This window comes from Patiria miniata, unplaced genomic scaffold, assembly GCF_015706575.1.
Source record: "Patiria miniata isolate m_02_andy unplaced genomic scaffold, ASM1570657v1 HiC_scaffold_3, whole genome shotgun sequence".
NCBI lineage: Eukaryota > Metazoa > Echinodermata > Asteroidea > Valvatida > Asterinidae > Patiria > Patiria miniata.
In genome coordinates this window covers 3,188,436-3,252,822 of record NW_024037069.1, presented here as the reverse complement: position 1 = coordinate 3,252,822, position 64,387 = coordinate 3,188,436, and the positions used below count along the sequence as shown (strand labels likewise).

Genomic DNA, 64,387 nt, shown 5'->3' with positions numbered 1-64,387 from the left:
TTGCGCTGAAATTCAACGCAGACCACGTTAATAATGATCTATGTGTCATACATAATAATGCTTTGTTTACATTACATTAATTTATATAACATTTGTTTAATGTCATTAGTTTAGATGGATATGAAGGCTTTAATGGGCTCTGCACACTATGGCGTGTCAAACGTTGCAATTTTCAATATTTTGCAATATATATGTTGGATATTCAATATATGTTATCTTTTACATTTATGTGCGATGTTCAATATAAGTGTGCGATGTTTTTCATTATTTGCGTGATGTTTAATATATTTGTGCGATGTTTTACAATATATGTGCGATGTTCAATATATGTGTGCGATGTTTTACATTTATATGCGATTTTCAATTTATATGTGCCATGTTTTTGACGATATATATGTGCGATGTTTTCAATATTATGTTCGATTTTTTGCATTAAATGTGCGATGTTTTTCGATACAATTGTGTGTGTCGTTTTACAATATATTTGCGATATTCTCAAATATGTGAGCAATGTTTCACACATATGTTTGACATTTCGAGCTATTTGTATTCGATGTTTAATCGGTATGTTTGCATTCGATCTTTTGCAATATGCATTTGATATTTCCTAAAGTCTGGTTACTAGACCGCGAAAGTCTGACTATTTTGCCTAAAGTCAGTGTATGAGACGTCAGGGGATCGCGTAAAGTGATTAGAGCCAGACCTAAACGGTAAAAACCGGAATTGTGGGTAATTCTTTAAGCATACGCAATGCGTTCATCATTGTTTGGGCAGTACCCCCAGCTGTGCCTGTACTACCCATAGTGTTATGTGCATCATCTATGCATTGAGGAGTGCATGACACATGGTCTGAGCTCCAGGGCCGATGTGCACCTGTCCCGTTTAATGATCCAGTTACCTGATAATTTGTTAGTATAAGCTGATGTAAAATTGGGCAAACTTAGATGTTTATGAAAAAAAATCAAATTGTAATGCATTTTTAAAGCAAATTCGGGAAAAATCAGATGTTTCTGGAAAATTGCAGATTGTATGGGGTTAGATGCTTATGAAACATTTCAAATTGTGAGGAGTGAACATTGCATATTTTAGCGAAATTGGGCAAAATCAGATGTTTCCGAAAAATTTCAGATGTAAGGGATTAAGTCAAAAAAAAAGTCTCCGGTTTCTGGTATGTGCGCGCGTCGCCGTAGCCATTTTTCAATGAACGATGATGTCTCAAAACCGCCAAACTCACTGGTTTGACTGGAATCCTGCTGCTGCAAAATTTTAACGTGTTTTTAGATGGGGTTATGATCGAGAATAAGCTTTATGTGGCCCCTCTGGTCCCCCATAATATTTGCACTAAGTTTAGTCGGGAACCATTTGCAGTCATCAGCCGACATTTGAAGCAAAAATAAACAGGTAAAAAAAAAAAAAAGCCGCGTCGCCGCACCCCTTTTTGGGCAAGCTCCATACCAGAAACCGGAAACTTTTTTTTTTGGCCTAACCTTGCTTTTTTAGTGAAATTTTGCAAGTTAGATGTTTATGAAACATTTCAAATTGTAAGGGGTGAACATTGCATATTTTAGCGAAATTGGGCACAATCAGATGATTCTGGAAAATTGCAGATTGTTAGGGCTTAACCTTGTATTTCTAGCAAAATTGGGCAAAAAGAAATGTTTATGAAAAATTTTAAATTGTAAGAGGTGTACCTTGTATATTTAGTAAAATTTGGCAAAATCAGATTTGTATGAAAAATCTTAAATGGTAAGGGGTTAACCTTGTTTTTTTTTAGCAAAATTAGGAGCATATTTTACTAAAATTGGGCAAAATCAGATGCTTCTAAAAAATCCAGATGTAAAGTTTCCACAAACACAGCTGTTGAAAAAGAGCCCAATGTTGAACTTTACTGAGTCTTAGGTCTATCGAGGGGACGATCCTTATTTCAACCCCCGGAGATTCGCTGACAGTCTCTATTTTTCTTTTTAAGAAAGTCGAAATAGCTGAAGAGGGAGGTGAGAATCTATATGTGCCCAGATACAAAGAGTAAAAATCTACGGATCTGCCTTTTGAAAATATACAATTGCGGTGTTCATTGTTGCGTAATGATCCGCCTAGCACGCGACTGTTTTGCACATTAGGCTGTGTTATGCAGCTTCCTAACAAACCAAACACACTGGGCTCATTATATCGGCTTGTTTTTACCCATTAAGGTAAAGCAAATGGACCCAGTAATCTTCCTGGCACGTTTGCTCACTTATAAAGACAGCTTTTCTCAGTTTAAGGAAAATTCTAAGGTAACGAAATGGCCGAGTGGTTAGACTCGTCGTCCACGGTTAGCGGGGTCCCGGGTTCGAATCCCGCTGGTGTCTTTTTGGTTTTTAACGAATGAGTTCAATTATTCACTATAAGAGATTTAATTTCCCGTCGTAAAGTACCAACAGTACCTTAGCTTAATCGGTAAGCACTGCTGCTGGTACTGTCCGCGAATTCCAGGTTGGCGCCTTCGTACAGGTTCAGGGCATGTGGTCCACTCGGAGGATCAGGGCTTAGGGGCCGCCCTGTTCCTCCCTTAGCTCTTGCTTTTACATGGTGCCTGGCCCTCCGGGGTTATATGGATGGATAGGGAAGGAAGTGTGTATTGGTCGGGGACGCCGAGACCCCGGAAGAGAACTAAGGGATCGGCTGGGGCATTGTTATGGCTCAGACCGATCCCTGAAAGCTTGACTAGCACATAACTTTTTGATTTTTTTTTACCCTCTATCTTTTATACTATGGTTTAGTTTGATATCTACAGCTGCTCGGCAGGTCTACGGGTAGTATCAAAATTGAAACAGAGGTGTATGTCATAAATCAATGAATATTTCATAATTGACTATAATCAAAACGGAGTTTCGTTTGATCAATTTGACTATCATTATATAATTACGCGATTGCCAATTGACGTAAGAAACGCCATAAATTATACCGGGAAAGAATAAAGATGTACATCGTAATATAAATATTATTTATACATCTTTCAAATAACGTGTCTTTAATTGAGAGCATTCCAAACAATACAGTAATTCGCAATAGTAATAGAATGGTATATGATAGCACGATCAATGCGTCTCTATTAAATTAAAAAAAATATAATTTAGGCCCCTATGTGTGAAATATTCTTTGATTGACTATGAGCATTCCATACGAAAGAGTTAATTCGCAAAATATAGCAACAACAAAAGAGAAAGGAAAAAGAGAAAATTCCTTTACCCTAAAAACTGGAAAAATAATTTGTTTTAAAAATGTCAAATGGGACACTTCATTGATTTAACAGTTTGCAAGGAGTTAGCCTTACATTTTAGCAAAATTGGGAAAAATCAGATGTTTCTGGAAAATTGCAGCTTGTAAGGGGTTAACCTTGCATTTTTAGTAAAATTTAGATGTTTATGAAACATTTCAAATAGTAGGGGGTGAACCTTGCATTTTTTTTTAGCGAAATTGGGCAAAATAAAATCTTTCTGGAAAATTTCAGATTGTAAGGGGTTAACCTTCTTTTTTTTTTTTAGCAAAATAGGGCAAAATCAGGTGTTTATGGAAAATGTCAGATTGTAAGGGGTTAACTTTGCATTTTTAGCATAATTGGGCAAAGATTTGTATGAAAAATCTAAAATTGTAAGATGTTAACCTTGCCAAATTAGGGCAAAATCAGATGATTCTGGAAAATTGCAGATTGAAAGGGGTTAACCTTGCTTTTTTAAGCGAAATTGGGAAAAATCAGATGTTTCTTGAAAATTGAATATTGTAAGGGGTTAACTTGGCATTTTTAGCATAACTGGGCAATATCAGATTTATATGACAAATCTCAAATTGTAAGGGGTGAACCTTGTATTTTTAGCGAAATTGGGCAAAATTAAATCTCTCTGGAATATTTCAGATTGTTAGGGGTTAACCTTGCTTTTTTAGTGATATTTGGCAAAATAAGATGTGAATGAAAAAATTCAAATTGTAAGGGGTTAACCTCGCTTTTTGTAGTAAAATTGGGCAAATTTAAATGTTTATGAAAAATCTCAAATTGTAAGGGGTGAACCTTGCATTTTTAGCAAAATAGGGCAAAATCAGGTGTTTATGAAAAATGTCAGATTGTAAGGGGTTAACCTTGCATTTTTAGCAAAATTGGGAAAAATCAGATTTGTATGAAAAATCAAAAATTGTAAGAGGTTAACCTTTGCCCAATTAGGGCAAAATCAGATGCTTCTGGAAAATTGCAGATTGAAAGGGGTTAACCTTGCATTTTTAGCAAAACTGGGCAATATCAGATTTTTATGAAAAATCTCAAATTGTAAGGGGTGAACCTTGCATTTTTAGCAAAATTGGGTAAAATCAGATGTTTCTGAAAAATTTCAGATGTAAGGGGGGTTAACCTTGCTTTTTTAGTAAAATTGGGCAAATTTTAATGTGCATGAAAAATTTCAAATTGTTAGGGGTTACCCTTGCATTTTTTAGCAAAATACGGCAAAACCAGGTGTTCATGAAAAATTTCAGATCGTAAAGGGTTCACCTTGCATTTTTAGCAAAATTGGGCAAAATCAGATGTTTCTGGAAAATTGCAGATTGAAAGGGGTTAACCTTGCATTTTAAGCAAAATGCTGCAAAATGCTGCAAAATGAGATTTTCATAAAAAATCTCAAATTGTAAGGGGTGAACCTTGCTTATATTAGCAAAATTGGGCAAAATCAGATGTTTTTGAAAAAAAAAAATCCGATGGAAGGAATTAACCTTACTTTTTTCTTTAGTGAAATTTGGTTAAAATTAGTTTTTTTTATGAAAAATTTCAAATTGTAAGGGGTTAAGATTGCATTTTTTTTCAGCAAAATACGGCAAAATCAGATGTTTATGAAAAATTTCAAATTGTTAGGGGTGAACCTTGCATTTTAGCAAAATTGGGCAAAATCAGATGTTTCTGGAAAATTTCAGATGTAAGGGATTATCCTTGCTTTTTTTAGTGAAATTTGGCAAAGTTAGATGTTTATGAAAAATCTCAAATTGTAAGGGGGGAACCTTGTATTTTTAGCGAAATTGGGCAAAATCAGATCTTGCTGGAAAATTTCAGATTGAAAGGGGTTAACCTTGCTTTTTTAGTAATATTGGGCAAATTTAAATGTTAATGAAAAATCTCAAATTGTAAGGGGTGAACCTTGCATTTTTTAGCAAAATAGGGCAAAATCAAGTGTTTATGAAAAATCTCAAATTTTAAGGGGTGAACCTTGCATTTTTAGCAAAATTGGGTAAAATCAGATGTTTCTGAAAAATTTCAGATGTAAGGGGGGTTAACCTTGCTTTTTTAGTAAAATTGGGCAAATTTTAATGTGCATGAAAAATTTCAAATTGTTAGGGGTTACCCTTGCATTTTTTAGCAAAATACGGCAAAACCAGGTGTTCATGAAAAATTTCAGATCGTAAAGGGTTCACCTTGCATTTTTAGCAAAATTGGGCAAAATCAGATGTTTCTGGAAAATTGCAGATTGAAAGGGGTTAACCTTGCATTTTAAGCAAAATGCTGCAAAATGAGATTTTCATAAAAAATCTCAAATTGTAAGGGGTGAACCTTGCTTATATTAGCAAAATTGGGCAAAATCAGATGTTTTTGAAAAAAAAAAATCCGATGGAAGGAATTAACCTTACTTTTTTCTTTAGTGAAATTTGGTTAAAATTAGTTTTTTTTATGAAAAATTTCAAATTGTAAGGGGTTAAGATTGCATTTTTTTTCAGCAAAATACGGCAAAATCAGATGTTTATGAAAAATTTCAAATTGTTAGGGGTGAACCTTGCATTTTAGCAAAATTGGGCAAAATCAGATGTTTCTGGAAAATTTCAGATGTAAGGGATTATCCTTGCTTTTTTTAGTGAAATTTGGCAAAGTTAGATGTTTATGAAAAATCTCAAATTGTAAGGGGGGAACCTTGTATTTTTAGCGAAATTGGGCAAAATCAGATCTTGCTGGAAAATTTCAGATTGAAAGGGGTTAACCTTGCTTTTTTAGTAATATTGGGCAAATTTAAATGTTAATGAAAAATCTCAAATTGTAAGGGGTGAACCTTGCATTTTTTAGCAAAATAGGGCAAAATCAAGTGTTTATGAAAAATCTCAAATTTTAAGGGGTGAACCTTGCATTTTTAGCAAAATTGGGTAAAATCAGATGTTTCTGAAAAATTTCAGATGTAAGGGGGGTTAACCTTGCTTTTTTAGTAAAATTGGGCAAATTTTAATGTGCATGAAAAATTTCAAATTGTTAGGGGTTACCCTTGCATTTTTTAGCAAAATACGGCAAAACCAGGTGTTCATGAAAAATTTCAGATCGTAAAGGGTTCACCTTGCATTTTTAGCAAAATTGGGCAAAATCAGATGTTTCTGGAAAATTGCAGATTGAAAGGGGTTAACCTTGCATTTTAAGCAAAATGCTGCAAAATGAGATTTTCATAAAAAATCTCAAATTGTAAGGGGTGAACCTTGCTTATATTAGCAAAATTGGGCAAAATCAGATGTTTTTGAAAAAAAAAAATCCGATGGAAGGAATTAACCTTACTTTTTTCTTTAGTGAAATTTGGTTAAAATTAGTTTTTTTTATGAAAAATTTCAAATTGTAAGGGGTTAAGATTGCATTTTTTTTCAGCAAAATACGGCAAAATCAGATGTTTATGAAAAATTTCAAATTGTTAGGGGTGAACCTTGCATTTTAGCAAAATTGGGCAAAATCAGATGTTTCTGGAAAATTTCAGATGTAAGGGATTATCCTTGCTTTTGTTAGTGAAATTTGGCAAAGTTAGATGTTTATGAAAAATCTCAAATTGTAAGGGGGGAACCTTGTATTTTTAGCGAAATTGGGCAAAATCAGATCTTTCTGGAAAATTTCAGATTGTAAGGGGTTAACCTTGCTTTTTTAGTGATATTTGGCAAAATAAGATGTGAATGAAAAATTTCAAATTGTAAAGGGTTCACCCTGCATTTTTAGCAAAATTGGGAATAATCAGATGTTTTTGAAAAAAAATCAGATGTAAGGAATTAACCTTACTTTTTTCTTTAGTGAAATTTGGTAAAAATTAGGTTTTTTTATAAAATATTTCAAATCCTAAGGGGTTAAGAATGCATTTTTTTGCAAAACAGGGCAAAATCAGATGTTTATGGAAAATTTCAAATTGTAAGGGGTTAACCTTGCATCTTAGCAAAATTGGGCAAAATCAGATGTTTCTGGAAATTTTCTGATGTAAGGGGTTATCCTTGTTTTTTTAGTGAAATTTGGCAAAGTTAGATGTTTATGAAAAATCTCAAATTTTAAGGGGTTCACCTTGTATTTTTAGCGAAATTGGGCAAAATCAGAACTTTCTGGAAAATTTCAGATTGAAAGGGGTTAACCTTGCTTTTTTAGTAATATTGGGCAAATTTAAATGTTAATGAAAAATCTCAAATTGTAAGGGGTGAACCTTGCATTTTTTAGCAAAATAGGGCAAAATCAAGTGTTTATGAAAAATGTCAGATGTAATTCATTTTATCACTGAAAGATAAAATACATTATTCTCCACGAACACACGGCTGGCTGAGTTTCAAACTCTCTGTTAATCAGCGGATGGTTGCTATGGTATGGAATTAGTAAACATTTTGATTGCCCAAATTGCAGCTGGCCATCCATTGCTGGCATCAAGCCAAAAGTGCTGTTCATAGGCAGAAGTTGATGTAACTTCCAAGGGAGATATAAATATTGATACAAATGTGATAAGTCCACGCGCGCGCACAGACGCACTACGTGCACGCCGTGGATGAAAGGCCAGTTCGGCGTAGCTTTTTGAGACCGCAACAACAAAAATAAATTTCTCCTGGAATAAGCGTTTGTTTGCTTACATTCCATGGATTTTCGTTCACATTTGAACTTCGGTTAGTGAACTTATGATTTGCAAATGTTATGCAGCTGACTTCAGTGATCTTTGGGGGTTTTGGAGACGGCATTTACGTATATCCTACGAGTACGACCATACAGCTTTTACAAGATGCCTCGTCAGAACGTCAGCCCAAGCGATCCGCTCGCTTGTCGACATTTCATGCGATTTGTCACAGCCGTCCAAGGTTTCCAGAACATGAATTCTCAGCGTTATAGGCCTACTCGTACTTTTTGGAATGCTGAATCACCACTGGATTATGTCAGCCGTCCATGATTGAAGCTTGTGTAGTCCTATTTGAATCATGGCCCTTCATAAGTTTACGGACACCGAAGTCCAGGTGCTAAATCAACGGTCATGACGGTGCGTTCCAGCCGAGTCCGGGCGGTGCATCCCCGCCCAGCTTTCAATCCGCCCCGGTGCTGGTGGCTGGTGTTCTCGGCATGCTTGACCGCGGCAACGTGTCGGCCTGCAGTACAGTGTGAACGCTGGATCTTTGTTCGTCACGACCCTCTCTCGAGATTTCCCGCTTCGTGCAATGGCTTGGACATCATGCTCAAACATGCCAGGCATGATGGAATTCAAGGTGAGAATTTTCCAATCACACAGCATTTGTTTTGGGCCCGTTTGTTTGTTGTACTGTGCAATATCGTGTGAAGTTTTTGTTCACCGTTTCTATGATTTTAGTTTTAACGCTAGGCCTCAATTATACGCAGCCAGCGGTAGGGCCCTATTGAAAGTGCGGAGATCGATCGACATTTGATTGAATCCTACAATTTACTTTCATACCTTCATGGTTTGACCTAATTTGGATAGTTGAATTAATGATTTTGATATTTAAACTGAAAAAATTGTCCAATATGTCTGATGAGTTTTACGGCACATTGAATGTAATATCACCATGATCACTCAGACGGGGCATCGGTGTTGACGTCGGCATAGGCCTAGGCCGATTTGATACAAATTCGATTATTCGGGGACCGTTAAGCGCGATAATAAAATGCCTATCCACTGCAAGCTGAAGGCGAATCATGGCGATTAGGCATCACTTGATCACCGAGGCCTTAACTTTGGTAGCCTACTGAGTCAACTTTATACCTGGGTAGCTTAATTGTTTGCCATAATTAATAAGCCTAGGCCTACATCCTGGTTTCCTTAAAGCTATGACTATGAGCGTGAGCTATTCTAAGTGTGCAGTTGACTTGTTCATTCACTTTTGCAATTACTTCCCTCAACGGAGATACCTGGTCCCTACTTCATTTTCTTAAAAAAAAAAAAAAATATTTATTGAATTTTATCAATAGTTTTGTTTTTGCAGCCAGCCATTTATGTTTAATAATATAATTAATAGGCCTTTGTTGGCCCTATATTACGACATGTTGAGGCATGCATTGGGGGCTTGTTTTGTTTTCCTAACATATAGGACTAAAACTCATGAAAGAATTAGCAGGGGCTAGGCTCTTGCGCCTATTCAGTTATTTCATTTGTTTAATTTGTATTTGTCTCAAATCGTGGCCAGAGTGCAAATGTAACCGTAAAACATAATAAGAAGTAAATGAATAGCCTAATATAGTAATAAATAAATAAACTAACAAACACACAAATATATAAAAAAAAAAAAAAAAATCCAATAAGATACTAGAGCTAAAACAGCCCTGGGCAATTAATTAATTTTTCAGACCATTTCTAGTCTGACAAATGTTATTGTTCTGCAGCTAATTTGAGCCGATCTGTCGGCATTGGTTCCTAATACAATAAATAGGGGCCCGGGGCCTATAATAACACCGCGGTGCAACCTGAGCAGTTTTTAGCCAGTGCATGTAATGCAAATTACATAGTTATAAACATAATCATGATGATATTAATTGTAGGGCCTACACAATTAAATGTAAAGAAAGCACTTTAATGCAAATTTAAAAAAAAAAAACAAGAAGAAGAAGAGGAGTGACAGTGTCCCCACTGGCATGATTAATCTTGACAGTTCCTAAGATAAGATAGTACTTCCACATAAATTTGCGATTTTGGCCAAACATGACATGATCGCTGTTTGTCAGAGCAGCTGCTTTCGGAGCAGGTTGGCAGATCTGAGATCACTGGATGGGCACTTTCTTAACCTATTTTGAAAAGGCATGTTAATTGTTAACCCAAGGAACCTGGCCAAAGAGTCCAAAAACGCAGTAGGCTCCGCTTGACAATGTGTAATTAACCCAACCTTGTATGATTGCAGCAAAATGCTAGATTCTTTTTCACACAATTAAGGGGGACCTATTCATTCGAGGTATAGTTTCTCTCCTGTTTAGCTTGACATCCTTTTCTGTCACCTGGGCCAACTTGTGAAGCCATAGGAATTTATACTGACATTCAAAATTATAATGAAATACTATACTACAAACTTTAATAATTAAATAGTAAAAATTTCTACTAATGCTATAACAGCGAGACTTTACCATAGACTTGTGCACAAACCTAAACTATCACCTAATCCAAGTTTACCTTTTATCTTTTCTTCACGAAATTTGGTGATTTTCTCGAGCTAGATAATTTGCAACACAAACATTCCTTGTCCTAAGGGTCGTTCTAACAATAGGGTGACTCCAATTTGTCACCCCCACATGGCATGTTGCCAAAATCCAGATGTGACTTGCCAAATAAATAAAAAAAAAAAAAAAAAAGAACCTGTCGCCCATTTGTGGGATGCTGTAGATTATATAATAATAATGATAATAATGATAACTAACACCCTGACAAAACAAATAAACACCCCAACAAACAAACAACCTAACGAACACATAAACAAAAAATAAATGAATACATTTAAAAGATAGATATGTTTGCAAAGGATAGCTGCTGCTTTGAGTATTTTCTGTTGCAGGATGCCAGGGGATAGCACACGCTACAAATTGGTTTGGGACCGGGACTCAAACCATCGAATGCTCTTCAGATTTGCAACATTGAGGTCTTCCAAGGTTGGACATCTTGTCAAGTTCGGTTGGTACTGATCGTCCAGCAATTTGGCCAGTTTGGCGTCCAGATTATAAACTGTTGCCTAAAGGCGAATATCAGGAAAATAACTGTCAACAGGAAAAAGCTGTCAACAGAAAAAGCGGCACATTTTTTTTTTTACCATGACCTATTACATTCTATGGACATCCATTTCAATTAAGTTGACGCGATTTAAAAGCATGATGGCATTGAGGAGGATAATACAACATAAAGGGTACGCTAAGTTATATGATCCGTAGACACATACATTTAACCACACGTTGCGCGTTTACGTGCTTGACGCAGATCTTTAGCAGCCCAATTGTACTATTCATATGTAGGCCTACCTGTAAGTGTAATAATATTTCCCATTGTCATGTTAACGTTGATGCACCGTACTTAAGCCTCCTGCTGGTTATGATTTTTCAAAAAAAAGAAAATTGGGCTTCAAAAACAAGAAACAGATAAAGCTGGTTAGAAACATTTCTTGACATGAAATGAATATTGCTAAGTAAATTACAACTTGGAATTTTCTAAATTGCATTCATGCTTTTGATGTCATTGTATTGGGTTGTAGGTTGTACATAGTCCTGGCTATTTTGTACTGTATTTTATATTGAACATGGAATACTTATCTTCAGGTAACAGTTTGAATGACTAGCTATAGCTATACATTGACTGTTTACATTTAATAACGGCTACTTCAACAAGTTCATTGTTTTAAGGGGATTTAAGTAATAATTGTACTTTTGGAAGTTAACATAAACAATTAAAAAGTAAAAAAAAAAAAAAAAATCTTTATGCCTCCAGATAATTTTGCTCCAAAAACTACAAAGAAAACTTGGTCGCCTATTTGGGGGCCGGAAGGGAATTTTTTCGATCTTTTCCACCAGGATGGGTTTCGTACTGGCTTTTTCACCTTTTTCAGGAGCAATAATAGCTAATTTGTTTAGTTCACGTTAGTGATACTCACAATAGGAGGTTGATATGTTGGGGATATTTCCCCTTACTGATTTATATTAGATCTACCCACGGGAGAATAGTACATTTCGTCCTCTTTTTGTCCACGAATGGTTTTGCCACTTTGTAGGCCAGCTTAGAAGGTAGCCACTAACATTTCCCCCTTTGTATCAATTGAATCTATATCGATCAGGATTGGTTTGAGAAATATATAAAAGCATTTAATCAACATTTGTAATTAGTTTTACCTCTTTTGACAACGTTATCCAATGATCAAGTTGTGGCGTATGATTATAATACCTGACTTTGTAATGTGTATTATTATAATGCATGTTTAATTTTCAAAAATTTCAAAGAGGCAGCTTGTGTGGTTTAGGAAGAGTGCCTAAGATTTGTGGCAAGCATGCCGATGAGGTTACAGCATTAAGGATGTTTGCAACATTAACTCTTTAAAAAAAAAAAGAAAAGAAATGGTAGCAGTTCGCACTCTATCCTCAGTTGGTAATAGTTATACACAACTCCAGTAGGGCCCTGGCGCTAGTATTTGTTTCGTTCAGTCTTTCTCTTTTGGGGTTCTACTCTTCGGGGTAAGGGTGTGAGGGTACTGCCTGTCGTCCCATGGGGCGCGCGTCGCGCGTTTGGCGAAGTTGGCTGGGAGCGACGGGCAGTGCCTCAATTCAAACTAAATAAACAAGTTGGGTGAATAGTTCTTAAGTAAAACCTTTGAATTTGGACGTTAAACATTTAACAAGTTGTGTTTAATCTTTGTAAAAAAGTACGCCAAGCACCCATTTGTACTGATGGGGCATGCCAACCGTATCTACGAGCGGTGGACCAAATCGGTGTGCTTTAACTACAAATAACTTCTTGAGTAATATAGGCATATAAATACTAAAGTCACGTGACAAATACTTAAGTCATGTGACAAAACACTTTGGCTAGCATCCACTTGTTCTGGTGGGGCTAGTGAATGGTTGGCAAGCGTGCCAAGTTTTCGGGCCCAGTGATGCCAAGCATGGCAAGTATTTGGGGCAAGCGTGCCCCGTTTTTAGCTTGTTTAAAATGTTTCTAAGGCAAATATCTTTTAGCAAATAGGTAATTATTGGTATGTTATAGCTTGTTAACGTATTTACGGACATTTAATACAGTTAAACATTGACCGAGGAGAAATAAATTAGCGGCTCAAAAAATCTATGCCAGAAAAGTCAAATCAACTCTCACTGTGTGGTTTTGTGTGTTGTCTGAGAATAAGGGGGGTTAACCTTGCTTTTTTAGTAAAATTGGGCAAATTTTAATGTGCATGAAAAATTTCAAATTGTTAGCAAAATTGGGAAAAATCAGATTTGTATGAAAAATCAAAAATTGTAATAGGTTTACCTATGCCCAATTAGGGCAAAATCAGATGTTTCTGGAAAATTGCAGATTAAAAGGGGTTAACCTTGCATTTTTATCAAAACTGGGCAAAATCAGATGTTTCTGGAAAATTGCAGATTGAAAGGGGTTAACCTTGCATTTTTAGCAAAACTGGGCAATATCAGATTTTTATGAAGCATCTCAAATTGTAAGGGGTTAACCTTGCATTTTTTTTTAGCAAAATAGGACACAATCAGATGATTCTGGAAAATTGCAGATTGTTAGGGCTTAACCTTGTATTTCCAGCAAAATTGGGCAAAAAGAAATGTTTATGAAAAATTTTGAATGGTCAGAGGTGTACATTGTATATTTATTAAATTTGGCAAAATTAGATTTGTATGAAAAATCTAAAATGGTAAGGGGTAAACCTTGTTTTTTTAGCAAAATTTGGAGCATATTTTACTAAAATTGGGCAGAATCAGATGCTTCTATGAATCCAGATTTTTCCGCTAAAAATACAAGGTTCACCCCTTACAATTTGAGATTTGTCATATAAATCTGATATTGCCCAGTTATGCTAAAAATGCCAAGTAAACCCCTTACAATCTTCAATTTTTAAGAAACATTTGATTTTTCCCAATTTCGCTTAAAAAAGCAAGGTTAACCCCTTTCAATCGGCAATTTTTCAGAAACATCTGATTTTGTCCTAATTTGGCAAGGTTAACTTCTTACAATTTATTGATTTTTCATACAAATCTGATTTTGCCCAATTTTGCTAAAACTGCAAAGTTAACCCCTTACAATCTGAAATTTTCCATTAACACCTGATTTTGCCCTATTTTGCTAAAAATGCAAGGTTAACCACTGGCAATTTGAAATTTTTCATTAACATTTAAATGTTCCCAATTTTACTAAAAAAGCAAGGTTAACACCCTACAATTTGAAATTTTCCATAAACATCTGATTTTGCCCTATTTTGCTAAAAAAATACAATTTGAACCCCTTACAATATGAAATGTTCCATAAACATCAAATTTTTACCAAATTTCACTAAAAAAAAAAGTAAGGTTAATTCCTTACATCGGAATATTTTTCAGAAACATCTGATTTTGCCCAATTTTGCTTAAAATGCAAGGTTAACCCCTTTCAATCTGCAATTTTCTAGAAACATCTGATTTTGCCCTAATTTGGCAAAGGTTAACCCCTTACAATTTTTGATTTTTCATACAAATCTGATTTTTCCACATTTTGCTAAAAATTCAAGATGAACCCTTTACAATCTGAAATTTTTCATGAACACCTGGTTTTGCCGTATTTTGCTAAAAAATGCAATGTTAACCCCTAACGATTTGAAATTTTCAGATGTAACGGGGGTTTACCTTGCTTTTTAGTGCCCTAATTTGGCAAAGGTTAACCCCTTACAATTTGAAATTTTTCATACAAATCTGATTTTTCCCAATTTCGCTAAAAAAGCAAGGTTAACCCCCTTACATCTGAAAATTTTCAGAAACATCTGATTTTGCCAAATTTTGCTAAAATGCAAGGTTCACCCCTTACAATTTGAGATTTTTCATAAACATTTAAATTTGCCCAATTTTACTAAAAAAGCAAGGTTAACCCCTTACAATTTGAAATTTTTCATTCACATCTCATTTTGCCAAATATCACTGAAAAAAGCAAGGTTAACCCCTTACACTCTGAAATTGTCCAGAAAGATCCGAGTCTGCCCAATTTCGCTAAAAATACAAGGTTCACCCCTTACAATTTGAGATTTTCATATAAATCTGATATTGCCCAGTTATGTTAAAAATGCGAAGTTAACCCCTTACAATCTTCAATTATCAAGAAACATCTGATTTTTCCCAATTTCGCTTAAAAAAGCTAGTCAAACCCCTTTCAATCTGCAATTTTCCAGAAACATCTGATTTTGCCCTAATTTGGCAAGTTTAACCCCTTACAATTTTTGATTTTTCATACGAATCTGATTTTGCCCAATTTGCTAAAACTGCAAAGATAACCCCTTAAAATCTGAAATTTTCCATAAACACCTGATTTTGCCCAATTTTGCTTAAAATGCAAGGTTAACCCCTTTCAATCTGCAATTTTCTAGAAACATCTGATTTTGCCCTAATTTGGCAAAGGTTAACCCCTTACAATTTTTGATTTTTCATACAAATCTGATTTTTCCACATTTTGCTAAAAATTCAAGATGAACCCTTTACAATCTGAAATTTTTCATGAACACCTGGTTTTGCCGTATTTTGCTAAAAAATGCAATGTTAACCCCTAACAATTTGAAATTTTCAGATGTAACGGGGGTTTACCTTGCTTTTTAGTGCCCTAATTTGGCAAAGGTTAACCCCTTACAATTTGAAATTTTTCATACAAATCTGATTTTTCCCAATTTCGCTAAAAAAGCAAGGTTAACCCCCTTACATCTGAAAATTTTCAGAAACATCTGATTTTGCCAAATTTTGCTAAAATGCAAGGTTCACCCCTTACAATTTGAGATTTTTCATAAACATTTAAATTTGCCCAATTTTACTAAAAAAGCAAGGTTAACCCCTTACAATTTGAAATTTTTCATTCACATCTCATTTTGCCAAATATCACTGAAAAAAGCAAGGTTAACCCCTTACAATCTGAAATTGTCCAGAAAGATCTGAGTCTGCCCAATTTCGCTAAAAATACAAGGTTCACCCCTTACAATTTGAGATTTTCATATAAATCTGATATTGCCCAGTTATGTTAAAAATGCGAAGTTAACCCCTTACAATCTTCAATTATCAAGAAACATCTGATTTTTCCCAATTTCGCTTAAAAAAGCTAGTCAAACCCCTTTCAATCTGCAATTTTCCAGAAACATCTGATTTTGCCCTAATTTGGCAAGTTTAACCCCTTACAATTTTTGATTTTTCATACGAATCTGATTTTGCCCAATTTGCTAAAACTGCAAAGATAACCCCTTAAAATCTGAAATTTTCCATAAACACCTGATTTTGCCCAATTTTGCAAAAAAATGCAAGGTTAACCACTAACAATTTAAAATTTTTCATAAGCATTTAAATTTTCCCAATTTTACTAAAAAAGCAAGGTTTACCCCTTACGGTCTGAAATTTTCAAAACAGATCTGATTTTGCCCAATTTCGCTAAAAAATGCAAGGTTCACCCCGTACAATTTGAAATGTTTCGTAAACATCTATATTTTACTAAAAATGCAAGGCTAACGCCATACAAGCTCCAATTTTCCAGAAACATCTGAGTTTTCCCAATTTTGCTTAAATATAAGGTTAACTCCTTGCAAACTGTTAAATCAATGAAGTGTCCCATTTGACATTTTTAAAACAAATTATTTTTCCAGTTTTTAGGGTAAAGGAATTTTCTCTTTTTCCTTTCTCTTTTGTTGTTGCTATATTTTGCGAATTAACTCTTTCGTATGGAATGCTCATAGTCAATCAAAGAATATTTCACACATAGGGGCCTAAATTATATTTTTTTTAAATTTAATGGAGACGCATTGATCGTGCTATCATATACCATTCTATTACTATTGCGAATTACTGTATTGTTTGGAATGCTCACAATTAAAGACACGTTATTTGAAAGATGTATAAATAATATTTATATTACGATGTACATCTTTATTCTTTCCTCGTATAATTTATGGCGTTTCTTACGTCAATTGGCAATCGCGTTATTATATAATGATAGTCAAATTGATCAAACGAAACACCGTTTTGATCATAGTCAATTATGAAATATTCATTGATTTATGACATACACCTTTGTTTCAATTTTGATACTACCCGTAGTCCTGCCGAGCAGCTGTAGATATCAAACTAAACCAAAGTATAAAAGATAGAGGGTAAAAAAAATCAAAAAGTTATGTGCTAGTCAAGCTTTCAGGGATCGGTCTGAGCCATAACAATGCCCCAGCCGATCCCTTAGTTCTCTTCCGGGGTCTCGGCGTCCCCGACCAATACACACTTCCTTCCCTATCCATCCATATAACCCCGGAGGGCCAGGCACCATGTAAAAGCAAGAGCTAAGGGAGGAACAGGGCGGCCCCTAAGCCCTGATCCTCCGAGTGGACCACATGCCCTGAACCTGTACGAAGGCGCCAACCTGGAACTCGCGGACAGTACCAGCAGCAGTGCTTACCGATTAAGCTAAGGTACTGTTGGTACTTTACGACGGGAAATTAAATCTCTTATAGTGAATAATTGAACTCATACGTTAAAAACCAAAAAAAAGACACCAGCGGGATTCGAACCCGGGACCCCGCTAAACGTGGACGACGAATCGTAACCACTCGGCCATTTCGTTACCTTAGAATTTTCCTTAAACTGAGAAAAGTTGTCTTTATAGGTGAGCAAACGCGCCAGGAAGATTACTGGGTCCATTTGCTTTACCTTAATGGGTAAAAACAAGTCGATTTAATGAGCCCAGTGTGTTTGGTTTGTTAGGAAGCTGCATAACACAGCCTAATGTGCAAAACAGTCGTGTGCTAGGCGGATCATTACGCAACAATGAACACCGCAATTGTATATTTTCAAAAGGCAGATCCGTGGATTTCTACTCTTTGTATCTGGGCACATATAGATTCTCACCTCCCTCTTCAGCTATTTCGACTTTCTTAAAAAGAAAAATAGAGACTGTCAGCGAATCTCCAGGAGTTGAAATAAGGATCGTCCCCTCGATAGACCTCAGACTCAGTAAAGTTCAACATTGGGCTCTTTTTCAACAGCTGTTTTTGTGGAAACTTTACATCTGGATTTTTTAGAAGCATCTGATTTTTCCCCAAAAATATGCTCCAAATTTTGCCAAAAAAAAGGTTAACCCCTTACCATTTTAGATTTTTCATACAAATCTGATTTTGCCAAATTTTACTTAATATACAAGGTACACCTCTTACAATTTAAAATTTTTCAACATTTCTTTTTGCCCAAATTTGCTAGAAATACAGGGTTAAGCCCTAACAATCTGCAATTTTCCAGAATCATCTGATTGTGCCCAATTTCGCTAAAATATGCAATGTTCACCCCTTACAATTTGAAATGTTTCATAAACATCTAACCCATACAATCTGCATTTTTCCAGAAACATCTGATTTTCCCGATTTTGCTAAAAAAAATGCAAGGTTAACCCCTTACAATTTGATTTTTTTCAAAAACATCTAATTTGCCAAATTTTACATCTTGAATTTTTCAAACAAATTATCAGGTAACTGGATCATAAAACGGGAGAGGTGCACATCGGCCTTAGAGCTCAGACCATGTGTCATGCACTCCTCAATGCATAGATGATGCACATAACACTATAGTACAGGCACAGCTGGGGGTGCTGCCCAAACAATGATGAACGCATTGCGTATGCTTAAAGAATTACCCACAAGTCCGGTTTTTACCGTTTAGGTCTGGCTCTAATCACTTTACGCGATCCCCCTGACGTCTCATACACTGACTTTAGGCAAAATAGTCAGACTTTCGCGGTCTTGTAACCAGACTTTGACTCGTTAACGAAATATCGAATGAAAAGGGAAACATGAAGCATATTGCAAAAGATCGAATGCAAACATACCGTACCGATGAAACATCGAATACAAATAGCTCGAAATGTCAAACATATATGTGAAACATTGCTCACATATTTGAGAATATCGCAAATATATTGTAAAACAACACACACAATTGTATTGAAAAACATCGCACATTTAATGCAAAAAATCGAACATAATATTGAAAACATCGCAGATATATATCGTTGAAAACATGGCACACATATATTGAACATCGCACATATATTGTAAAACATCGCACAAATATATTAAACATCGCGCAAATAATGAAAAACATCGCACACTTATATTGAACATCGCACATAAATGTAAAAGATAACAAACACATATTGAACATCTAACATATATATTGCAAAATATTGAATATTGCAACGTTTGACACGCCATAGCACATGACATGTGATCCTCATCAGACCGGGGGAATATGAATCCTCAAGAAACTGCTTGTAATTGCTCCGGATATATTATACGCGGAATGCTTCTGCCAATGCAATCGGCATAACATTTTGAGACTTTCCTTAAAACAAGTTTTATCGAGTGAGGGCCACGGTGTACCGGCAGAGCAAATTCAGTGGGACTTCGTATTTTGCTATTTTTTAACAAATTTTTTTTTAAAAGATACAAATATTCATTTTGTGGGTCAAAACAATTTGTGGGTCAGATCAAAAATCATTGTCAGCCTGGTGATCAACTGCATTACCTGTTTGGAATACACTGAGGCCGCCATTTGTGTTTAAAGCCGCTTAAAAGTGAAACCCTTTTCCAAGAGTATACTATACTCCGGGGACCTAAAAGTGGGGGAGGGGCCATGCCCTCTCCCCTCAGTGGAAAAAGTGAGGGGGGCAATGGCCACCTGGCCCCCCCCCCTCTGCCACCGCCAGTGATTTTTCACACCAATGGGAGACTTTTTCAGACGCTTGGTGGCAGCAAACACACCGGTCCTTTTCATGTTCAAGCTAATGCGCGCATGCTCACAATGACGCAAACTATCGAAAAAGACCCGTGTGTTTGCTGCCACCAAGCGTCTCAAAAGCCTGAGACGTCCCATTACGCTTGCATCAAATTGGAGACCATGAAATAATATGGTCATTCCTGTGGCCATCGAATCGCAACTAACATAACACCATTGTTAAAATTACCGTCCAATCAACAATCTTGCATATTTTTCGGAGGAAATCTATGACCGGCCGAAGCATGGTTAGATTGGTATGTACCATTGACCCCCGGTCCCGAAAAGACTACTGCAACAATTAATATGACGTTGGGGGCTATACACAATTCGTGTTTAGGACGGCTTAGGCAATCCACCGCCTATCACCGCACATTACTGACATGTCACTGCCAGATATTTGGTGTATTGCCAAAGAACATTTTACAAGTTCAAAGTCTGGGTTTTTTTAATTCAAAGATCCTTTGACATTTTAGTTGCACACTTGTCATTTCAGTGTGAGAATGATTCAGTATCGAAACACATGCGCAACAAGGAAACGGAGCAAATTGTTTAATTGGGAGCTTTTTGCCTTGCCAAAGTCGCAGTGGTGAAAATGGAAACATGTTCGTGACAGCTGGTCTGTGAATGAGACCCGCGCACAAAGTTTATCATGTGCACAGTTAATTAATGTAACCAAACGGCCTCAGAGAGTCTTATGTTCAAAAACAAAACTTGTCGTGGGAGGGGGTGGAGGGGTTGCACAAACCTGACCGCGAATGATAGCCTGCCCAGAAAAAAAGTCCTCCAAAAATAGCCCCAAACCTGCTATGAAATTTATACTGAATTAAGTTGGTTTGTGGAAATGTCACATACATTTTTAAAAAGGCAATAAATATCGTATGATTTTCTTCAAATTAAGCTGATTTTCTTATCGCCAATGAATGTGACTAACATTTGGCGAAATGCAAATCCCAAATTACGTTGTCTCCTCCCCGCGTTACACTCTCATTGAAAACAAATAGGCTAGTACTTCTATCCAGGCCCGGATTAAGTGTTTCGTAGGCCCTAGGCACCAGTGTTCCGTAGGCCCTCTGCTCCGTCCTAGGCATCGGTACCAAATTCATGTTGATGCTATTAAAGTACAAAACACTGTGCAAATCAAGCTAGGGTAAACTGGCTAGCTCTTAAAGCCTGCTGTCACCAAGGGCGTCAATTTCTGCATCTGCTTCTGCTAACTGTACACAACGCCTGGTTGGACTATCTCGGTACAAGTGGTCAAAGAGGCATGTGAGCGAACTGCTTTTCAAGAGGGGGCGGGGGCGGGGGGGGGGTCGGTATGACTGCAACCAAATAATTTTGCAGTGTCACTGCCAGATGTTTGATGTATTGCCAAGAACATTTCACATTAAGGTCTGTTTGTGATTAACATCTTGAGCAGGCTTGCAGGCTCGTCATGACTCAGGGTAATGTGTGCCAAAACAAAGGCGTCACAGGAAATGAATGTTTAAGCCGGAAGTTGTTATCGGCTCCGGCCTAGGTCCCTGCGTGAGCAATTTGGGGCATTGGTCTGCACAGCAATATGTCACTGCCAGATGTCTGATGTACTGCCAAGCTAATGTCACGATCTGGGTATTGCAGATCTACGGCGCGCATACGTGGCATTTATTCACATCAACGATCGATGTCATTGTGGTTAAATATGTTTAGATATCTAAAAATCATTTAGAGATATCTTAAAATCCATTTAGAGATATCTTGAAATCAGTCTTGAGATATCTCGAGTCGAAATCAATTTTAAGATATCTCTATAAATTCATATCATGATATCCTAAAGTCGCTTTTGCTTTCACCAATGTCATAATGATTGCAAGCAGTGTCGGGCATTTGGTGAAAACAGAATGATTAATGACTTCACACGGAATCTTAAACGACTTCGAGCTGAATTGAAAAAAAGATTTCGGAATGTCTTGAAGTGAATTCAGGCCCTTCTTGAAATGGGTTTCGATATATATTGAAATGGATTTCGAGATAGGTTGTTAATGATTTCGAGACCTTCAAATGGAGTTCGAGATATTTTGAAATGAATACAGAAATATCTTGAATCTATTTGGAAATATATTGAAATAGATTTCAAGATATCACGAAATAATCACCAAGGGTTTTTAAATAGCCAAAAAAAGTTGAGAAACATCGAACATAACTGGAAATAACTGGAAATATCGTGAAATAACCAAAAGCTACCGCTTCAACCTGATTGAATGTCACTTTTGCGCGCCATAAAGATGCTTGAACATTATAGTTGCTGTCTCTTCAAAGTTAAGCGGTTGATCCAGTGCCAGAACACATGCGTCACAAGGAAATGGAGAAAAATTGACTTTCCGTTTTATATAATTACATTTAAAATTTGCTGACTAAAGCCTAGAAAGGGATGTAGTAGCCAAGAAAAAAAAAGTGCCACGATTTCTGAAGTTGTGTGATCGATTTAGGAAAATCATACGAACGTGTGGGAACGATTTGGAAACGTGGGAACGATTATTATGCGATTGAGTAACTGGAATAATCGTTGATGTCCCTTCCAAGGGCTTAGGTGCCGGGAGATTGGCGAGGGGGCTTATACACCCTCCCCCTCCTGACTAGGATGATGTCACATTGGATCATCCCCTCCCACATACAGATTGTTGGCTTCCTACCAACACAAACAGGCTCACGTGGACAACGTCTCGGGGAGTGATTGTTGCAGCAAAGTCAGATATCTGCTCAGGCATTTTATCGCAGACACACCCTTCTCTGGATGTTTCCAGCATCATGGTATATAAACCGACCACCAACCTCCATCGGTTCACACTCGGCTCCAGCTGATCTCTCATTAAGACGTCTTGAATTACTTTCATTTTCGTACACAATGTCTTACTCTCCGATGTCAAATCTGATGGTGTTGGCGGCCACCCTTGCCATCATATCTGCGCTCTTACGTAAGTGTGAAACTGAATTGATTTTTTGATTTTCAATCGTACTTATCATAAATTATTTTCTATTGCAAAGAACTCGTAAAACCCCTTAAGTAGGCAACTGATTTTTACAGCTGAAACTTTGTGTTCAAAGTTACAATCCGAGCACAAAGCGTGTGCACACGCACTTTGTTTACGAATCATTTGTTATTAAAATGACAACTAGCGTTACAACAGCTCTACTTTTGAAGATAAAAATCTGTGTGGCCAAAATTCCTTCGCGTGATGATTTTATGAAAACTACAAGTTTTCAAGCTGTAATTGTATGGACGTTTATTAAACTTTTTAAAGTGCTTTCCGAGAAACTATTAAAACCAGAAGGCTCCAATGTCTTATTGTTGCGTCCTAAGATATATAAACTTCTCTTTTCAATTAAGAATTGAATAACAGTTATTGTGTGCACCTTTAAATAAAGATATATATCGTCTGTGTTCTCCAACAAATTATATTCTTTTTCTACTGACGAACTTTAACACTTTTTTTGTCAATTCGAATGAAAACCTACTTTCTTCCGTCAGTAGTTTGAAAGGCAGGCTTATATTATTATGCCCACACACAAATCCATGTGAGTAAATTGGTTCCCGTCCCTACACAATGAATCCTAATTGGGCGGGAACCAGTCTACCCTGCAAGAACTGAACGATTAAATTGTTGGGTTTAATCCATTCGTACTTTGTAGAGTTAAATTGAATAACGCTCTTATTAGGAAAATAGCAACTTAAACAAGAAATCTGTTTTTGGGTAGTTGAACATTGAAAAATAAATGGCACGGTACATTTTTATACAGTTTCGCCTTGTTAGTTTCAATTTCATAGTTTTTTTTTTATATTGACCATATTTGTTTTGATGCCTCATCAGTTTTACTCAGTGCTGTATCCGTATATACTATAGAATTTAAATAAATCCACTGGATTCAGCTTTAAGAATGCCCAAACTTTCTTTGTGTGAAAACACGAGACGCATTTTGTGCCTTTCATCTGTCGGTTATGTTTTTCCCAGTTTAAAAAAAAACAATGAAAATTTAAATATCACAATTTTGGCTTTGTATTTTAGATATATGCTCGGCCCATCCTGTAGTGCAAGATGTGACGTCACAGGACCAGGCAAGGAGTTCAAGCATTTCAGGTAAAAAAAAGCACATGAAATTGCTGATGTTTAATTGTAACATTTAGTGTATAGTTTTTACCCCTATGTGTTTGCCGTGTGGCGTTCCGATGGTGGTGGTGGTGGTGGTGGTGGGGGGGGGGGGGTGTTCCACTCCAGACATCGTATTCCTTTGAATGAGGGGACACATGCGGTAATAGTTATTATCTGTGCAAGAACAAATATAATGACCCATTTTATCACCCACCCCTGTAATTCGGGCGATTCGCAATGCAGTGCGCCACCAAGAGTTTGCCATGGAGAGTCAACTTTTCAAGTTTACGGTCGACAAAATATGGCCCATTTGAATAAGTGTCAGTGGACACTTGAGCTAAATTGTTATAGATTGGGGCATAGCGTTCTGCCGCCTTACCAAAAATCACCATATTGATACAAAGAAAAGAAAAAGCAAATATATACTGGAATCATACGGTAACGAAACCACTGACCGCAAAAAAAACGAACAATTTTAAATGTCCCGCGCTGCGAATTTGTCGACTCTCTCCCACAATGCACTGGGAAAAATGAACTCTCCGTGGCAAACTATTGGTGGCGCTCTGCATTGTGAATCGCTCGAATTTAAACCATCTTTACAAATATGAAGCTATACCGCGGCTTTATGCAGTCCCAATTCTCTGAATTTGATCGGAATAGAAAACAACTAGAAAGGGGATGGAGCAGGGATATAGGCCCTATCACATTCAAGAAATACCGATACACTCAATCTGAAGAAAGTTATTAAAAACCAAGCAAAGTAAATATACTTGAAAATGTAACTTCATTTTTCTCGACGCAAAGTATATGGGTTCCCGATAAAAGTGCAATGGTTTTGTCCTAACCATTCCGATTAAATGATGATAATAGCTCTTTTCTCGAAAATGATAGCAAACTAGGCGCACTGATTTCACTCATTGCATGATCCTATTATTTACTTACAATCAAGTATGATATTGATTTCTTTTATTTTTCTTCTGGAATTTTGCAAAAATGAATGTCCATGAAGCTGCTTCAGCACGAAAAGATGTCTGCATTTTCGACTTTTGCAGAAGTAAATTTCTGGCTTTTTGGTGCGATTCGTAATTGTTTCAATAAATAACAGTAAGTCAATGAGCGAACGTTCTGCACTCGTCATTCAATGAGAAAATCCGTTGGTTGCTATCTAAAATTTGACAAAAATTCCTTCAACTCGGGCTGAAGCCGTTTGCAACATCGCAATCAGTTGTCAGGAAAAGCATTGAATACTTGAACGTTTAATGCAAAAACTGTTGAACTAAAAATGATGTTTTATGGTTTTCTTGCATTTGAGAGAAACGGAAGGTTGCGAAAAAAATATGTTCCAGTGTAAAATTCATGCTGTGGTCCCCTAAACAAATGTATTAGGCAGGCAAAATGGGAATGAAAAAAAAACTGATATCTTGTATCCGATATATTTTGTGTCATTTCAGGTCTTCCGTGTACGAGTTCTCCACTGGGGATGGCCAGTGGGGCCATCCCTGATTCCAGCCTGACGGCGTCAGGCTCATTCAGCTCAGGCTATCTCCCAAGCCAGGCCCGACTGAATGGTAAGTCTCATTGATTGCTACTCACAGGCATGCAACTTTTCCTCGGATCAGCTGATTTCCTCTTTTTTTACTTCCCATGTGTGCCATTGAAAATAGAAAAACACTGTACAAAGTCTTGGAAAGATTTGAATTTCCTCTTTTTTGTGTGATTTCCCAGTTGCATGCCTGTACTCAGTCTTTCATTGCAATAGTCTGCAACTGTTGCTTCCTTTGTGTTTTTCCCTTTTTTGTGAGTTAAGACATAGGAATTGTATAAGCCCGACTCTAAAAACAACTAGAAACTTGTAAAAAATACTAATTAACGATGAATTTTGAATGTTTTAATTATGGATTCCATTCTTGGTCAATATGACCAGCCCCTTTCTTTCTCAAGGCTTTAGGCTCATTTGCTTTTCATGCATTGTTCATTTCCAATAATAACACCTCTCAAATTTTAAAGATGAATGTTGGAACGTTAAACCTAACCAGTTGAAACTTCAGCTTATTTTTTTTCGTGAAAACATTGAAAAACCATGCACTATCACGAAACACGATTTCGCCCATGGTACTCTGTATTAAAAAAAAAGGCAATTGACTGATCGTTGGAAATCACCACCATTTCTTGATTTCTTCGCAATGACAGCAAGCCAAACGAAATAACATCACGGGGTTGTTAGTACCCTACGCTCTAAAATATTTGATAATAATTCGATTGGTTACTTCTGAGATACATGCAAATGATCCTATATATCTTTACCCATAAAATGTTGTTTTGTCTAGTTTCTAAATATAAAAAGAGGTCAACCAACAAGAAAAAAAAAAGCCTCCGTGGATTCCGGATAATCTCCGCAAGTCAGCTTACTATTTTTCAATATTTTATTTGAACTATTGCTTGAACCCAGTATTTCTAGAAAGCTTGAATAATCTGAAACTGTTCTTGAAATTGAGAGAAAGATGCATGGAAGTGATTCTGTGTGAGCACGCCACGCCGCATGTATATGACAATTTCCCGTTACGATGAAAGCAGCAATACTCATGCTACAGTCAGACCGCGTATATCCTGTATTCAAGTGCTTATTTAAATCCAAGCAATTTATTGCACACTTTTTTTGGCCAGGGATGGGCGATAAGGCTATCCCCAGAATAGTCAATGCATTCACCATAAATTTAACCAAATAAAAACCGATTCTGTGTATCACTCTGTCCGTGTTGCGATTTATTTGTCATTGCATTAACTTGTTCTGTAACAGTGTTCTCATTCCCCAGCTGGGTAAAAAAAAAAAATCGTCACTGGTTTACTGTCATTACAACAAAATCAACATCACTAACTCAAGTCTCTAGCGTGAATTCCTGTCACTGATCCTTTAGGCTCCGCAACAACGAAAAAGTTACGAAAATTGTGATAACAAAGACCTTGAAATAAATGACAATAATACAAATTTGGTATTTGAAGTTGCGTCAGTACACAGGTCATGCCTGTTGCAAGTCATTTCTGTTCGGGATAAGTAATCTTTGTTTATTCTGTGGGATCTTAATTGTGAATTGATACATGTTAAGTAATGACAAAAACCCTTGATTTCACAAACATTTAATTTAGAATAAACTTAAATTTCACATTGTGTCGTCAACTTCTTGGTTGTTTCCTTGGCGGCCGCATTGTTCATGCTCATACAACAATTTGACTGTTCGTATTGACCAACTCATTCCACATGGTCCTCCGTCTCTGATGATGCATTCCCAGGCCCGTCTATGCATAAATGTGCCACTGCGCGCCTAATAAGTTTGGCGTGTCTCTGCTTCGATGCGCATTCGCATTTTGGCGAAGACTGTACAGGAAACGCTTTATGATTGTGCCCATCACAAATATTGACAAGTTCCTCCAATCAGACGATGAATATTTGCTGCAAGGACAGGAACGACCCGATTATTTATCATACCGAAGTAAATGTTAGTTTGTATGTTTTCCTCAATGAAAAAAAAAGGCCAATCATGAGAACACTACCTCAAATTCCTAAACAAGCTGTGACTTAAGTGCGACTGTCGTTCCTTTCAAAATTAAACGGTTTTGTATTTCGTCGGTTGTGGAGAATATTGTCTTACGTTCTGGGTATTAACCTCGTCATTCATGGAAAATCCTGCCTCATCGCTAATTATGAAGCGTTCAAGAATCGTGTTGGCCTTGCGAGCAGCCTCTGGCAAAACCTCATTCTCCTCATTTAACATCTAACAACTGACACTGGGGTCCGGGTCCCTCAGAATAAACAAAGAGTTATACTCAGTCCTCCAGAACAGGAATGACTTCAAATTACGACCACTTTACAGGCGCAAATTCCAATACAAAATACAAACTACAAAATATGCATTGTTGCAGGCGCAGTTCTAGAGCCAATATTTTTGGGGGCTAGCAGGGTGGATCCAGGATTTTTCAGGGAGGCGTGCTGAAAATCAATAGGTGTGCGGGGGGTACAATCAGGCACACTATATTAATTAAAAGTGTACAATTGCACCCTTCACACGACTATTTATTGGGGGGGGGGGCACCGTTCGCATGTACGTCACAATCTTACATTTTGCTAGTGCAATGTTTGTTTTTTTATGGATTTTTTTTTTCGGGGGGGGGGAGGGGGGCTAGACAAATTTTTTTTGGGGGGGCTTACCCCCGTAGAACCGCCACTGTATTTTTGTCATAATCACTCCGTAACGGTTGTACTTTCCTAAAGGAAACCCTGTAGAGTTTGGTTCTATATTTTTTTGAAATGCCATGGTGTTTTGTTTTATTCCCCACAGGTTCTGGTTGGTGGATATGCCCGCGTGGAAAGCCCGAGGGTCAATGGATCCAGGTAGACCTCGGTCAGTACACGGCCATCACGGGGGTCATCGTACAGGGAGTCAGTGCGTATCATATCCGAACCTTTGCTGTAAACTACAGTAATACGGGCGAGTCCAATGATTGGCAGAAACTAAGTGACAGAGGACAGACCGTACAGGTGAGCCTAGGATCCCGTCAAGATCGATTCTTTAGTTTTCACATTCCAAATGGACAGTGAATAACAGAAAGCCAATCGTACGGAATCTCGATCGTTCCAGGTTTAAATAAGTGAAGTATTGCTTTTATTGTGATATTATTATAGCAAGAGTTTTGCGAAAGAACTCTATGTATTTATACGGCTATGCGTTTAACGCAATATGGTTGCGTTGAAAAAAAAAATATCGAGTTAGTTTGCAAAGATATGGTTAATCTGTAAAAGTTTTATTGCTGTTAATGCATTTCGCTAAACTATTCCATCATGCCTATTTCGTTAACTGTTACAAAACATTGCGTTAATTCGCAGAACTATCGCGTTTATGCTAGTGCGTCACTTCGCAAACGTTTCGGCCCTAATTGCATTAATTTGCAAAGGTAGGCCTATAAAGTATTACGTTAACTCGCAATTAAAACAGAACTGTTAAACCTGAAACGATTAGGTCTCGTACTGGTTTGATGTCAAATCACGTGTTGTTGTAAATGTAAACAAACCTTTGATCTTCACTTCCTTTGACTTAAGCTCGGGTCGCGATATCCGTTTACACTCAAGCGGTGATGTCTTGTCAACATTGAGGGGGCAAGTAGCATAGACATTCGTAAAGGGGGGGGGGGGGGGGGGGGGGCGACGCCACCTGACTCTATGGGGAGCTTTTCAAACATGTATATAATGGTACACGTATTCGCGTTTTACACCAATCCTTCCAGTGTGTTTTTATTTACATGAAATGGGTGTGGAAGACCAATATCTTAGCGCTATTACACGTACCGAATAATATTGGTAAGGTATAATATGTAACTGGTAAAAATCCATATGTACTGTGATAAACTATTGGGGGCATGGCCATCGCCGTCTTCCCCTGCAGCGCAAACATTATTTGGATCACCCCCCCCCCCCCCCCGCCTCCCCTCCCCGGATCGACGCCAATGGTATCAAGGTGAATACATTGTTCATTATGTTTTCTTCACGTCGCGTACATCTCAGACTTGGAAACGGAAGTGACATAAAAATTATGGAAATTTGAACATAATTTCTAGAGTGAACATTTCTAGAGTGAAACTTATATCAAGTAACATTTTTCAATTGTCACAAGCCACTCTGAATCAGATCATCATTCACATCACCCAAGGTGTTTACAGGCATGTAATTGGACTTTCATGTTAAAAGGAGATAGCGTCAAAAACATGTTTAGCATCTTCCTATATCGGCGCAGCTCTTCAGATAGCAAAGAAGCCCGACGTACATATAACGAATATTTGAGCTGCCTGATGTTGCGTTGGTGGTGATATTGTAAATCGTTATATTTTTTCTAGTTGAATGGGTACAATGGTAGTGGACAACCTTTGAATGTGACGTTCCCCGTGGTACTGATGGCAAGATTCCTCCGCATACTTCCACTCACATGGAGTAGCTCTACTTATTATTACCTGAGGTTCGAAGTGCTCGGATGTCGAGGTAATACAAATGGGCTCATTTAAACAATCTAAGTCACCGTAGAAAGGCAATGATACCAATCGTCATTTTGGTGAAAATGGTTTCTTTTTAATGGTTAGATCAGTTTAGAGGTCTAGGTTTATATTCCAACGCTGTTAGAACCAAATGCGGGCACTGACTTGATTTTCATATTGTGATGAAAAATGAATAGAACCCGGAGGAAGTTGTATTAATACAAGTCATATCTATAATTACGTTGAACTCATACTGATGTAACAGTGATTCCGATGCAGGCCGAATGATCATGCTAGTATCTGACTGTTTTAATTTTATTTTAGGTCTACACTACAAAAAGTGCGGTGTAAATTGAAAACCGGTGGTCCCGTAAAGATACAACGGTGTTAAATCTAACACCGCTGTTTTTGCAATGTGGGTTGATTTGACCCTCATAAAACCTGTGTCAGTATCAAGGTTATGGAAGTTAGAGGGTTGGGAGTTGGAATGATGGTGTTGTCGGCTGATATCACTTGTTGGGTGTGTTTATTCGTTTCTTTTCCGATTGATGACTCGTGTTGGTCCAGCTCTGTTGCATTCTGACAATGCCCAGTATAAATCATATATGAAACAATGCCCAGTATAAATCATATATGAAACGATGGGTTTGGATCACATATTGGATAATGACCTTCATATTGCAAATTGAGTGGGGGATCTGAGTTGAGTTGCCTTTAATAAACAAAGACAAAGGAATTATCATAATTTTGTTAGACAACAGTCATCAATGGAAGGGGGAATACGTCTGGTTAGGTGATTTGAGCCATGAAACGGCACCTCATAATAGGGAAATAATTTAAAGGAATGATATGCATTTGCACACTCATCTTTTGCGTGTTTTGCGTTCAAATTGAGATACGATTATTGAGGCTGGTCTTATCACTCACAAACATTCGGCCAAGAAGTGAACCTCATGAAAGAGTGTGAATCTTACAAGACTCATTACTATTGAGAGTTAGGCCTACGTTTGATTGTTGTTTAAAATCGGAACGCACAGGTCATCCAAGAACTAATTTTGAAAGGAACTAATTCTCGATCTCAACAGTCACTAGCGGCATGATCCGATTAGTGGGCGGTGATGACAAATGGAGCGGCCAAGTGGAAATCTACCGCCATGATGCTTGGGGTGCAGTCTGCGATAGCAGTTGGGATATGAAGGACGCCACCACCGTTTGTCATCAGCTCGGCTTCATCGAGGCTCTGGAGGCTAAAACGGGGTTGTCCAGCCGAGAGAGTGACCGGCCGATCGTGATGAATCGAGTGGCCTGTACTGGAACTGAACGACGGCTGGCTGACTGTCCGTTTGTCTGTACCGGCTCTCAGCAATGCAGCAGCTCGACTGTAGCAGGAGCCGTTTGTAAACCAAGACCTGGTAAGAAATACTCCGCCCTCTTTAGTTTCCATGTCATTCACATCCGACTTTGTGTCCTAAAGGTCATCTTACTATTACACAAGTAACTTTTGTGTTATCAAATCATCTCCGTGTATTAATGATATTTCAGCATTCTCTGATGATAAAAGTCAACTAAATTAAGGGGGTACTCAACCCCGAAACTCACTCTTCAAACAAAAGCACTTCCTAATAAGTACAGATATACTAAAAACATACTGATGAACTCAATGGAAAATCTGAAATAATGATTGTTATCTCTTACACCCACAAAATAGACAAAAATAGGAATTCAAAACCTTACCGGTGCCTCTCAATACTGATTATTTGGACCATAGATTCTTTTAAGGTTAAGTTCCCCTTGCTCTTCAACATATTATCTTGTTTTTCTATTAATAAATTTACAACTTGTATGTTTCATTCTAACCGACAATTTTCCTTTTAATTTTTTGATCGTCTGCAACCCTGTGTTTGCTTTGGGCACAAACAGACCCAATTTGCAAGCAGACTGGCTCTCGGTCCGTACATTATCGATACTAATAAGCCTCTGTACTACTTATTACGTCACACTTTGTTTACATATGCACTTTCCTATGGAGCCAGTGGGGGCCCACGGTCCACTAAGAACCATAGGAAAGCGCACATATAAACAAAGTGTGACGTCATTAGTACAGAAGCTTATTGTGGGGCGGGGACCAGTCTACCCGCGAGAACAACATCATTGTCTGGAAGCAAATAATTCGGAACTGTAAAGTAATAATGATTCAACAACTAAACGGGCTGATTTTTCGCTCAATGTCTCATTCAAAAGTAAATAACTTTCGTATTGCTATAAAAAAAAATAGCAATAACTTAGAAAATGAATCTATTTTTTTGGATAAAACTTGTTAATAGCACGGGGAACGATTCTTGAATACAGGCCCACTGGATGTCATGAGTAGGCCTATGGGTTCTTTGGGGCACTGTCACTGACAGACATGTAGTTTGATTTTGGTCGCTACGTGACATATTGTTTCTGCCTGTATTTCCAGCTGAAGAGGGGATTGGGAGGTTTACTAACCATGAGGGCGGGCTACCTATCCGTCCCTTTTCCATTACACCACTCCACAGTGTAGTCGTCAGACTGTAACTCGTCTTGTTTTCTAAATTGAGATGATGTCTTTATTGTGAAATGATCAGATGAGCTTCGGTTGGTCGGCGGATCTCGCACCAGCGGCCGAGTGGAGATATACCGTGGCGGCAGCTGGGGCACCATCTGTGATTCCAATTGGAACCAGACTGATGCGGGGATTGTCTGCCGACAGCTCGGTTTCTCAGACGCACTGGAGGCCAAGTCCGCTGCCCACTTCGGGCAGGGTAGCGGACCCGTCCATATGGACGGCGTGGCGTGTCAAGGATCCGAAGAGAAAATTACCGACTGCCCTTCCTACTGCTGGGAGGAAACAAGTTGTAGCCACTCACACGATGCTGGAGTGATCTGTAGTGATGGTAAGCATATAATGAGGGCAGTGCAACGAATCCTATGCCACATCGTCAATGATTCAAATCATCATAGAAAATACTCCGCGTATTCCTATCATTAGAAAGATGGATTTGTTCTAGCGTCATGCAAGAACGAGTGCTCCATTCAATTTGATAGTAACGATTTTTATTGTGCAATCGTATACCTTGATTTAAATGATAAAAAGCTGAAATAGTACAATGTGTTGAAACTATTAGTTGCCTAGCAACAATCGGTTGATACCTTAATCAATATTTGCAAGGGTTTCTTGCATGAAAGTATGTCCCGATTCTTAATTTCGCATATGTCTGCGAATCTGATAATCGTTCGGAGAGAATATTTTATTGACTTCGGTGTAGAGACGGTATTATGATTGTACAGAGGCAGTTTTCTGTTTAGATTTTATCTAAAAACCCCTTTTTTTAAAAGTGAAAACTGTTTTGTTTTCAGTTTTCTTCAACAACCTAAGATGCAAACTTTTTGTTTCTTGATTTTGTATTACTGCAGGAAACACCGTAACAACCAACAAGTGACGAAAGCTAAACCGCTCAAGCAACCAGGAAGGATAGGACACCACACATCATCATACACACTCATCTACTTGCAAAGGGACACTATTTGTTTCATGGTATTTCGGACCATCAAAGCGCCCCTCGTGAACTGCTGGTCGACTTCTTCTATAGTCACGTGACTGGCCTGGGCCTATAACCCGTGCAAGCTGTAAAATAAATTATATGGAGAGTGGTACCTCGCTTCTCTTGGCATTGTACAGTATATTAATGACTGTGCAATCTACGACACCAGTCTATGTTAACAGTGCATATTGGCTAGATGTAGTTTTGAATCAGAGGCAGAAGCTTTCTTGTTGTCAATGTATGTTTGTGTGCTGCATATACAATACGCATAATAAGCATACAACAATCATAGTGGCTTTGTTTGTTTTATACAAAATATATACAAACAAAATGATAATAAGAAAACACCAAAAGACTACACAAAAGACCACCCCCAAAACGGAACAGGAGTGGAATCGATAATCAATTATATTATTGAACTTGCATCCATTTTGGACATTTTCAAAGTCAGCTACTCATAGTAGAATGAGTCCATTGATATAAATACATTCAAATGAAATTGGGGAACGAAAAGTTAAAGCACAGAGGATAAACAGTGAGGGTGAACATTGTGGACTCTCTTATGCTCTGATACACCGATCAACTTTAATTTTTATTTCAGGAAAAGCTACGATGTTGCGTTTGAGGTAGAATACGTGACGGTGAAGAAACTTTGTCACTGATACTATGGTTGATAAACTTAATAATTGTCGTTTTATTTGTGCCATGTATAATATTTGCCATAATCGTCTTTTTATCTAGAAGTAACATTTATTAGATTTTCATTTACTTTATAACTGCACTTGTTATAGACCTAGTGCTTGATTATCATAATACCGAAATAAAAAGAAAAATAATTAACTGGACACAATTAAGAGGCCTCCTTGCCTTGTCATAGTCGGACCCCCAGGTGGATTCTTATGATTTTATCTGTTTTATAATATTGATTATTTACTTTCTTTCTAATGCAATAACCGTACGTGAATACAGCATACAAATTGTGACTTTGGTGTCTCTGTGAACTACTAGTTGAACAATTTGGGTCAGTGAGTGGGTCAGTCAGTGTGTTAGGTACAAAGAAGACCGTAGTCAGGCCCTCTGGGACCAGCAGAGTAATTTTTTGGGACCAAGGTGAGACTTATGCAAGTCTATTTCACAAGTGAGAGACAGTGAGTCAAGCACAAAGAAGATAGTAGGTTGACCCTCTGGGACTACAAAACGGACCAAAATTAATTGATTACCTGTTTTTTTTAAATCGGTTGCAATCCCAACCATGACCATCGCACAGAATTGCTTTTGATACCATATTCATTGACCCCTGATAAACGTTACATGAAAAGTCACCCAATGTCATGCCGATGGGGGGGGGGGGGGGGGGGGACCCCAGCTCTGACTCACATTTTATGTTTTGCATAGAAATATATTATTAATAATGTACCCTCCCCCCCCCTACTCTGTGACTATATACCGGTAATAATGTCCGCTTGTGCACAACATTCGGACTGAGCCAGCTGGGATACGGGGGTATCATCGCATTTAAACAGCGCCTCCATGGAAAGTTTACGGAGGCCAATAATGTGTCCAGAGGAAAAAACCTGTCTACATTATAGCATTGATTTGCTGATGACCCCCCCCCCCCCATTGGCAGTATATAACAAATCGTGATAATGGCGTGCCTGATACAAGCTATGCTTTCAAGGTTTTGCCACCTCTAGCCGCCTTTATATCCTGTTCAATACTTATATTATTTTCCATTTCTGTCATGAACAGGACATAAATGTGTTTGAATTGAATTGAATAAAGGGGGCAACTGATCTGGGGCCTACTTACTGCTCTGCAACCACATGTTGCTGCATTGTCACTGCCAGATATTTTTGATATATTGCCCAGAACATTTGAAGGTTAAGTCTGTTTTGGATGAACGTCTTGAACATGGATGTTAGTTACAGGCTCGTCAAACATGAGGGTAACTATGAACCAGAAAGCCAGTGTCAAAACATGTCCGTCATAGGGAAATGAATGTCTAGGCCGGGACTTGTTTTCGGCTCCGCCCTAGCTCCCTACGTGAGCAATTTAGTGCCTAATTGGTACTCTACACAGCAATGTCACTACCCGATGTTTAATATATTGCCCAGACAATGTCAAAGGTTAAGTCTGTTTTGGATGAACGTCTTGAACATGCATGTTAGTTACAGGCTCGTCAAACATGAGGGTAACTATGAACCAGAAAGCCAGTGTCAAAACATATCCGTCACAAGGAAATGAATGTTTGAAGCCGGGACTTGTTTTCGCCCTAGCTCCCTACGTGAGCAATTTGGTGCATTGGTACTCTACACAGCAATGTCACTACCAGATGTTTGAGATATTGCCCAGATAATGTCAGAGGTTAAGTCTATTTTGGAAGAACGTCTTGAACATGCATGTTCGTTACAGGATCGTCATACATAGGGTAACTGTGAGCCAGTGTCAAAACACATGCGTCACAAGGAAATGAATGTTAACCTTTTGCGAAAGATCCTTGAACTTTTTAGTTGCTGGCTCGTCTTAATGTGCGCGTTTGATCCAGTGCCAGCTAACACGTGCGTCACAAGAAAATGAAGAAATGACTTCCAATGTTCGCCCATTTGACCTTGCCATATTGGTCCCGCCCAGTTCTGCCGCACATCAATGGATTATAATGTTGTATAACACATTGATAACTTTCCTTATTAGATTTTTCTGTAGTATATTTATTCAGTTTTAATGAAATTAGGTCGCAGGTTCAACCCTGCTCAAGTCAGTTTCTGTGTCCAACTTTGAAAAACCATTATGATTATAACAAAACGAATAGATTTCACTGTGTGACCAGATTTTTTTTAAAGTTAAATCGTCCCTATAGTCAGGTTTCTATATGACTGACTTGTCATGGCGATTTTGTGCAACTGAGTGATAATTGATGAAACATTTGGATTCGTAATCCAGTAGCGGATCTAGAGGGGGTTGGGGCTTGCAATACCCCACCCTCCACCCCACCCCAACCGCTATAGCCGCTGACTAATGTTGATACTAGTAAAATGGGGTCCAAAATAATGAATGGAATACTTAAGTTACTGAACTGCCTTAGAATGCAGGATCGTAGATTTTAATGTTGAGAAATCGTTCGACGTTCGTAGAATGTTAAAAAAAGGTACTTGTTGCGAAATGTCGGGGAAGGGGATGGTAAGTGCCACCGTAACCCCCCCCCCCCCCCCCCCGGATTCTACGCCCTCGTTTAACCCAAGTCGGAAGTCCCCGATATAGCTTCTCAGCAACACAAATAGACCCACGTAGACAACGTCTCGGGGGATTTGTGCCATGGAAGCCAGACGGATTATATATCTGCTCAGCTAACGGCACCTGTTAACCCCGACACATCATGACCAGCACCATGATATATAAACCGATTACCAACCTCCGTCGGTTCATACTCGGCTCCAGCTGACCTCTCCTTAAGACGTTTGTATAACTTTCTTTCACCGTATTCGAAAACAATGTCTTACTCTGCATCATATCTGCTGGTGTTGGCAGCCACGCTGATCACCATCACTGCGCCTCACGTAAGTGTGAAACTGAATTGAATTTTTCGTTGTCAACTGTAATTTTACAGATTATTTTCTGTTGTAGACCAAAAATAAAACACAGCACATGGAAACCTGTAAGCAGGCAGCTGATTTCTATAGCTGAAACTTTGTATTTCTGTGGTTTACAGTTACAAGCATCACGATCCCAGCACAAAACGTGTGCACACGTAACAATCAATCTATTTTGGGGTTGGAAATTGAAAATAACTGGGACGGTACATTTAAAAAAACATTGTCGTCATGTTAGTTTTCATTTCATAGTTTATTTGTATTGAACATAGTTTCGCTAGTTGATGCCTCATCACGTTTACTACTGTGTCCGTATAGTTATCGTACAATATAAACGAATCCACTGGATTCAGCGCTATCAGAATGTCCAAACCGTTGCCAGAAACACGAGACGCATTTTGCGCCTATCATTAATTCTGTCTGGCAATGTTTATTCCAGTTAAAAAGAATAAAAATAAAGTATCCCAATTTCGACTTTGTATTTTAGAATTATGCTCGGCCCATCCTGTAGTGCAAGATGTGACGTCACAAGACCAGGCAAGCAGCTCAAGCACATCAGGTAAATAAGCACTTGAAACTGCTGATGTTTAATTGTAAAATGTAATGTATTGTTTGCACCCCTATGTTTGCCGTGTGGCGATCCGATGGTGTGTGTGTGGGGGGGGGGGGGACATAATTCTTTAAACGAAGGGACATCTGCGGTAAGATTTATTAACACTGTATGATAAATGGCACATTGTATCAAACTCTATCAAAAAAAATTCATACCATCTTTACAAAATATGAAGCTATTCCATGTGGATGGAGATGGGGACAAAAGGAACTAAACAAGGGATATAGGCCATCTTGCATTATAAATAAAACATTAAATCGTATTACCAACAAGATAAGGCAAGCCTAGTAAAGATGAGCCGACAACGCATAGCATTCTGTTCAATCGATTCAAAATGGCTATGCACTGGAAGTCCCTTCATTCATGCGATGAGCACAATGGGCCAGATTTAGACCATTCATTGGTGTTACACGGTGTAAGGCCAAAAAAAAAAGTATTTGGTCTCTGGTCAGACCAAAGTTCCGGAATTGACGCGGGGACGTGGCTTTTTTTTTCTCTTTTTCTTCAAGCTTGGATTGTACAGACAAGGTGGGGTACTATTTTGCTATTTGGTATCCTCATGTACATTGGTGTCCTCCATAATTTGCCTTGGTGCTCTCGATCATTTGCCTTGGTGCAATTTCCCATTCCTTGGTGCACTTTGGTAACAAAAATTGAGGAGGTGAGGCAATAGAGGGCGCTGTTGGAGCTACCGCAGAACATTTTGGGGGAAAAAAAGATTGACGCGCATGATTGAAATCAACGCGCGCGCTGACCAGAGACCGACTTTTTTTTTTTTTGGGCCTAATCCTACCTCAACATTTTTGGCCAAGGTGAGACTTAAGCGAGTCTAATTCACAAGCGACGGTCAGTCAGCCAGTCAGTCGATTGTCACCGCTGCTCGTGTGACATTCTCTTACATCCCATTACACTCTAAGAGCCAATGTTATGGAACGTTCGAATGCAATCGTTGAGAATGCACCCTTGTGTCCTGTATAACTTGTTTGTCAATGTTCATAGCATACTGCTATTTGCAAGGTTTTTTTTATGCTATGTGCATTTCCATAATGAGCGAAACTATGAAACTTCGATGTTTAAAACTGCTGCAGAAAAGAAAAGTTGCCAGATTGTTTTTTTTCGGGGGGGGGGTTGTCGTAAATATTTGAAACATTAATTCAAGCAGCAAATGTGTGGGTCCGTAAATTGAACGAAAAACCCATAACGGCACTTTACACACGTTTTAAAGATGTAGTCCATCATTATTTTGTAATTTGTGCATTTTGTTCGTTTGAAGCAACAAAAGTGTTCAAAATCTAATGAAGGATACTGAACAACTAACCTGATGAAGTTTAATTAGCTCAGCTTCAGCTGTATGTTCCAAGAAAAACAGCATTCTAGGATCTCAATTTCAAATCAAGAGTTGCTGAATCATATTTTGAATTGTTTTGAATTGCAGCTACACGCGATGTCGCGCACTGATCCGACGAATTATAGCAACCGCGCGCGCCTGTGCGTCGTGCCAATGCTTGCGCGCGCTACGCCGCAAAACAAAACGAACTATACTAATTAAAATTTTTCTACGGTGCGTCTGTGCGTCTTAAGACGCACCGTTGGAAAGGCCTTCTTTGGTTGATTACTTCAAAATGATAGCTTGCCAGAAGGATTAATTCCACAGAGAGTTTAGTCCACTTACTATCTTTCAACCAAGTATGTTTTTCAACAATAATACGCCAGTTACTTTTTCGGATGACTGCAAATGATGGACTATAGCTTTAAACTAAAACATTTGTTTCGTGGTTTTCTTGCATTTTAGAGCAAGTTGCTCAAAATAATGTTTCAGTGTAAATTTCATGCCATGGTCCCTTAAAAAATCGCCCAAACATTTTTCATTGCAAGCAAAATAGGAATGAAAGAAACGACACCTTGTATCCGATATATTTTGTGTCATTTCAGGTCTTTCGTGTACGAGTTCTCCACTGGGGATGGCCAGTGGGGCCATCCCTGATTCCAGCCTGACGGCGTCAGACTCGCACGGCTCATATTCCCCAAGCCAAGCTCGACTGAATGGTAAGTCTCATTGATTGCTACTCTCATTGCAATAGTCTGCAACTGTTGCTTACTTTGTTTTCCTTTTCGGGAGTTCAGACATAGGAAATGTATTTGCCCGATCCAGAAAATGTGCAACTAGAAACCTGTCTAAATTACAATTTAACCTTGTATTTTAGCAGTTGTTTTAATTATGGATTACACTCTTGATAAAAACCAGGATCATTCGCTTTACATGCGTTTTGTTCGTTTCCAATAATAACACCACTCAAATTCTAACGAAGAATGTTCAAAAGTTAAACCTAACCTGTTGAAACCTATTGCGAAATTTATCGCGAAAACATTGAAAACCCATATGCACAATCGTTTGACCACGAAACACGATTTTGTCCATATTACTCTGCATTTCAAAAATCATGCAGTCAATTGACTGATCATTGGAAATTACCTAAATTTCTTGATTTCTTCGAAATGACAGCAGGCCAGACGAACTAATTTCACAGATTGGTTGGTACCCTACGATCTTTAATCCAAGTAAGCTTTTTGATAATATTTCGGTAGGTTACTTTTGTACGGAGCTCTAGACTTGTCATCCGACTTGTTGACATTCTGACATATTTTATCTTAGGAATATTACAGGAAACATGCCGACATCCTGAAAGTCACAGGATGACGGCATCCTAAGACTAGTTGATGTCGACATCCAGAGATACTTCACGTCAGAATGCATTTTGAGGGTGGATGTCGTCATCCTATTTTCAGGATGTCGTCATGCAATGACAATTTATCTCAGGATGTCGTCATCTTGCCTGTAATATGTCGTCATCGAGCGATAAAATATCTCAGGATCTCAACAAGTCGGATGACAAAATTCTAGAGCTCCGTACTTTTGGGATAAATACCATGCGTTTAACCCGTAAATGTCGTTTTCTTTGAGTTCTAAATATAAAAAGAGGTCAATTAACAAAAAAAAAATCCATGGATTCTGGATAATCTCCGGAAGTCAGCTCATTTTGTTTTCAATATTTTATTTGAACTATTGCTGCACCCTGTACTCCTGGAAAGCTTGAATAATCTGAAACTGTTCTTGAAATTGAGAGAAAGATGCATGGAAGTGATTCTGTGTGAGCACACCACGCCGCATGTATATGACAATTTCCCGTTACATGAAAGCAGCAAAACTCATGCTACAGTCTGACCGCATAGGCCCCTATCCTGTGTTCACGTGCTTATGTAAATCCCATCGACTTAGGGAATTACATCTCACATTTTTTTTTCGGCCAGGGATGGGCGATAGGGTTGTCGCCAGAGTAGTCAATGCATTCACCATAAACTTGACCAAAAATCGATTCTATCACTCTGTCCGTGTTACGATTGATATTTTTACTTGTTTTGTATTAAACATTACACTAGTGTTCTCATGCCCCAGCTGGGGAAAAACAAAAAAACGTCACTGGTTTACTGTCATTAAAACAAAATCAACATCACTTACTCAAGTCTCTGGCGTGAATTCCTGTCACTGATTCTCCAGGCTCCGCAAAAAACGGAACAGTATGCATAACTGTGATTATAAACGACCTCCAAATGGCAATGATGCAATTTGGTACTAGAAGTTGCGCCAGTACACAGGCCTTGATGTGATGGCTGTAGCAAGTCATTCCTAATCTGGATGACTGAGTAATCTTTCTTTATCCTGGGGAATTCAGATGTGAATTGTTACATGTTAAAGAAATGAAAAGTAGAAACCCAAAACATTGATTTCACAAACATAATAGGCCTAATTACTGAACTGGACACCACATTACACTAGAGGGCGCTCTTCAGGAAATATATCAATATGTATACTCGCGCTTACATCAAAACGGTGCCACGTTATACTAGGAGGCGTTCTTCAGAATATAATATCAATATGTTTACTCGCACTTATATGAAAACGGCGCATTTAAAAAGCTTTTGTATTTTGTTTCTCCACTTTCAGTGCTATTGAATACATTTTGGTTGTTGGGATGTTCGACAAATACCTCGACATCCGCATATTTTTTTCTCATAACGGACAAGAGGGTTGATGATTCAATAGGCCATCCCCCCCCCCCGGTCAAAAAGTGGGAGGATATATACCCCCCCCCCAGGATTTACGCCCCTTCTAAAATTTCCTCCAATCAAACAATGGAAATTTGATGCCAGGACAGATAAACATGATTATTTATCTCTGCAAGTAAAATCACTTTGTATGTTTTCCTCTATGAAAATCATGTCTCATCGCTAATTATGAAGCGTTCAAGAATCGTGTAGGCCTTGCGAGCAGCCACCGGCAAAACCTCATTCTCCTCATTTAACATCTAACAACTGACACTTGGGGTCCTTCATAATAAAAAAAAATAGTTACTCAGTTATTCAGAACAGGAATGACATCAAAATAATCAAAGCCTGCTGGCGCAACTTACAATACAATTTTTTTTGTTATAATCACAGTTTTTGTAACGGTTGTATTTTTATTACGGAAACCCTGTAGGATTTGGTTTTACATATTTGAATGCCATGGTGTTTTGTTTTATTCCCCACAGGTACTGGTTGGTGGGTATGCCCCGTAGGAAAGCTCGAGGGTCAATGGATCCAGGTAGACCTCGGTCAGTACACGGCCATCACGGGGGTCATCGTACAGGGATATCCGGGAAGCTATCATATCCTAACCTTTGCTGTAAACTACAGTAATACGGGCGAGTCCACTGATTGGCAGAGACTAACTGACAGAGGACAGACCGTACAGGTGAGCCTAGGATTCCGTGTGGATCTTGTTATAATAGCATTCTCTATAATCAGAAGCCAAATCGTATATGGAAGCCCGGTCGTGCCAAGATTGACACAAAAAATAATGATTTTTCTTTAATTATAAAATGACGCAACAGTTTCGTCAATTAACGCATACATTTCGCTGGTTTTTGAAATTAAGTTAAGTAGGCGTTTGAAATATGCAACGACGATTGGAAGTTGAATCAACACGTTTGCGTCACCGTTTAAAAATATGCATAACGATTGATAACAAACAACGTTAGGAAATGTTGCGCGAATACCTAGTGCTATGTCTTCACGATTTTGACAAACGTACACGTTACAGGTACTCCTACGTGTCAAAAAAAGTCCTACTTTTGATCGTATTCAACTCTACTGTTTACCTGTGGAATTAAACCAAACTTTCATCATGTTTAGCAAGGCGTGACAATTGTATAGAGCGAGTAAAATTTAAATGCCATACGAACAAAAATATTTACTTTCAGAATGTCGATACAGCGCTGGAGATGGTGGCGGGAGGCACGTGCTGCGGCCGAATGCTTCTGAAGGAATTACAGATCACCCCTGATGTCATTGCACACCTCCTCAATCCTTCAGAAGCCTTCGGTTGCAGCACGCACCTCCCGCCACCGTCTGCAGCACTGTAACGACATGGAGGACGCCAAATCCATAGTGGCAGATTCAAAAAGTATGACTTTTCAAGCTGTCTAACGCTTGTCGCCTGCAATGCAACCATTACTACAATCGTCACGGTAGCCGATCAGGGGAAAATTGGATGATCTTTAACGTCACACAATTGGAACTTATAGATAACAGGTAAAAATCCGTAGCAATGGGATACTAGACTCTAAAAACTTTTTCGAAACATGTTTAGAAGCTAAACATTACGTGTCTTATTCTTAGACACCTATGTTCAATCCGCGATAAACGCTATCCATCAATGCTCTGTAGGGATCCACCTCAAGCGCGAGCCTTGGGTAAGGCTGAACAGCCTCCGCACAGGGTGGGGAAAGACCCGCTCCTTCCTAAACCGGATCGGTGCTTGTGACGATGACACCTGCCCTTGTGGGTTACCACAGACCATAGAACACATCATGCAAGCCTGCCCAATCTTCAAGGCCCCTCACGGTCCCACCGGCCGGCCTGATTGAGCTAGAGGAAGATACAGCCAAGTGGCTGCAAAAATTGGACATTCCCGTGTGATTTAGCTATGGAAGCATCATACGAACGACGACGAATGCTCTAACATGTTTAGTATGCAGACATGCTAGACACGTTTACAAACTGAGAGCAAGAAAGTGTTTAGAAAAGTGTTCAGTTGCTAAACATAGTTTCTGCAGTGTACATGTCCCCCGCCTCAGGATTCCCACCCATGCCCTCATTGTCAAGTCCCTGCATTGTTCATTATTTTTGCTGGTCCCAGAATGAACAGCCGATAGTCCTATTTTTACCTCACTGACTGACTGACTGTCACTTGTGAATTAGACTTGCATAAGTTATACTTACGCCCACACGTGTGACTCCGATGACTACGTAGACACCTTAAACCGAATTGGTCGAGGACCAGCTTTACTAGGCTCGTTTAATACTGTTTCTTCACGCCTACAACTCAGGCTTGGAAAAAAAGTGACATTAAACCAATTCCTTAAAAATTATATCAAGTGACTTTGTTCCGACATCAAAAGTCATTCTAAAATAGATCCTCCTTCTTCCAAGGTATCAGATCCATATACATTGTTTTGATATGTACATTGTAACTGACATTCATGTTATATGGATATAGTGCCGAAATACCGATAATTGTGTGCATTTCGTTGTTCTTTTTCCAGTTGAATGGGCACAGTGGTAGTGGACAACCTGTGAATGTGACGTTCCCCGTGGTACTGATGGCAAGATTCCTCCGCATACTTCCATTCACATGGACTAGCCAAGATCATTATTATCTGAGATTTGAAGTGCTCGGATGTCGAGGTAATGTGGGCCAATTTAAAAATGCTAAATGACGTCACATGTAGAACGGCGATGATACCACTTGTCAATTGGTGTAAATGTTACAAATAAATGGCGGGGTTAGATTTAAAGGTCGCGTAACTTCTAACACTGTAATAACCAATTGCGAGCACTGACTTGCGATTCATGTTTTGATGAACAGTTATTAGAACCCAGGGAAGTTGTATTAATACAATTCATATCTATAGTTATTTTGAACTCATTCAGTGTAATATTGATGCAGATGCAGGCCGAACGATCAGGCTAGTATTTGACTTATTTCTTTAGGTAAAAAGGTACGGTGTGAATATTTAATACCAGCAGTCTTGCAAAAATACCACCGGTGTTAAATCTAACACCGCTTTTTTGCAGTATCGGTTGTTTTGACCCTCATAAAATCTGTGTCAGTATCCAGGTCATGCAAGTTGGAGGGTTGGGAGTTGGGATGATGGTGCTGTCGACTCATATACATCTAGCTAGGCGACTTGAGCCATGAAATGGCACCTCGAGTTGAGAAAAAAATTAAACGAATGAGATGTATTTACACAAGCATCTTTTGCGCGTTCTTGTGTTCAAATTATAGAAACGATTATAGAGGCTGGTCGTTCACAAACATTCTGCCAAGAAGTGAACCTAATGAAAGAGAATGAAACTTACAACACCAATTGTTATCAAGAGTTAGACCTACGTCTGTTTGTTGTTCAAAATCTGAACACACATGTCATTCAAGAACTAATTCTGAAAGAAACTAATTCTCGATCCCAACAGTCACTAGCGGCATGATTCGATTGGTGAGCGGTGATGACAAATGGAGCGGTCAAGTGGAAATCTACCGCCATGATGCTTGGGGTGCAGTCTGCGATAGCAGTTGGGATATGAAGGACGCCACCACCGTTTGTCATCAGCTCGGCTTCATCGAGGCTCTGGAGGCTAAAACGGGGTTGTCCAGCCGAGAGAGTGACCGGCCGATCGTCATGAATCGAGTCGCCTGTACTGGAACTGAACGGCGGCTGGCTGACTGTCCGTTTGTCTGTACCGGCTCTCAGCAATGCAGCAGCTCAACTGTAGCAGGAGTCGTTTGTAAACCAAGACCTGGTAAGAAATACTCCGCCCTCTTTAGTTTCCATGACATATCATTCACATCCGACTTTGTGTCTTAAACCTCAGCTTATTACACAAGTGAATTTTGTATTATCAAATCATATCCAGGTATTTATGATATTTCTGCGTTCTCTGATGACAAAAGACACATAAGGAGGTACTCAACCCAGAAACGCATTCTTCAAACAAAAGCGCTTCCTAATAAGTACAGGAAAAATATACTGATGAACTCAATAAAAAATCTGTAACAATTATTGTTATCTCTTACACCCACTAAATAGGCATTCAAAAATAGGATTATAAAACCTTACTTGTGGATCCCAATACTGATTATTTGGACCATTATTCTTTTAAGGTTGATTTCCCCTTGCTCTTCAACATATTAATTTTTTTCCTATTTATAAATTTACAACTTGTATGTTTTCTTCCAACCTAAAATTTTCAATTTTGGACGTCTGCAACCCTCTGAAGAAGAAAAAAATTGGGCACAACAGACCCACTTTGCGAGTAGACTGGCTCCCGGTCCGTACATTATCGATACTAATAAGCCTCTGTGCTACTAATGACGTCACACTTTGTTTACATGTGCACTTTCCTATGGAGGCAGTGGGGGCCCACGGTCCACTAAGCAACATAGGATATCATGTAAACAAAGTATGACGTCATTAGTACAGAGGCTTATTGTGGGGCGGGGACCAGCCTACCCGCGAGAATAGAATTATTGTCTGGAAGCAAATAATTCGGAACTGTTAAGTAATAATTATTCAACAACTAAACGGGCTGATTTTTCGCTCAATGTCCCATTCAAAAGTGAATAACTTTCGTATTGCTATAGAAAAAAATAGCAATAACTTAGAAAATGAATCTATTTTTTTGGATAAAACTTGTTAATAGCACGGGGAACGATTCTTGAATATAGGCCAACTTGATGTCCTCAGTAGGCCTATGGGTTCTTTGGGACACTGTCACTGACAGACAGGTAATTTGATTCTGATCGCTACGTGACATATTTTTATCAGCCTGTATTTCCAGCTGAAGAGGGGATTGGGAGGTCTACTAACCATGAGGGCGGGCTACCTATCCGCCCTTTTTTCATTACACCACTCCACAGTGTAGGCGTCAGACTGTAACTCGTCTTGTTTTCTAAATTGAGATGATGTCTTTATTGTGAAATGATCAGATGAGCTTCGGTTGGTCGGCGGATCTCGCACCAGCGGCCGAGTGGAGATATACCGTGGCGGCAGCTGGGGCACCATCTGTGATTCCAATTGGAACGAGACGGATGCGGGGATTGTCTGCCGACAGCTCGGTTTCTCAGACGCACTGGAAGCTAAGTCCGCTGCCCACTTCGGGCAGGGTAGCGGACCCGTCCATATGGACGGCGTAGCGTGCGAAGGATCCGAAGAGAAAATTACCGACTGCCCTTCCTACTGCTGGGAAGAGACAAGTTGTAGCCACTCACACGATGCTGGAGTGATCTGTAGTGACGGTAAGCATATAATGAGGGCAGTGCAACGAATCCTATACCACATCGTCAAGGATTCAAATCGTCATAGAAATACTCCGCGTATTCCTATCATTAGAAAGATGGATTTGTTCTAGCGTCATGCAACAACGAGTGCTCCATTCAATTAGATAGTAACGATTTTTATTGTGCAACCGTATATCTTGATTTAAATGATAAAAAGCTCAGAAATAGTGCAATGTGTTGAAACTAATAGTTGCCTAGCAATAATCAGTTGATACCTTGATCAATATTTGCAAGGGTTTCTCCCATGAAAGTATGTCCCGATTCTTAATTTTGAATATGTCTGCGAATCTGATAATCGTTCAGAGAGAATATTTTATTGACTTCTGTGTAAAGACGGTCTTATGATTGTATAGAGCCAGGTTCCTGATTAGATTTTATGTAGAACACATTTTTTTTAAAATGAAAACTGTTTTGTTTTCAGTTTTCTTCAACAACCTAAGTTGCAAACTTTTTGTTCTTCGCTTTTGTATTACTGCAGGAAACACCGTAACAACCAACAAGTGACGAAAGCTAAACCGCTCAAGCAACCAAGAAGGATGGACACCAACCATATTCTCGTACACACTCATCTCCTTTTTTAAAAGGGACAATATTTGTTCCATTGGATTTCAGACCATCAAAGCGCCCCTCGTGAACTGCTGGTCGACTTCTTCTATAGTCACGTGACTGGCCTGGGCATATAACCCGTGCATGCTGTAAAAAAAATATATGGAGAGTGGTAACTCGCTTCTCTTGGCATTGTACAGTATATTAGCGACTGCGCAATCTATGACACCAGTCTTTGTTAGTGCATACTGGCTAGATGTAGTTTTGAATCAGAGGCAGAAGCTTTCTTGTTGTCAATGTATGTTTGTGTGCAGCATATACAATACGCATAATAAGCATGCAACAATCATAGTGGCTTTGTTTGTTCGAAAAAAATATATATACAAAATGATAATAAGAAAACACCAAAAGACTAAACACAAAAAAAACAAAAAACGGAACAGGAGTGGAATCGATAATCAATTATATTATTGAACTTGTATCCATTTTGGACATTTTCAACGTCAGCTACTCATAGTAGAATGAGTCCATTGATATCAATACGTTCAAATGAAATCGGGGAACGAAAAGTTAAAGCACAGTGGATAAGCAGTGAGGGTGAAAATTGTGGACTTTCTTATACTCTGATACACCGATCAACTTTAAGTGTTATTTCAGGAAAAGCTACGATGTTGCGTACGAGGTAGAATACGTGACGGTGAAGAAACTTTGTCAAATACTATGGTTGATAAACATAATAATGTTTGTGTTATTTGTGCCATGTATAATATTTGCCATAATCGTATGTTAGAATAAACCTGACTTTGTATCTAGAAGTAATATTTATTAGATTTTCATTTACTTTATAACTGCACTTGTTATAGACCTAGTACTTGATTATCATATTATCAAAAATAAAAAGAAAAATAATTAACTGGACACAATTAAGAGGCCTCCTTGCCTTGTCATAGTCGGGCCCCAGGTGGATTTTTATAATGGTTTTTTTTACGATTCATTAGTTGAAATGCTTGTCTTGTTTTATAATATTGATTATTTACTTCCTTTTAATGCAATAAACGTACGTGAATACAGTATACAAATTTTGACTTTGGGGTCTCTATGAACTATTGAACTATTTGGGTCAGTCAGTGGGTCAGTCAGTGGGTTAGGTACAAAGAAGACCGTAGTCAGGCCCTCTGGGACCAGCAGAGTAAGTTGTGGGACCAAGGTGAGACTTATGCAAGTCTTTTTCACATGTGAGAGACAGTGAGTCAAGCACACAGAAGATTGTAGGTTGGCCCCTCGGGGACTACAAAAAGGACCAAAATTCATTGATTACCAATGTTTTTAAATCGGTTGCCATCCCAACCATGACCATCGCACAGAATTGCTTTTGATACCATATTCATTGACCCCAGATAAACGTTACATGAAAAGTCACCCAATTTCATGTCCGACAAAATGTATCTCGTAAAAACGAACTTTGGGAAAAATGAATCTCATAAAAACGAACTTCGACAAAATGTATCTCGTAAAAACGAACTTCGAAAAAATATATCTCATAAAAACGAACTTCGACAAAATGTATCTCGTAAAAACGAACTTTGGGAAAAATGTATCTCATAAAAACGAACTTCGACAAAATGTATCTCGTAAAAACGAACTTTGGGAAAAATGTATCTCATAAAAACGAACTTCGACAAAATGTATCTCATAAAAACGAACTTCGACAAAATGTATCTCGTAAAAACGAACTTTGGGAAAAATGTATCTCATAAAAACGAATTTCGACAAAATGTATCTCGTAAAAACGAACTTTGGGAAAAATATATCTCGTAAAAACGAACTTGGACAAAATATATACTTGATGGCATTACAGGGCTTTCGTACGTGCCTGATACAAGCTATGCTTTCAATGTTTTGCCACCTCTAGTGGCCTTTATATCTTGTTCAATACTAATATTATTTTTCATTTCTGTCATAAACAGGACATAAATGTGTTTGAATTGAATTGAATAAAGGGGGCAACTGATCTGGGGCCTACTTACTGCTCTGCAACCACATGTTGCTGCATTGTCACTGCCAGATATTTTTGATATATTGCCCAGAACATTTGAAGGTTAAGTCTGTTTTGGATGAACGTCTTGAACATGGATGTTAGTTACAGGCTCGTCATACATGAGGGTAACTATGAACCAGAAAGCCATGTCAAAACATATCCGTCATAAGGAAATGAATGTCTAGGCCGGGACTTGTTTTCGGCTCCGCCCTAACTCCCTACGTGAGCAATTTAGTGCATTGGTACTCTACACAGCAATGTCACTACCCGATGTTTAATATATTGCCCAGACAATGTCAAAGGTTAAGTCTGTTTTGGATGAACGTCTTGAACATGGATGTTAGTTACAGGCTCGTCATACATGAGGGTAACTATGAACCAGAAAGCCAGTGTCAAAACATATCCGTCACAAGGAAATGAATGTTTGAAGCCGGGACTTGTTTTCGCCCTAGCTCCCTACGTGAGCAATTTGGTGCATTGGTACTCTACACAGCAATGTCACTACCAGATGTTTGATATATTGCCCAGACAATGTCAGAGGTTAAGTCTATTTTGGAAGAACGTCGATCTTGAACATGCATGTTCGTTACAGGATCGTCATACATAGGGTAACTGTGAGCCAGTGTCAAAACACATGCGTCACAAGGAAATGAATGTTAACCTTTTGCGACAGATCCTTGAACTTTTTAGTTGCTGGCTCGTCTTAATGTGCGCGTTTGATCCAGTGCCAGCTAACACGTGCGTCACAAGAAAATGAAGAAATGACTTCCAATGTTCGCCCATTTGACCTTGCCATATTGGTCCCGCCCAGTTCTGCCGCACATCAATGGATTATAATGTTGTATAACACATTGATAACTTTCCTTATTAGATTTTTCTGTAGTATATTTATTCAGTTTTAATGAAATTAGGTCGCAGGTTCAACCCTGCTCAAGTCAGTTTCTGTGTCCAACTTTGAAAAACCATTATGATTATAACAAAACGAATAGATTTCACTGTGTGACCAGATTTTTTTAAAAGTTAAATCGTCCCTATAGTCAGGTTTCTATATGACTGACTTGTCATGGCGATTTTGTGCAACTGAGTGATAATTGATGAAACATTTGGATTCGTAATCCAGTAGCGGATCTAGAGGGGGTTGGGGCTTGCAATACCCCACCCTCCACCCCACCCCAACCGCTATAGCCGCTGACTAATGTTGATACTAGTAAAATGGGGTCCAAAATAATGAATGGAATACTTAAGTTACTGAACTGCCTTAGAATGCAGGATCGTAGATTTTAATGTTGAGAAATCGTTCGACGTTCGTAGAATGTTAAAAAAAGGTACTTGTTGCGAAATGTCGGGGAAGGGGATGGTAAGTGCCACCGTAACCCCCCCCCCCCCCCGGATTCTACGCCCTCGTTTAACCCAAGTCGGAAGTCCCCGATATAGCTTCTCAGCAACACAAATAGACCCACGTAGACAACGTCTCGGGGGATTTGTGCCATGGAAGCCAGACGGATTATATATCTGCTCAGCTAACGGCACCTGTTAACCCCGACACATCATGACCAGCACCATGATATATAAACCGATTACCAACCTCCGTCGGTTCATACTCGGCTCCAGCTGACCTCTCCTTAAGACGTTTGTATAACTTTCTTTCACCGTATTCGAAAACAATGTCTTACTCTGCATCATATCTGCTGGTGTTGGCAGCCACGCTGATCACCATCACTGCTCCCTCACGTAAGTGTGAAACTGAACTGAATTTTTCGTTGTCAACTGTAATTTTACAGATTATTTTCTGTTGTAGACCAAAAATAAAACACAGCACATGGAAACCTGTAAGCAGGCAGCTGATTTCTATAGCTGAAACTTTGTATTTCTGTGGTTTACAGTTACAAGCATCACGATCCCAGCACAAAACGTGTGCACACGTAACAATCAATCTATTTTGGGGTTGGAAATTGAAAATAACTGGGACGGTACATTTAAAAAAACATTGTCGTCATGTTAGTTTTCATTTCATAGTTTATTTGTATTGAACATATTTTCGCTAGTTGATGCCTCATCACGTTTACTACTGTGTCCGTATAGTTATCGTACAATATAAACGAATCCACTGGATTCAGCGCTATCAGAATGCCCAAACCGTTGCCTGAAAACACGAAACGCATTTTGCGCCTATCATTAATTCTGTCTGTCAATGTTTATTCCAGTTAAAAAGAATAAAAATAAAGTATCCCAATTTCGACTTTGTATTTTAGAATTATGCTCGGCCCATCCTGTAGTGCAAGATGTGACGTCACAAGAGCAGGCAAGCAGCTCAAGCACATCAGGTAAATAAGCACTTGAAACTGCTGATGTTTAATTGTAAAATGTAATGTATTGTTTGCACCCCTATGTTTGCCGTGTGGCGATCCGATGGTGTGTGTGTGGGGGGGGGGGGGGGGACATAATTCTTTAAACGAAGGGACATCTGCGGTAAGATTTATTAACACTGTATGATAAATGGCACATTGTATCAAACTCTATCCAAAAAAATTCATACCATCTTTACAAAATATGAAGCTATTCCATGTGGATGGAGATGGGGACAAAAGGAACTAAACAAGGGATATAGGCCATCTTGCATTATAAATAAAACATTAAATCTTATTACCAACAAGATAAGGCAAGCCTAGTAAAGATGAGCCGACAACGCATAGCATTCTGTTCAATCGATTCAAAATGGCTATGCACTGGAAGTCCCTTCATTCATGCGATGAGCACAATGGGCCAGATTTAGACCATTCATTGGTGTTACACGGTGTAAGGCCAAAAAAAAAAGTATTTGGTCTCTGGTCAGACCAAAGTTCCGGAATTGACGCGGGGACGTGGCTTTTTTTTTTGGGGGGGGGGGTTCTTTTTCTTCAAGCTTGGATTGTACAGACAAGGTGGGGTACTATTTTGCTATTTGGTATCCTCATGTACATTGGTGTCCTCCATAATTTGCCTTGGTGCTCTCGATCATTTGCCTTGGTGCAATTTCCCATTCCTTGGTGCACTTTGGTAACAAAAAATGAGGAGGTGAGGCAATAGAGGGCGCTGTTGGAGCTACCGCAGAACATTTTGGGGAAAAAAAAGATTGACGCGCATGATTAAAATCAACGCGCGCGCTGACCAGAGACCGACTTTTTTTTTGTTTTGGGCCTAATCCTACCTCAACATTTTTGGCCAAGGTGAGACTTAAGCGAGTCTAATTCACAAGCGACGGTCAGTCAGCCAGTCAGTCGATTGTCACCACTGCTCGTGTGACATTCTCTTACATCCCATTACACTCTAAGAGCCAATGTTATGGAACGTTCGAATGCAATCGTTGAGAATGCACCTTGTGTCCTGTATAACTTGTTTGTCAATGTTCATAGCATACTGCTATTTGCAAGGTTTTTTTATGTGCATTTCCATAATGAGCGAAACTATGATGCCTTTCAAGGTAGAAACTTCGATGTTTAAAACTGCTGCAGAAAAGAAAAGTTGCCAGATTGTTTTTTTTCGGGGGGGGGGGGTTGTCGTAAATATTTGAAACATTAATTCAAGCAGCAAATGTGTGGGTCCGTAAATTGAACGAAAAACCCATAACGGCACTTTACACACGTTTTGAAGATGTAGTCCATCATTATTTTGTAATTTGTGCATTTTGTTCGTTTGAAGCAACAAAAGTGTTCAAAATCTAATGAAGGATACTGAACAACTAACCTGATGAAGTTTAATTAGCTCAGCTTCAGCTGTATGTTCCAAGAAAAACAGCATTCTAGGAACTCAATTTCAAATCAAGAGTTGCTGAATCATATTTTGAATTGTTTTGAATTGCAGCTATACGCGATGTCGCGCACTGATCCGACGAATTATAGCAACCGCGCGCGCCTGTGCGTCGTGCCAATGCTTTCGCGCGCTACGCCGCAAAACAAAACGAACTATACTAATTAAAATGTTTCTACGGTGCGTCTTAAGACGCACCGTTGGAAAGGCCTTCTTTGGTTGATTACTTCAAAATGATAGCTTGCCAGAAGGATTAATTCCACAGGAAGTTTAGTCCACTTACTATCTTTCAACCAAGTATGTTTTTCAACAATAATACGCCAGTTACTTTTTCGGATGACTGCAAATGATGGACTATAGCTTTAAACTAAAACATTTGTTTCGTGGTTTTCTTGCATTTTAGAGCAAGTTGCTCAAAATAATGTTTCAGTGTAAATTTCATGCCATGGTCCCTTAAAAAATCGCCCAAACATTTTTCATTGCAAGCAAAATAGGAATGAAAGAAACGATATCTTGTATCCGATATATTTTGTGTCATTTCAGGTCTTTCGTGTACGAGTTCTCCGCTGGGGATGACCAGTGGGGCCATCCCTGATTCCAGCCTGACGGCGTCAGGCTCACACGTCTCATATCCCCCAAGCAATGCCCGACTGAATGGTAAGTCTCATTGATTGCTACTCTCATTGCAATAGTCTGCAACTGTTGCTTACTTTGTTTTCCTTTTCGGGAGTTCAGACATAGGAAATGTATTTGCCCGATCCAGAAAATGTGCAACTAGAAACCTGTCTAAATTACAATTTAACCTTGTATTTTAGCAGTTGTATTAATTATGGATTACACTCTTGTTAAAAACCAGGATCATTCGCTTTACATGCGTTTTTTTCGTTTCCAATAATAACACCACTCAAATTCTAACGAAGAATGTTCAAAAGTTAAACCTAACCTGTTGAAACCTATTGCGAAATTTATCGCGAAAACATTGAAAACCCATATGCACAATCGTTTGACCACGAAACACGATTTTGTCCATATTACTCTGCATTTCAAAAATCATGCAGTCAATTGACTGATCATTGGAAATTACCTAAATTTCTTGATTTCTTCGAAATGACAGCAGGCCAGACGAACTAATTTCACAGATTGGTTGGTACCCTACGATCTTTAATCCAAGTAAGCTTTTTGATAATATTTCGGTAGGTTACTTTTGTACGGAGCTCTAGACTTGTCATCCGACTTGTTGACATTCTGACATATTTTATCTTAGGAATATTACAGGAAACATGCCGACATCCTGAAAGTCACAGGATGACGGCATCCTAAGACTAGTTGATGTCGACATCCAGAGATACTTCACGTCAGAATGCATTTTGAGGGTGGATGTCGTCATCCTATTTTCAGGATGTCGTCATGCAATGACAATTTATCTCAGGATGTCGTCATCTTGCCTGTAATATGTCGTCATCGAGCGATAAAATATCTCAGGATCTCAACAAGTCGGATGACAAAATTCTAGAGCTCCGTACTTTTGGGATAAATACCATGCGTTTAACCCGTAAATGTCGTTTTCTTTGAGTTCTAAATATAAAAAGAGGTCAATTAACAAAAAAAAATCCATGGATTCTGGATAATCTCCGGAAGTCAGCTCATTTTGTTTTCAATATTTTATTTGAACTATTGCTGCACCCTGTACTCCTGGAAAGCTTGAATAATCTGAAACTGTTCTTGAAATTGAGAGAAAGATGCATGGAAGTGATTCAGTGCGAGCACGCCACGCCGCATGTATATGACAATTTCCCGTTACATGAAAGCAGCAAAACTCATGCTACAGTCTGACCGCATAGGCCCCTATCCTGTGTTCACGTGCTTATGTAAATCCCATCGACTTAGGGAATTACATCTCACATTTTTTTTCGGCCAGGGATGGGCGATAGGGTTGTCGCCAGAGTAGTCAATGCATTCACCATAAACTTGACCAAAAATCGATTCTATCACTCTGTCCGTGTTACGATTGATATTTTTACTTGTTTTGTATTAAACATTACACTAGTGTTCTCATGCCCCAGCTGGGGAAAAACAAAAAAACGTCACTGGTTTACTGTCATTAAAACAAAATCAACATCACTTACTCAAGTCTCTGGCGTGAATTCCTGTCACTGATTCTCCAGGCTCCGCAAAAAACAGAACAGTATGCATAACTGTGATTATAAACGACCTCCAAATGGCAATGATGCAATTTGGTACTAGAAGTTGCGCCAGTACACAGGCCTTGATGTGATGGCTGTAGCAAGTCATTCCTAATCTGGATGACTGAGTAATCTTTCTTTATCCTGGGGAATTCAGATGTGAATTGTTACATGTTAAAGAAATGAAAAGTAGAAACCCAAAACATTGATTTCACAAACATAATAGGCCTAATTACTGAACTGGACACCACATTACACTAGAGGGCGCTCTTCAGGAAATATATCAATATGTATACTCGCGCTTACATCAAAACGGTGCCACGTTATACTAGGAGGCGTTCTTCAGAATATAATATCAATATGTTTACTCGCACTTATATGAAAACGGCGCATTTAAAAAGCTTTTGTATTTTGTTTCTCCACTTTCAGTGCTATTGAATACATTTTGGTTGTTGGGATGTTCGACAAATACCTCGACATCCGCATATTTTTTTCTCATAACGGACAAGAGGGTTGATGATTCAATAGGCCATCCCCCCCCCCCCCGGTCAAAAAGTGGGAGGATATATACCCCCCCCCCCAGGATTTACGCCCCTTCTGAAATTTTCTCCGATCAAACAATGGAAATTTGATGCCAGGACAGATAAACCTGATTATTTATCTCTGCAAGTAAAATCACTTTGTATGTTTTCCTCTATGAAAATCATGTCTCATCGCTAATTATGAAGCGTTCAAGAATCGTGTAGGCCTTGCGAGCAGCCACCGGCAAAACCTCATTCTCCTCATTTAACGTGTAACAACGGACACTTGGGGTCCTTCATAATAAACAAAGAGTTACTCAATTATTCAGAACAGGAATGACATCAAAATAATCAAAGCCTGTGTACTGGCGTAACTTACAATACTAATTTTTTGCTATAATCACAGTTTTCGTAACGGTTGTATTTCTATTACGGAAACCCTGTAGGATTTGGTTCTACATATTTGAATGCCATGGTGTTTTGTTGTATTCCCCACAGGTACTGGTTGGTGGGTATGCCCGTTTGGAAAGCGCGAGGGTCAATGGATCCAGGTAGACCTCGGTCAGTACACGGCCATCACGGGGGTCATCGTACAGGGATATCCGGGAGGCTATTATATCCGAACCTTTGCTGTAAACTCCAGTAATACCGGCGAGTCCAATGATTGGCAGAAACTAACTGACAGAGGACAGACCGTACAGGTGAGCCTAGGATCCCGTGTGGATCTTGTTATAATAGCATTCTCTATAATCAGAAGCCAAATCGTATATGGAAGCCCGGTCGTGCCAAGAATAACACAAAAGAATAATGTTTTTTTTTTAATTATAAAATGACGCAACAGTTTCGTCAATTAACGCATACATTTTGCTGGTTTTTGAAAAGTTAAGTAGGCGTTTGAAATATGCAACGACGATTGGAAGTTGAATCAACACGTTTGCGTCACCGTTTAAAAATATGCATAACGATTAATAACAAACAACGTTAGGAAATGTTGCGTGAATACCGAGTGCTATGTCTTCACGATTTTGACAAACGTACACGGCACAGGTACTCCTACGTGTCAAAAAGTCCAACTTTGAATCGTATTCAACTATACTGTTTACCTGTGGAATTAAACCAAACTTTCAGATCATGTAAGCAAGGCGTGACAATTTTATGGAGCGAGTTTCAGCAATGACGTACAGCGCTGGAGACGGTGGTGGTAGGCGCGTGCTGCCGCCGAATGCTTCTGAAGGAATGTCAAGTCCCGCGCGCCTATCCGGACACGTAACGCACCTGCACCCTGGATGCTGGCACGTAAAAAGACTATAGCACGAGCGACGAAGCCGCGAGGTGGCTTCGCCACTCGACTGGTCTTTTTTCGTGCCAGAATCTGGGGCACCACCCCCCTTCCAGGTAGACACGCGCGCCTTGACTAAAGGCTACTCATGCCATTGCACACCTCCTCAATCCTTCAGAAGCCTTCAGTTGCAGCACGCGCCTTCCGCCACCGTCTGCAGCACTGTAACGACATGGAGGACGCCGAGTCCATAGTGGCAGATTCTGAAAGTATGGCATTTTAAGTCGCCTGCAATGCAACCATTACTACAATGGTGGCCCATCAGGGGACAATCGGATGATCTTTGACGTCACACAATCGGAACTCATAGATAACAGGTGAAAATCCGTAGCAATGGGATACTAAACTCTAAAAACTGTTTCGAACCATGTTTAGAAGCTCAATTCGCGATAAGCACTATCCATCAATGCTCTGTAGGGATCCACCTGAACCGCCTCCGCACAGGGTGGGGAAAGAGCCGCTCCTTCCTTAAGTGCTTGTGACGATGACACCTGCCGTAGTGGGTTACCACAGACCATAGAACACATCACGCAAGCCTGCCCAATCTTCAAGCCCCGGCCCTCACGGTCCCACCGGCCTGATTGAACTAGAGGAAGATACAGCCAAGTGGCTGCAAGAATTGGACATTCCCGTGTGATTTAGATATGGAAGCGTCGTACGAACGACGACGAATGCTCTAAACATGTTTAGTATGTAGACATGTTAGACACGTTTACAAACTGAGAGCAAGAAAGTGTTTAGAAAAGTGTTTAATTGATAAACATAGTTTCTGCAGTGTAGCCTGCATGTCCCCCGCCTCGGGATTCCCACTAATGCCCTCATTGTCAAGTCCTTGCATTGTTCATTATTTTTGCTGGTCCCAGAATGAACAGCCGATAGTCCTATTTTTACCTCACTGACTGACTGACTGTTACTTGTGAATTACACTTGCATAAGTCTCACTCACGCCCGCAACTGTGACTATACGATGACTACGTAGACACCTTAAACCAAAATTGATCCAGGACTAGCTTTACTAGGCTCGTTTAATACTGTTTCTTCACGCCTACAACTCAGGCTTGGAAGAGGAAGTGACATTAAACCAATTCCTTAAAAATTATATCAAGTGAGTTTGTTCCCACATCAAAAGTCATTCTGAAAAAGATCCTCGTTCTCCCAAGGTATCAGATCCATGTACATCCAAGGTATCAGATCCATATACACTGTTTGTTGTTGACATTCATGTTATATGGATATAGTGCCGCCAACAATTGTTTCGCATCTATATTGCATCGGGGCAGGTTTTTATATAGCAAAGAAGCCAGATGTAACGAAATTTCTGAATTACCGATAGTTGTGTGCATTTTGTTGTTGTTTTTCCAGTTGAATGGGCACAATGGTAATAACCAACCTGTGAATGTGACGTTCCCCGTGGTACTGATGGCAAGATTCCTCCGCATACTCCACTCACATGGACTAGCTATGATCATTATTGTCTGAGATTTGAAGTGCTCGGATGTCGAGGTAATGTGGGCCAATTTAAAAATGCTAAATGACGTCACATGTAGAAAGGCGATGATACCACTTGTCATTTGGTGTAAATGTTACAAATAAATGGGTTAGATTTAAAGGTCTCGGTAAATTCTAACACTGTAATAACCAATTGCGAGAACTGACTTGCGATTCATGTTTTGATGAACAGTTATTAGAACACAGGGAAGTTGTATTAATACAATTCATATCTATAGTTATTTTGAACTCATTCAGTGTAATATTGATGCAGATGCAGGCCGAACGATCAGGCTAGTATTTGACTTATTTCTTTAGGTAAAAAGGTACGGTGTGAATATTTAATACCAGCAGTCTTGCAAAAATACCACCGGTGTTAAATCTAACACCGCTTTTTTGCAGTATCGGTTGTTTTGACCCTCATAAAATCTGTGTCAGTATCCAGGTCATGCAAGTTGGAGGGTTGGGAGTTGGGATGATGGTGCTGTCGACTCATATACATCTAGCTAGGCGACTTGAGCCATGAAATGGCACCTCGAGTTGAGAAAAAAATTAAACGAATGAGATGTTTTTACACAAGCATCTTTTGCGCGTTCTTGTGTTCAAATTATAGAAACGATTATAGAGGCTGGTCGTTCACAAACATTCTGCCAAGAAGTGAACCTAATGAAAGAGAATGAAACTTACAACACCAATTGTTATCAAGAGTTAGACCTACGTCTGTTTGTTGTTCAAAATCTGAACACACGTGTCATTCAAGAACTAATTCTGAAAGAAACTAATTCTCGACCTCAACAGTTACTAGCGGCATGATCCGATTAGTGGGCGGTGACGACAAATGGAGCGGTCAAGTGGAAATCTACCGCCATGATGCTTGGGGCGCAGTCTGCGATAGCAGTTGGGATACGAAGGACGCCACCACCGTTTGTCATCAGCTCGGCTTTATCGAGGCTCTGGAGGCTAAAACGGGGTTGTCCAGCCGAGAGAGTGACCGGCCGATCGTGATGAATCGAGTCGCCTGTACTGGAACTGAACGACGGCTGGCTGACTGTCCGTTTGTCTGTACCGGCTCTCAGCAATGCAGCAGCTCAACTGTAGCAGGAGTCGTTTGTAAACCAAGACCTGGTAAGAAATACTCCGCCCTCTTTACTTTCCGTGTCATTCACATCCGACTTTGTTCAGCTTATTACTAAGTTCAGCTTATTACACAAGTAACTTTTGTGATATCAAATCATCTCCAGGTCTTTACGATATGTCAGCATTCTCTAATGATAAACGTCCACTATATTAAGGAGGCACTCAACCCGAAACGCATTCTTCAAACAAAAGCAATTCCTAATAAGTACAGGAAAAATATACTGATGAACTCAATGAAAAATCTGAAATAATGATTGTTATCTCTTACACCCACAAAATAGACACAAATAGGAATTCAAAACCTTACTGGTGCCTTAGATTCGACCATAGATTCATTTAAAGTTGAGTTCCCCTTGCTCTTCAACATATTATCTTTTTTTCTATTAATAAATTCACAACTTGTATGATACAGTTCAACCAAAAATTTTCCTTTTAACTTTGTTGACGTCTGCAACCTTCGGAAGAAGAAAAAAATGCTTTGGGCACAAACAGACCCACTTTGCGCACAGACTGGCTCCCGGTCCGTACATTACCGATGCTAATAAGCCTCTGTACTAATGACGTCACACTTTGTCTACATGTTCACTTTCCTATGGAGCCAGTGGGGTCCCACGGTTCACTGAGCACCATAGGAAAGCACACATGTAAACAAAGTGTGACGTCTTTAGTACAGAGGCTTATTGTGGGGCGGGGACCAGCCTACCCGCGAGAATAGAATTATTGTCTGGAAGCAAATAATTCGGAACTGTAAAGTAATAATTATTCAACAACTAAGCGGGCTGATTTTTTTTCTCGACTTCACATTCAAAAGTAAATAACTTTCGTATTGCTATAAAAAAATAGCAATAACTTGAAAATGAATCTATTTTTTGGGATAAAACTTGTTAATAGCACGGGGAACGATTCTTGAATACAGGCCCACTGGATGTCATGAGTAGGCCTATGGGTTCTTTGGGGCACTGTCACTGACAGACATGTAGTTTGATTTTGGTCGCTACGTGACATATTGTTTCTGCCTGTATTTCCAGCTGAAGAGGGGATTGGGAGGTTTACTAACCATGAGGGCGGGCTACCTATCCGTCCCTTTTCCATTACACCACTCCACAGTGTAGTCGTCAGACTGTAACTCGTCTTGTTTTCTAAATTGAGATGATGTCTTTATTGTGAAATGATCAGATGAGCTTCGGTTGGTCGGCGGATCTCGCACCAGCGGCCGAGTGGAGATATACCGTGGCGGCAGCTGGGGGACCATCTGTGATTCCAATTGGAACCAGACTGATGCGGGGATTGTCTGCCGACAGCTCGGTTTCTCAGACGCACTGGAGGCCAAGTCCGCTGCCCACTTCGGGCAGGGTAGCGGACCCGTCCATATGGACGGCGTAGCGTGCGAAGGATCCGAAGAGAAAATTACCGACTGCCCTTCCTACTGCTGGGAGGAAACAAGTTGTAGCCACTCACACGATGCTGGAGTGATCTGTAGTGATGGTAAGCATATAATGAGGGCAGTGCAACGAATCCTATACCACATCGTCAATGATTCAAATCATCATAGAAAATACTCCGCGTATTCCTATCATTAGAAAGATGGATTTGTTCTAGCGTCATGCAAGAACGAGTGCTCCATTCAATTTGATAGTAACGATTTTTATTGTGCAATCGTATACCTTGATTTAAATGATAAAAAGCTGAAATAGTACAATGTGTTGAAACTATTAGTTGCCTAGCAATAATCGGTTGATACCTTAATCTATATTTGCAAGGGTTTCTCGCATGAAAGTATGTCCCGATTCTTGATTTCGCATATGTCTGCGAATCTGATAATCGTTCGGAGAGAATATTTTATTGACTTCGGTGTAAAGACGGTATTATGATTGTATACAGCCAGTTTTCTGTTTAGATTTTATCTAAAACCCCCTTTTTTTTAAAGCGAAAACTGTTTTGTTTTCAGTTTTCTTCAACAACCTAAGATGCAAATTTTTTGTTTCTTGATTTTGTATTACTGCAGGAAACACCGTAACAACCAACAAGTGACGAAAGCTAAGCAACTAGGAAGGATTGGACACCACACATCATCATACACACTCATCTCCTTGCAAAGGGACACTATTTGTTTCTTGGTATTTTGGACCATCAAAGCGCCCCTCGTGAACTGCTGGTCGACTTCTTCTATAGTCACGTGACTGGCCTCGGCCTATAACCCGTGCATGCTGTACAAAAAATTATATGGAGAGTGGTACCTCGCTTCTCTTGGCATTGTACAGTATATTAATGACTGTGCAATCTATGACACCAGTCTTTGTTAACAGTGCATACTGGCTAGATGTCAATGTATGTTTGTGTGCAGCTTATACAATACGCATAATAAACATGCAACAATCATATATTGGCTTTGTTTGTTTTAAATATATATATATATATACAAAATGATAATAAGAAAACACCAAAAGACTACACAAAAGACCACCCCAAAAACGGAACAGGAGTGGAATCGATAATCAATTATATTATTGAACTTGCATCCATTTTGGATATTTTCAAAGTCAGCTACTCATAGTAGAATGAGTCCATTGATATAAATACGTTCAAATGAAATTGGGGAACGAAAAGTTAAAGCACAGTGGATAAGCAGTGAGGGTGAAAATTGTGGACTCTCTTATACTCTGATACACCGATCAACTTTAAGTGTTATTTCAGGAAAAGCTACGATGTTGCGTACGAGGTAGAATACGTGACGGTGAAGAAACTTTGACAAATACTATGGTTGATAAACTTAATAATTGTTGTGTTATTTGTGCCATGTATAATATTTGCCGTAATCGTATGTTAGAATAAACCTGACTTTTTATCTAGAAGTAATATTTATTAGATTTCATTTACTTTATAACTGCACTTGTTATAGACCTAGTACTTGATTATCATATTACCAAAAATAACAAGAAAAATAATTAACTGGACACACTTAAGAGGCCTCCTTGCCTTGCCATAGTCGGACCCCCAGGTGGATTCTTATAATTGTTGGTTTTTTTTACGATTCATTACGTTGAAATGTTTGTCTTGTTTTATAATATTGATTATTTACTTCCTTTTAATGCAATAAACGTACGTGAATACAGCATAAAAATTGTGACTTTGGGGTCTATGAACTATTGAACTATTTTGGTCAGTCAGTGGGTCAGTCAGTGTGTTAGGTACAAAGAAGACCGTAGTCTGGCCCTCTGGGACCAGCAGAGTAATTTTTGGGACCAAGGTGAGGCTCATGCAAGTCTATTTCCCAAGTGAGAGACAGTGAGTCAAGCACAAAGAAGATAGTAGGTTGGCCCCTCGGGGACTACAAAACGGACCAAAATTAATTGATTACCAATTCTTTTTTTTTAAATCGGTTGCCATCCCAACTATGACCATCCCACAGAATTGCTTTTAATACCATATTCATTGACCCCTGATAAACGTTACATGAAAAGTCACCTAATTTCATGCCGATGTGTGGGGGGGGGGGGGGGCAAACCCCCAGCTCTGACTCGAATTTTATGTTTTGCATAGAAATATATTATAAATAATGTAATCCCCCTACTCTGTGACTATATACCGGTAATAATATCCGCTTGTGCACAATATTCGGACTGAGCCAGCTGGGATACGGGGGTATCATCGGATTTAAACAGCGCCTCCATTGAAAGTTTACGGAGGCCAATAATGTGTCCGGAGGGAAAAACCTGTCTACATTTTAGCATTGATTTGCTGATGACCCCCCCCCCCCCCCCATAGGCAGTATATAACAAATCGTGATGTGTAATGGCGTGCCTGATACAAGCTATGCTTTCAAGGTTTTACCTCCTCTAGCCGCCTTTATATCCTGTTCAATACTTATATTATTTTCCATTTCTGTCATGAACAGACATAAATGTGTTTATTGAATTGAATAAAGGGGGCAACTGATCTGGGGCCTACTTACTGCTCTGCAACCACATGTTGCTGCATTGTCACTGCCAGATATTTTTGATATATTGCCCAGAACATTTGAAGGTTAAGTCTGTTTTGGATGAACGTCTTGAGCATGCATGTTAGTTACAGGCTCGTCATACATGAGGGTAACTATGAACCTGAAAGCCAGTGTCAAAACATATCCGTCACAAGGAAATGAATGTTGGGACTTGTTTTTGCCCTAGCTCCCTACGTGAGCAATTTGGTTCATTGGTACTCTACACAGCAATGTCACTACCAGATGTTTGATATATTGCCCAGACAATGTCAGAGGTTAAGTCTATTTTGGATGAACGTCGATCTTGAACAT

General features: G+C 39.0%; 2 protein-coding genes and 1 pseudogene across 2 annotated transcripts; all 3 read left to right on the top strand.

The window, feature by feature from the left end:
- Positions 1–22,595: 22,595 nt before the first annotated feature.
- Positions 22,596–33,784, top strand: LOC119738199 (deleted in malignant brain tumors 1 protein-like). Its single transcript, XM_038212960.1, has 8 exons — positions 22,596–22,665; positions 23,755–23,826; positions 25,290–25,406; positions 28,173–28,372; positions 29,722–29,863; positions 30,942–31,268; positions 32,466–32,774; positions 33,295–33,784. The coding sequence occupies exons 1-8, from the start codon at positions 22,596–22,598 to the stop codon at positions 33,318–33,320; spliced, it is 1,263 nt and encodes a 420-aa protein (XP_038068888.1). The 3' UTR covers positions 33,321–33,784.
- Positions 33,785–45,196: 11,412 nt separating this feature from the next.
- On the top strand, positions 45,197–47,993 carry LOC119737104 (scavenger receptor cysteine-rich domain-containing group B protein-like). Its single transcript, XM_038211200.1, has 3 exons — positions 45,197–45,521; positions 46,708–47,016; positions 47,537–47,993. Exons 1-3 carry the CDS (start codon positions 45,206–45,208, stop codon positions 47,560–47,562), a joined length of 651 nt encoding a protein of 216 aa, XP_038067128.1. The 5' UTR covers positions 45,197–45,205; the 3' UTR covers positions 47,563–47,993.
- A 5,992-nt stretch (positions 47,994–53,985) lies between these two features.
- On the top strand, positions 53,986–63,217 carry LOC119737075 (annotated as a pseudogene).
- Positions 63,218–64,387: the final 1,170 nt, after the last annotated feature.

Excerpts from the sequence above, each read along its gene's own strand:
- LOC119738199 (XM_038212960.1), top strand. The coding sequence starts at position 22,596 with ATGTCTTACTCTCCGATGTCAAATCTGATGGTGTTGGCGGCCACCCTT. Across the intron at positions 22,666-23,754 it reads CATCATATCTGCGCTCTTAC|ATATATGCTCGGCCCATCCT; the intron begins GTAAGTGTGAAA and ends TTTGTATTTTAG. Across the intron at positions 31,269-32,465 it reads CGTTTGTAAACCAAGACCTG|ATGAGCTTCGGTTGGTCGGC; the intron begins GTAAGAAATACT and ends TGAAATGATCAG.
- LOC119737104 (XM_038211200.1), top strand. The coding sequence starts at position 45,206 with ATGATTCGATTGGTGAGCGGTGATGACAAATGGAGCGGTCAAGTGGAA. Across the intron at positions 45,522-46,707 it reads CGTTTGTAAACCAAGACCTG|ATGAGCTTCGGTTGGTCGGC; the intron begins GTAAGAAATACT and ends TGAAATGATCAG. Across the intron at positions 47,017-47,536 it reads TGGAGTGATCTGTAGTGACG|GAAACACCGTAACAACCAAC; the intron begins GTAAGCATATAA and ends GTATTACTGCAG.